General features: G+C 42.0%; 1 protein-coding gene across 1 annotated transcript; it reads left to right on the forward strand.

Moving 5' to 3' along the window:
- The first annotated feature begins 22,144 nt into the window (after positions 1-22,144).
- ST8SIA3 (ST8 alpha-N-acetyl-neuraminide alpha-2,8-sialyltransferase 3) lies at positions 22,145-39,012 on the forward strand. Its single transcript, XM_010961320.3, has 4 exons — positions 22,145-22,680; positions 24,053-24,172; positions 26,597-27,154; positions 29,671-39,012. Exons 1-4 carry the CDS (start codon positions 22,502-22,504, stop codon positions 29,951-29,953), a joined length of 1,140 nt encoding a protein of 379 aa, XP_010959622.1. The 5' UTR covers positions 22,145-22,501; the 3' UTR covers positions 29,954-39,012.
- Positions 39,013-72,089: the final 33,077 nt, after the last annotated feature.

Consider the following 72,089-nt stretch of genomic DNA (forward strand, 5'->3'; position numbering starts at 1 on the left):
AGTTGTGGAGCCGAGCCTTCCCCCTCACTTTGCTACACTGAGAGTTTTGCCATTGCACCATATGCTGCAGGGACCAGGTATAGATTTTTGTGACAAAATTAGCATGGCTATCAAAGACTATAAAGGAAATAATTTAAAAAGCCAAAGTTAGAGGCAGGGGATCGAAACTGTCCTCCTCTGCTCTGCAGCACATCCAGACCACCCATCCAGGCTGGGAGGGGGCTGAGGCAACATTTTCCCATGCCATGCATCTGGGTGAATGTGACCTGGGACAGAGAGAGAGGGAGACATCGTACAGATAGAAGAATGTGACGGAGGAGGCAGGGGGTGGGGGGAGGGAGTGAGGAAAGCAAACCCACATTCACACCATGCTTGCTCGGTGCCAGGCACGCTGTCCTCTCTACAGCCGTCCGAAGCAGCTATTATTATTATCCCCATTTTGCAGATATGAAAACTGAGGCACAGAGAAGTAACAAGATTGAAAGTAAATCAGATCCCGGCCTGGGAAGAACATGGAAGCTTTGTCCATCATTTTCACCATTCCCCCTTCCCGCTGGTGCTGACTTCAGCATACAAACATGCTCAGGTTCCCCATTTCAATAAAAAGATTTCCTCCACCTTGTCCACAACATGCTACTGCTTCAAGAATTCCTTCCTTTCACCACCAACTTCCTTGAAAGAGAAACATATACTCGCCATTCCTGCTTTCTCAACTCCTGATCCCTCGTCTCTTCAGGCAGGCTTCCATCCCCCCATCACACCCTGAAAATGACTCCAGTTGAACTTCTAAGGGTTGGACCCAGCATTCCTTCCTCCCCAGTCTCTCCTGCGCTCTCCTGAGACATCACCGACCCCCCCCACCTTGGCATGCCCCCCTCCATCATCCGTCATGCCCAAGTCTCCTACCTCTCTGAAACTCTGCCTCAGCGACCGTCACTAGCTCCTCTTTCTAAATTAGCCCTTCCAAAAATCTCAAGAAGGATTTTGGGCACAAACATTTGGGCAGTGGCTCTCAGCCCTGGTGAGACTTTAGACTCACTCGCCCACACTGCCAAAGGCTGGGGTGCTGCCCAGTATCTGTATATATATATATTAAAGTCCCCCACGCAATTCTAACGTGTGGCTGGGGTGACAATTCACTGACGTAAGGCACTGACCACATCTTGGAGGGGAGGGGTTGGGGGACACACTCAGGTAAGAGGAAAGGTCCCAAAGGGAGCTAGAAGAGGCTAGGGAAACGTCCCCCCACCCAAAGGGGGTGCCTGATACCCATCCTGCTTCGGGTTCTTTAAATCTTTCCACTTATAAATCTTCCCTAGTAAATCCTGTCCCCCCCCCCCCCCCGCAGCCCCCACAAGCTAAGAGCAGGATGCTAGCAAGGGAAGGGAGTAGAATAGACCAGTTTCTCCTTGGTAAGACAGCTCCATGAGAACTGTTTTATTGCTTGATTTGGAGCTCAGGGTTTTTTTTTGTAAGATCAGGCAAAAATGGGCATTAGTATTCCACACAACCACAGAGGTGACCCTTGGTATTCAAGGAAAAATAATATAAAGCAACAGACCGTTCACCTTAGAATCATGTTTGGTGCTATTTTTTTCCCTAACAGTCTTTTCGTGATTCAAATCATTAAATGAGAGCATTAGAGGGTCCCTTCAAGGCCATCTGGTTTGGACCCTCATCCCATCAGGAATCAGTGAGGCTTCATTCAGGGAGCATGAACTTGCCATCAGGCCGACCTGAGTTTTAGTCCGAGCTTATCTTAAGTGTGACTTATATCAAGGTCCCTCAGTTTACTTGTCCATAAAATGGGGATCTGACACTCACCCCAACCCCCACTACAGAGCTGTTGGCTGTGAAGAAGAAATGAGTCGGCAGTAAACATTAGTCCTCTTAGCTGCATTCTGCATCCTGAACGTGATATTTAACCTCAAAGCACAACCACACACATAACACTCTACCATAGCAGTTTGACACTCTACCATAGCAGTTTGACACTCTCAGTTTCTGTCACTAGCACTTAGGATGTTCTGTGGCATCAGCCTCATTCGTAGGCAGACTACAGGGCCACCGAGGCAGGAGCCCCAATTTTCCAAAATATCTTCTCCCAGCAGTTTGCCACAGTGCCAGGCAGCCCGCCATGACTCCTGTGGCATAACTAGAAAGCAGTGTGGTAAAATGGCAGTGGGCTCTCACTGAAGTCAAAAGAATTACACTGACCACAGTTCTACGGATTTCTAGCTGTGTGACCTCGGGCAAACAGCTTAACCTTTCTGAGCCTCAGTTTTCTCATCTAAAGGTGAGGATGATAATACTTGCTCTGCTCACCTACACGTTACGGGGGCTCAGATGAAACTGTGTACGGCAGTGGCTCTCAGTCAGCGGCAGGAAGAACCACGAAGAACATGGAGACCTTAACCTGACATCTCCATTTAGATTTTTCAAAGGCATCTCAAACCCAGAGTGATTAATGCCAAATTCACGCCCGTCCCAAATCCGCTCCTTTATGGTTCTCCACATCATCAAACCGCTCCACCATCCGTCCACATGGTTGCTCAGGCCAGAAACCCAGGAGTCATAAACTCTTTCTACTTGCTCACCTTCCTTATCCAACTCATCACCAAATACAGCCAATTTTACCTGAAAAATCTCTATGGAATCCATGCACTTCTCTCCAACTCTACCTCAGTCTCTGCCGATACCATTGACTTCTCCTGATACCCCCCCTCTCTCTCTGTCTCTGTCTCTCTCTGTCTCTCTCTCTCACACACACACACATGCACACACACACATACATTAAAGCTGCTAACAAGCCCTCCAAATGCTTTTGAGATAAAGATGAAAATCCTCACCCCAGCCTGGCCCCTGGCCAGAATCTCCAACCCCATTGCTTACCATTCTCCCACCCTAAGTGCTGCCCAGTCAGTTGGGGGTTCTTTTCGCTCCTTGAAACCACCATGGCACAGGGCATTTGCACATGCTTTCTGATTGTCCTTCGGACACTCCCACTCCTTTCCCCTGATTAACTCCTGCTCTTCCTGCAGATTTTAGCTTCCAGCACCGAATCACCACTTCCTCAGGGAACTGTTTCCTGACCTGTCTGACCAAGTCGGTTGCTGCTATTACCCATCCTGTGACCCCACCTCGCTCCTCCATAGCTCCTAGCACACTGGGAGTTTTCTATTTTCTTGTGAAACAGGACATTCCCTCTGACTTGTTGCTGACTCGCAGCATAAAGCACAGCGCCTGGCACACAGCAGGAACTTTATAAATATTTGTTGCATGTGTGAATATGGTTCACAAAGGCAAATTTGAAGACAGCTTTTAAAAACAATAACAACAAGCCTTCAGGTGCATTTTACTTTTTGTTAAATAACTCTTGAACCTCTTCTGTGCCAAGAACGGCTTTCGGCCTGATGGAGTATCTTTGTGCTAGAGAGTCTGAAATGCTCTCCCATTCCTCTGAGCACACTTAGGCAAGCCTGTCTGGCACAAAGAGCAATTACTGGGTGAGTTGCCTTCCCCAGCACCAAATCCTGTTTCCCAGGCACTTCCCAGCGGCTGCTGATAAACCTGCTGACAGCTCTGCCCTCTGGCTTCGGAGCCAGACTTGCCCTACAGAGACACTCATTTCAGGAAGCTCTCCTGAAAATTATCTGGCTGACTTCTGCTTTTCCCATCTGTAAAATCCATGACCAGCAGCAAAGCCGGGAACTGGCTCTCCCCGCTGAGGCCCGGGATGTCGGGTGGGGGTTGCCTTGTCTGTGAGAAGGTGATCCTTCCATCTCCTGTGAGGTGGCCCCTGGCACCCCCTGCAGGGAGCCCAGGTCTTCTCCCTGCATCCCACCCCCCACCCAGGGCAGTGCTCAGCTGTGGCACGTGTGAGAGAGAGAGATTTTTCCACAAAAAATATTGAGCTTCTGACCCAATGAGATTTAAGCAAACAAAAGATGGAATGAGCTATTTTTCTCTCCCAAGGTCCTCGAAGTCACATCCAGCAAAAATAGGCTACCTGTACTGTGGCATCTTTTGTCAAAACTCTTATTTGTACAACAGGAAATGAGAGAGAGAGAGAAAGAGAGAGAGAGAGGCTGGCTGGTAAGGAGGGGGTGGGAAGGGAGAAAGAAATGAAGGAGGAAAGCAGAAGGAAGGAAATAGCAGAGAGAAGACACAAAGAGAAAGAGAAACGATGGAGGGAAGGAAGCTCATTCAGGGGAATTTTTTTTATTAAATTCCAGCCCAGGGAAGCTGTGTACGCAGGCTCCCCGTTTCCTCCTTCTGCAGCCCGAAGGCAAACCAAGATGCTGTGTCAATTACAGAAAAAATCAATGAAGATACTGTTCAGGAGTCCTTTTCACCATTCAGTGAGGATGGTATCCTTCACTTTCTAGCACTGATTCATTTACTTTCAGCCTCTCTGGGGGCTGCTGACATATTGCTATCTCTGAAGAATCGGAAGCAAAATCACCTTTGTTTCTTACTGCAACTTGTTCCTCTGTACGGTTTGTTAGAGGAGTTACGTGACCTCACTGGGTCTGTAGCACTGAAGGGCGAGACCTCGCTGGGCCAAGCTGTGGACTCAGGTGCCTACTTCCACCAACCCAGCATCTCCTCCCAGGTGTCCAGGGCCCCACGAAACCTCCAGCCTCCAGGCTGAGAACCTCTCATATTTTCACAGCCCATTCCTTTCACTGTATCTGTCTTGATGCTAATAAATTAAAACCTGCCCCAGTGCTAAGACCCTCCCAGCTCAATAACCTTATGGAAGGAGGCTTCCTAGGGAGATAAAGCCATATTCCAGAGCAATGGCGCTGATGAAGGAAGTGCGGGCATCACAACACATGGAGAACATCCCAGAAGCAGGCCTTGCAGGGGCGGTATGCAGCCATCTGCATGGCTGAAACCCACCATTAAAGTCATTCGTTTGAGTTAAGTAGTGACCTATTTCAGATATGAAGCATTTCTAGGGAGGTCAAACTTTCAGTTCCTGTTCTATTTCCCTATTACTGCTGTAACAAAGTACCAAAAATGTATGGCTTAAAACAAACTTACTCTCACAGTTCTAGGGGTCAGAAGTCCAAAATGGGTTAGCAGGCTGCCTTCTTTCTGGAGGCTCTAGGAAAGGACTCGATCCTTATGTTTTCCAGCTCCTAGAGGCCACCTGCGTTCCCTGACTCTTCCTCCATTTTGAAAGTTGCAGCATCACATCTTCCAATCTGTCTCTGTCTCTGCCTTTTTCTGTCTCTGCTTCTCTGTGTCCACCATTGCATCACTTTTTCTGACTCTGCTTCCTTTGTCACAGCTCCTTCCTTTGACCATCCAGCCACCCTCTTATGAGGACCATTGTGATTCTCCATTGGGCCCATCACAATAATCCAGGATAATCTTCGCATTTCAAAATCCTTAAGTTAATCATATCTGCCAAGTTATTTCTGCCATGTAAAGTAACAGACCCACAGGTTCTGGGGATTAGGACGTGAGCATTTCAGGGGAAGCATTACTCTATCGCCATATTCCCTAACATTTAGTTTGAGTGAAAGATGCAGTCATATTTCTTCCCTGCTAGGTGACTGGGGAGATAAGTGGAGACACTCAGGAGCTGGGTAAGAGAAGAACACTGGGTACTAAGAGAGGGCAAAGAGTGAGGAAATGAGAGGCAGGAATTCTATAGCATTGATTTCAATGACTTTCCCCCTGATTTTATATGACTAATATTCAAAGGCAAAAAGTAGTCAGTAGAATGGACCTCATTCCCCCCAGATGATGCAGGAAAATAGGTTAAACAAATTCTGGTATTTTTCTACAATGAAATATTACTCTGCCAAAAAAAGGAATGAGCTACATACAACATGATTGACTTTTAAAAATATTTTGAGCAAAAGAGACCACATGCAAAAACTGTATTCTGCACAATTCCATTTATAAGAAGTTCAAGAACAGGAAAACTAATACATGGTGGGGGAAAAAATCAGAACAATTATCTATGAGAGGTGGGAATTTCTTGGTGGAGGCATAAGGGAATGTTCTTGGTGATGGAAATGTTCTAAATCTTGATTGGGGTTGTGGTTATACAGGTGCATACATTTATCAAATTGTACACTTAACATCTGTGCATTTCTCTGTATATCATTTCTACCTCAGTTAACAAATAAAAAATAGCTAAGAAGATTGAGAACAGATTGAAAGACTCAAGCATACATGTGATCCAACTTCTAGAAGAAGAGAACTGAGGAACTGATGGCAAGGCAATATTCAAAGAGGAAATGGCTGGGAATTGATGAGAGAGGATGAATCCTCGGATTGAAAGTGTACACCAAGTGCCAAGCAGAATAAACAACAAGAAATCTCCACTTAGACACAGCATAGTGAAACTGCAGGATATTAAAGATAAAATCATAAAAGCTATCAGAGACGGAGATAGAGAGAGAGATTACCTACAAAAATGTGCTTACTAAACTGACCTCAGTCTTTTCAGCAGCAAGAACAGATGCCACAAGACAACAGCCAACATCTTCAAAGTGCTCAAGGAAAATGTAATAAAAACTATATACTCTGCTAAAAGATCATTAATGAAGGCAAAATAAACACATCTTAATTTTACAAAAACAAATACATTTTTTTTACCACCAACACTCCCTTTCTGCATAAAACACTAAAGAGTGGTTCTTCAGAAAAAAGAAAAATCAAGCTATAGTCAAGATGTGGGATACCCAATGGACCTAGAAATTATAAGACACATTGGCAACTTGTGCTCACTTGTGACTGTAGTCAGCCAAAGAACATTTCACTTTTATTTTAAAAGGTAAAATACTATGAAAGTAATATTATGAATGTTCATTGCAGAAAACTTGAAAAATACAGAAAATGATAAAGAAAATAGAAGCCACGGTCCAGCATCCAGAGGATCACTACCATTTCCTCTGACCTGGATCCATCACTGAGGCCCTAAGTCAGGGTATGTTCTTCCCAAGAAGATTTTTAATGATAGACATTATTACGTTGGATGGTTGTTCCATAATGGATACAATCAATCTTTTTATTTGTCTCTGATTTTACTATTTTCCATAATGTTGCTCTAAAAATCCTTGTGCATATATTTTTCTATGAGTCACTATTCTGTTAGGATAAATCTCTCTCAAAGACGATTCTGGGAAATTCTGACCATTGTGTCCTGGCCGTGTTCGAGCAGATGGACTTTTCAGTCCCCGTCACATGAAAGGCATTGGAGGAGTGCAAACAGCCCTGATCAAGAGGCCAAGATGTTACTTCAATGATGGTGCCAAGAACACACGATAGGAAAGGATATCTTTTACATACAAGGAAATCTGGATATCCACACATAAAAGAATGAAATTGGATCCTCATCTTATGCCACACACAAAATTAACTCAAAATGGATTAAAGACTTAAAAGTAAGACCTGGAACTATAAAACCCCTAGAACAAAACAGGGGAAAAACTTTCATGACATTAATCTTAACAATAAGTTCATGGATATGACACCAAGAGCACAGGCAACCAAAGCCAAAATAGACACGTGGGACTACATCTAACTGAAAAGCTTCTGCACAGCAATGTAAACAATCCACAGAGTGAAAAGGCAACCTGCAGAATGGGAGAAAATATTTGCAAACCATATACCTGGTAATTTCCATAATATACAAAGAATTCCTACAACTCATCAACAAAAAAAAAAACTAATAACTTAATTTAAAAACAGGATAAGGACCTTTATAGATATTTCTCCAAAGAAGACATAAGAATGGCCAACAGGTATATGAAAAGATGTCCAGTGTCACTAATCATCAGGGGAATGCAAATCAAAACCACAATAAGATATCACTCACATCTACTAGGATGGCCATTATTAAAAAAACCAAAGACAACAAATGTCGCTTAGGATACAGAGGAATTAGAACCCTTGTACAATGTGTGCAGGAATGCAAAATTGTACAGCCACTATGGAAAACAGCACGGAGGTTCCCCCATAATTAAAAATAGAGCTGCCATAGGACCCAGCAATCCCACTTCTGGGTATACATCTAAAAGGATTGAAATCAGGATCTCTAAGAGATGTTAGCGCTCCGATGTCCACTGCAGCAGTATTCACAACAGCCAAGATGTGGAAATAACCTAAATGTTCACCAACGAATGAATAAAGAAAATGTGGTATATGCATACAATGGAATATTACTCAGCCTTTAAAAAGAAGGAATCCTGCAATATGTGACAACATAGATGAACCCTGAGGACATTATACTAAGTGAATTAAGCCAGTTACAGAAGGACAAATACTGTTATAATTTCCCTTATATGAGGTATCTAAAATGGTCAAACTCATAGAAACACAGAATGGAATGCTGGTTGCCAGAGGCTGGAGGGAGAGAGAAACAGGGAGCTGCTAATCCATGAGTCTAACATTTCCATTATGCAAGATGAGTAAGTTCTAGAGATCTCCTGGACAAGATTGTGCCTGTAGAGAGTAATACTGTATTTGCACACTTCAACATTTATTAAGAGGATGGATCTCATATTGTGTTCTTAGCACAATTTAACTTTTTTTAACTAAGAAAAAAAAGGTGTTATTGTGACTCTGCCTCTGCCACTCACCAGCCAGTCGCCTCCCTGAGCTTCAGGATGCTCCCACGTGACAATGGTGTCAGGTGGGGGATTTATCAGGCCCTCGTGGCTCTAACTTTCAGTGATTCTACAGCCCCATGAGCAGCCCTGACCCCATCCAAAAAGAACCCCCCACCACCACCAGAATAGGCCCTGGCTCTGACACAGTGGAAACTTCTCCCTGGTTCCAGCTCCCCAGGCAAGTGGCACCGAGAAGCAAGAGCTGCTTTCAGAGAGAGGTGAGGCTGACACCGCACCCCTGGGTGGCATCGGATTTCCCCGTGAAGACTGACGGTGCCACCCAGGCTCTGCTCCTGGCCCAGGCTGCTGTGTGGGAGGCCAGGCCAGCTCTTCTCAAGCTCACTTCCTGGGGTGGAAGGCGGCCCGTCTCTGCCTCCAGCCCTTCACACTGAACAGACCCACAGGCAGACGTTCCGGGGCAGCCCTTCCCACAAGCAGATGACAGGGCAGGCAAGCCCCCTGGGGTCTGGGAAGAGGCATAAAAAGATCTACAGCAAAAATCTGTTTTTCCCTTTAAGATACATGTGCTTTTTGTATCTTATTCCATACTCTTTCCATATTTATTTTAGTGTAAAACTCCTTCCCCGATTCTTCAGGTAAAATTGGTACCCCGGGAAGATGCATTCATTCATCTTGTGCTTTACATATCCCCAGCACATATGAGACTCCCCATGGAGTGGGTTCTGCAGAAGGTCATAACAAAAGCTTGATTAGAGTAGGTTCCGGGGAGAGCCGGAGACACTGAGAATAGATACTTCTTTCAAGTGTACAACACCGCATTGTTAACTGTCAGCTACCGTATACCTGAAAGTTGCTGAGAGTAAGTCTGAAGCATCCTCACCACAAAAAAGGGGGGAGGGAGTTAACCATGTGAAGTGATGGGTGTATTAATTATCTTGATCTTGGTAATCATTCTTAATGTATATGTATGTCAAATCACCACGTTGTACACTTTAAATATATACAGTCATATTTGTCAATTACCCCTCAATAAAGTTTTTTTTTTTTAGAAAAAAGAATAGACAACTCTTTTTAAAGAGTTTGGCTATAAAAGAGGACAGAAAATTGGGGTAGCAGCTGGAGAAGTAAATGGAGTCAAGAGAAGAAATTTTTTAAGATAGGAGAAACTGAAGTATGTTGGCAGGCCGTTGGGAGTGAACCAGCAGAGACCAACATTTCGATAACGCGGGAGAGGAGCACTGGGAACCCACGCCCTTGAGAAGGCGAGGGCAGGTGGGGTCCAGTGCACAAGTGCACGGGCTGCAGCGCATCCAGTCACGGGAGGGAGGGTGGGTTGGTACTGTGTGGACGCAGATGCCAGGAAGTAGAAGATGAGCAGCGTGGAAGTTCTGTTCTGGTTGCTTCTAGTTTCTCAGTGAAGTCATCAGGTGAGAATGAGAATGAGGAAGGAGGTGTGGAGGCTTAAGGAGAGAGGAGAGGGTGTGACAGGTGTCCACACGAGTGGAGCAGAACAAAAGGACCCGGGAAACATAGGACGGTCAGAATAACACCTGCACCTCTGGTTGTTACAAGAATCACTTCTATAACACATACAAAGTGCTTAGAACACTGCCTGACATACTAGAATAAATATTAGTTTGTCATTTTTTATTACCAGGCCTCTCTTCCTAAATTCTCTTAATCTTCAAGAAAAGCCACTATTTCTAACAAACAGGGTTGAGCGAAGCCCCAGGTTGTCTCTGTTTTACAGTTCTAAGGATGAAACCCTAGAGAAAAGCTCCTTCATCTCAAAACCAATGGAGCCATCACCTGCCAAGGACGTCTCCCCGCACACGCCTGGAGAGGAGTCATTCCTGGAAGGCAGCCTGCGCTGGCAGCAGGCACGGCGACTGAACACTGTGTCCTGCTTTCTGACAGGAGAGACCATTCAGATCAGGTAGCTCCTTGGTAATTACAACCCTTGCCTTGGAATTTCATCAGGACCTGGTGTGGCTCCTGGGCTCCCAGTTCCCAGGGGCTTTAGAGTGATGTTGCACGTGGTGCAAATACAAAATCGCAAATAGCCACATGGTGTGTGGACTCTGTGCGGGCATCCTCTGCGGTGAACTGCCAGGCGTGACAGTGGGTTAACGTATGAAGATGAGGATGAGTCATCCATGTGGGGACAAGAGCAGGGTGGATGGGGAGATGCTGGGTGTGATGGTGGGAAGTTCTGAACCAGGAGCCCAAACTCTTGGGATATTACCCTGGCTCTACCACAACGAACCACATTACCTTGAACTACTGAACTGTTCAGACTCTTGTTGTGTAAACAGGAACAATAATGATGATGGGTAGGAGGAGGAGGACAGAATGTTACTCTCATTCTAACAAAACACAATCCCTGCAATCCTAAAGTCAATGCGACAAAGGAGGGGAGATGGGAAGGGGCCAGATTCCTGTGTCAGCTGTCTTCTGTTGGCACCTCCACAGCCACTCTCCACTCCGATCCACTCTGCCTCGTGCCCTGGGATGTGGGCCTAGACCTGGACTTGCATCAGTGAGTTTCCTGCCTTCTGCAAGCATTAGGTTCAGCTAATGCAAGACTCCAGCTGGAGATCTGTGTCGTTCACCGCTAGATCCCCAGAGCACGGAACACTGCTTGGGCACACAGTGTGTTCTCATTAAATAGTTAGTGGATGAAGGCCTAGTACTCAGATAAGCTCAAAGATGCTCTGGAGGAATGTATTGGGAGCAGAGAGAAGTTCTTTAAGCAAAAGTAAGGGAGAAATTAACTTGACGCTTTGTGTTGTTTTGGCAGGTTACTGACAAGAGCTGGCCAGAAAGGAAGAGTTGAGGCCACATGTAGAGGACATGTTGGACTATGCCCCTAGGGGCCCTTATCAAAAACCATGAGGAACTTCCGTACTTCATATAGATTAAGTGGGGGCAGGGGGCTGAGCAGAGCCCTCCCTCCCCTTTATCTGCCTTTCTCTTCTTCAGTGTTTCCTTCACCTCCTCCCCTAGGTAATGAAATACTGGCCTCATCTAGTGCTACTGCCTCTCTTCAAGGCTTTAAGTGTGACTTTAGGAAGCCCCAGGGACATCAGACCAGGGACCAGATTTTAAAAAATAAATAAATAAACATCAGAGTTTAAACAGTGTGGCACAGGCACTATGTCAGGTAAGATACATTTGGTCAAATTAAACCCAGACGCAAAATTGGTTTAAACAAAAAGGAAGATGTGTTTTGTCACAAAGCCAGAGGTCCTGGTAAAAGGAAGCTGCAAGATCAGTCAGGTCAATTCCTTGCAATATCCTCAAGGACCCAGTTCCTTCTGTCTGGCTATCTTATCATCCCCAGTGTTAGATTTGTCCTCAGCAATCGCCCATCATAATCACAAGGTGGCTGCCACCATTCCAAACCTCACAACAAATATGACAATATCCAGGGGAAAAAGAATGACTGCTCTTCCCTCAGGCCTATTTTAAAACAGAGGTATCTTCTTCAGAACTCCTCCCAGACACTTCGTTTCATTTCTTGTTGGCCAGAGCATAGCCGAATGTGCCAAGAAAATGGAATTACCATAGTGAGATTAGACTCAGCAAGAATTGTTCTTGAGCAGGGGATGGGTGTTGGGGAGTTTGCCAGCAGTGCCTGTTACAGGCACCAGCCAGGACTCTCACTCTGTTCTGAGTTATTAGGTAGAAGATGCAACGTTAGCCAAATTCCAGTATAAAGACCATTGTGAAATTCAGTATGCAAAGGGTTGGTTAGCTATAAAATTATGGTTAAATACATCTCTGATGAGAGCAGAGAAGAGCAGTGCCTAATTCCAACTCTTGGGAAGAGAGTGGGGAAGGAGCAGGAAACTGGGGATGCTTTCTCAGAGGAGAGGCCAATAGCAAAGCCAAGACATCTTGACATTTACAACATGCCCAGCACAGAGCTGTGTTACATAAGTAACTCATTTAATCCCTTCAAGAGCCCTCTACATACGTACTACTCTTTCCCACCTGAAGGTGAGGAAACTAAGGCATGGAGAAGTTAAATAGATTTTCCCAGGTCACTAATTTAATTAACTGGCCCCTGGATTCAAGCCTGGGCAGGCTGATTCCAGATCCATTCTTTTACTTAATTCCTGAACTATTTGTCCTTCTTAATCTTAAAAGAGCTTCTGAAAGGGACAAACATGAGTTTCCCACGTTTAAACTAGAAGTAAGAATTCTAGGCAGAAGGAACAGCAAAAAAGATGAGTTGAAAGAGATAAGAAGGTTCAAGTACACCTGCTAGAAAGTTATTACCTGGTTCAGGTAGGAGATGGTGAGGACCTTGGTTAGGTGGTACGAAAAGAAAGGAATTCAAAAAATATATACTATTTTCAAAGGAAGAAATACTAGTACTAACATTGATACAATTGATTATGCATGGGTGTTGCCAGAACGGAATCGCCAGCAAATCTTAAGAAAATTGAATGTCTAAAGGGATTCACAGGCCATGGGACTGAACCTAGAAAGCCATTCGGTGTCCAAGCAAGTTGGCTCCCAAAGTGACTTTGGTGATTCTTCAGTCTCTTCCAACATTTTCCATGCTCTCCCTCCATGATCCATGAAAACTGAGAGCCTTTCTCCCTGGTCACCACATAGGCAACTGGCCAGTGGATGGATGGACCCACTTCTGGTCCAGTCAGTGCCCAGAGCACAGCTTAGCACTGCTTCCCTACCAGATTCTGGGCAGGGCAGTGTCAGCCAAATGGGGAGATCATGATGTAAGCCTGGGTAAAGGAGAAAGAAGATGCAAAGCTGATTTACAGGATGGAAAGAACGAGGCTATTGGAAGCAGTGAAATGGTTGGGAAACATTTAAAAGAACTGTCTTGTATGAGGAAAGAAGGTGTGGTAAGTTTTTAACAAGTTAGTTTTAAGAAGATGGTAGCACATCTAAGACTGGACAAGACTGGAATACAGGGCAGGACTCTGTACACAGATATGAGATGCAGTCAAGTACCTGTGATCATTCATCCATTTACTGAGCATGTGTCTGTCCTAGGTTCTAGAACTTTCTAGAGCTGCAGAAGTGATCAGAATGAAGCCTCTGCTTCTGCATGGCTTGTTTTCTAATGTCTAAGCCCTCAAAAATAAATGACCTTTTGTACAAACCTCCGCACTCTCCCCTGTATCCTGTGTGACCATGCAGAGAAAAGAGAGGGCTGAAGCCATGTAAGTTGGGAAGAAGTAAGACTGGCAGGCCGCCATCAGAGAAGAACTGGGAACAGAGGGAGTATCATTAATGGAAGCCAAAAGAGGAGTGAGTTTAAAGAAGAAATTAATATCCAGTGGCTCCAGACTAGTAGTGAAGGAAAAGCCATTGAGTTTGTCATGAAGGTTGACACTGGTCAGCTTCTAGCAATGGTTTTTGAGCCTCACTGTTGATCAGAATCACCCAAGGAGCTTTAAAACATAAAAGTGCCTGGGGAGTTACTTCCAAGATCTTAATGCGACTGATTTGGGATGGGGCCTGGGCATCGGTATTATTTTTAAGTTGCTCAGGTGACTTAAATGTGCGGGTAGAGTTGAGAACCACTGCTTTAAATAAAACGATGTCAACAGTAGAGGCTAGACTGCAGAGAATAAAGAAGGAAAGTGTATTTTTCTGGTTTTTTTTTTTTTTGTAGAGAGACTAAGAGTCTTAACATCAGACATGGATGTTTAGCCCCAGTCTCCTTCTGCCTTGCTGTGATTTAACCTTCTGTTTCTTATCTATGAAATCAGGATAGAGATACTTGCTGTACCCAACTCACAGTTTCCTTGGGAGGTCAAGATGGGATAATAGATGTAAGAGTACTTTGAAAAAAGATTCAAGTGCTATAAAAATGTAAGATTTATACGGTTGTCAGTTTTTTTCCCCCCAAAGATGGCCCTAAAGATAGTGATTATCAACTGTAAAGACCTACGTGGAACCAGCATCCCTTTCCACACTGAGCTCACAAAGAGAGCATCCTTTGATAAGCGCCCACAGCCACTATCTAAAGGTCTAGTGCTGTTTGCAACCAGCACTTTTTCACAGCTAGCCTCGCACAGGGTCTACAATAGATGCGATTCCCATAGTCTTGCCCATCCTACCAAAAATTGCTAAACACACAGCCATCCAACATAAACTAAAGGGCTGAAGGATGCTTCTGTAAAAATTAAAAAGCAAGTTTAATGCTACAAGGTCCCGTTTAGTTGTCAGTCCTCATTGTCATAGAGAATGGGGAAGGCAGAGGACAGATTGGGAGATATCAGAAGTGCAGACAATGCTGCAGGGTCAGAAAAGCCTAATTCTCCCAGCAGATGGGGAAAACCTGTCCAAGATCCAAGCCAAAACCAGCAGCAGAATTCAGTAAGCACCTTGGGGTCTACTTTAGGTACCTGGATATGCCCACGTGTATCATATATGTCATGCCAGGTCTCCACAAAATGAAGCAATATTCTCAGTCTTCCACACTCTGATTGCCCGTGAGGTAGCACCTGCCCCAAGGTGGGCAGTGGTACATGTTTATGATGACTAAGGTCCAGTAGGGAGGCTTTCTGGAATCACGGATGATCACAGATGTGAACAACAGTATTACCACATGCTCTCTACTACTCACTTTTGTTTGGTATTTTCCTTCAGGAAAAAATACAAGAAATACAATTCTGTGTCAAAGACATATAGTTGAGTTTCTTTTTTCTAATAAGTGGCTTGAACTCAGAGCAAGAATTAAACTCCAACATGGGAATCGAGCCAGGTGTCAGATAACTGGTGTAAACATCAGACTATCATGGGGAAGCTCAGTTACCTTCCCCTGCCCCTGAGCTTCCCCCAGCTCCTTCTACTCGGGTTGCTGTTAGGGAGAAGGCACTAATTACACTCCTGATCTGCCTGCAATTCCTCTGATATTCTCCACCCGACCTCTTCTACCTGCAAAAAAAGCTTATTTCAAAACTACCCTCCTCAAAACACAAGTACAGACACCCAAAGCCAGGCACTCCCTCATCTCACACCACCTCCAGCAGGACTTAGAGCCTTCTGCGTGTAAAACTGCAAAACTACAGAGCAAAACAGGATTTTGAAACAAAGATATAAAGGATTCTGCCCAAGTTTACACTGATCATCTCATCCACTGAGAAGCCACTTTCCTCATAGTCAAACATCCTGGTAAAAAGGTGACCATGAGGAGAAAGGCATACAGAAGTCAAGGTGGCTACTACACCCTTGCCTCCTTTCTTCATGAGAAACACTCACCTTTTGAGGAAGCATCATTGATGCCCCAAGGTCCAGACCCTAAGCGTCTGGCATGGAAAGCAACAAGGTTTGTTGAAAAGAGGAGTAACTATGCAAGCATTTAGTCCTCTAGTAAAATCCCGTTTTTTAATAAGCTGCTGTTTAACTTGGCCAAGTTATTTAACCCCTCTTAGTCTCTTTTCCCCATATGTATGGAAAGGAATAAAATACTATCAGATAGCATTTCTGTGAACATTAACTTGATACAGAACGTGGAGGTCTACAGTATATAACACGGTGTAGCTCAATCTCCCCACGGTCCTACTGAGACTGAGTTTTCAATAATGGGAAGTCCAATGACCTCTTATTCCTTGAATTCCCTGTGAACACAATATGAAAAGTCTCAGCTAGAGGCATGTGCCTATAATTGGGAGAGGGGGGTCTAGGGACCAGGGAAGAGAATACTTAACAGTCCATCCTTCAACAAGTCCTACCATTTCCTCTATGGAAGCCATACCCATCAATAATCAGCAAGGCATAGTGCATTTTTAAAAATTACATGGAAATTTTACCTTTTTTTTTGTCATAATAATATACAAACAAAAGTGTTTTTCCCCTGCTCTCAAAGATATGTTATTGACAATTACAGAAGCACAAGGGACAAAAACTGCCCAAAAACTCAAGATGAAGGCTAAAATTAGAGTTCTTTTTAAAACACCTCCCCTGACAGCACCCAGGTAATGTTATAGTGGCAGCTCTAACTGTGGGTGATTTCTTATACCTACAGTCAGTGCGATAAAGAGACACAATAGATGTAAGAACTTAACTGTAAGATTATTTTTCGAGTAGCTTCTCCAAGTATAATACCTTAGCTTCTAGAAAATGTAATCACTGCAAACATTTGAAAAGTTGAAATTCTATGCAAGGACCCAGGAGGTTAACACAATTGAACATAATAGCTCCTTCCAAACCATTTCCTAGGGACTGGACTGCAAAAAGCCTTAAGACAGCTTTCCAAATATATTTTATTTATTCGTGGACAGAAAGGCTATTTGAAGTTCTTGCATTCCTTTCACAGGGAGATGCTTCACAGAGCTTTAAGAGAAGTCTGTAGGCACAAAATGAGTAATTCCTCAGCTTCTAGAAAATATAATCATTGCAAACATCTGAAATGTTAAAATTTTATGCAAAATGTCTTTTGTAAAGATACAGATAAAAACTTTCAAATAAATATTTCAAACTGGTCTCAGCACTGATGTTTAAAAAATTAATACATACTCAACTGCCTGTGAATGCACAGAATGTCTCTGAATGGCAACAGCGGCTGTCTCTAGGGAGATGACAGTAGGGAGGAGCTTTGCTGTTCACAGTGCATCTCTCCTATGCTTTACATTTTGTATTTAATTAAACGTGGGCTCGTCAATAAGCAAGCCAACTCCCCACCCCAGTCGGGGTGAATGATCTTTCTCTCTATCATCAGTACCAGAGACCAGCCTTCTCCCTAACCTGGACCTCAGCTATGCTGTACAGCAGAGGAGCTCCTTGTCTTCTTTCCACGCTGAGCATCAGCTGTGTGGGGTGCTGTGCTGGTACTAAAGAAGACAATGAAAATAAAATGCTGTCTCCTGACTGTCCCCACAGGATGGCTGGGCACCTCTGCCTCCTGTGCCCAGGCTCCAGCCCTACCCCGCCTTCTCCCAGCCCCAGAGCAGGCCACTGCTTTTCAGATGTATCACTCTGGTCTCTTCCTTGTTGCCACACACCACCCCTAACCCTTGTGATTAAATAGCTTTTTAAAAGAGGCTAGTAGGCACTCCCTTCCTCAGTAACCCTAAGACACAATGACCAAGGGAGAAGGTTTAAACCTCTCTTCCTCTTGGCCCTGAAATACCAGTGAAACACATTAAAGCCACGAGCTGTGTGACCTTGGCAAGTTACTTAACCTCTCTGAGTCTCAGTTTCTCATTCTTGCAATGGTGGCAGTCATTATCACCAGAGGGATGGAATGGAGATTGAATGAGATTAGTTACATAAAATGCCTAGTATGATACCCAATACACAGTAGGTGTGCAATCAGCGTGAGATGAAATTATCACCATCATCATCAATGGTAATCTTGTTAGCTGGTTCTCACTGTCAAAGATGATGCACACATTTCCAGCTCTCTGTCTCTGGACTGCTTACAAGCAGTATGCAGTAGTGGAAAGGGTGGACTTTAAAGCCAAAGAAGCTTCACCTTGAGAAAATCCTTAACATCAGTTTCTTCAACCATAAAGTGAGGAGAATTATACCTTCTTATCAGATCAGGGCAAAGGTTTCAGATAATGTATAAAAAGCACCTGGCACATAATAAGTGCTCTACACATCCTGGCTATTTTCACTTTACTCCAAGGGGGCTCACCTATTTGCTGGCCCCAGCATGCCTTTCCCTCTTCTCCTCTCCATCTTTGTTCAGCCTCGTTGCCCCTGACTGTGCTGCCCCTCTTACCATCTCCATCTCTGGAAACATCCATGCATCTTTCTAGTCTCGGTTCCATCCAAGAGCTTTTGGGAAGATTTCTTTGACCACAATGGCTTCTCCCACCTCTGAACTCATAAAGTATTTATCCTCTGTGGGGAAACAGGAGACAGAAATCCACAGGATCCCAAGATCTTTTCTCTGTGGCCACAGTTAGACCTACTAGAAGTGAAGAGGTCAGGCTGTAGTGTACAGAAAGGACTCCAGGCACATGTGGCTCAGGGACAGTGTTCTAAGACACTGCTCTTTGGAGGTTTCCCAATGGACTGCCACCTGGAGAGGTGCCTTGCCCTTCCAAAAGTCCACTCCATGATGCCTTATTCAGGAGTGTGTCATCACAGAAAACAGACAGTTTTTTCATTGATAAATTAGGGCAGACTGGGGCTTATAGCATGTGAACAGCCTGGTGGGCCACTGGACTCATCAGCTGACATCCACACAAGTGGCGGTGGTTCCCATCTCTCCATGGGCCTGACCCCAGCTGCTCCTACATCCATTCAGTTCAAATCAGATTGAGCCATTCCTCTCTACAAACTGTGGAGGGTTCTGAGCAGTGCTGCTGGAAGATAACGCACGTCATCCAGGACCCTTCAAAGGGTCTTCTTTGTGGTAGTCAGTGCACATTCTTGCTATTCCCCAAGCCCACTATAATCTTCCCTGCCTCCTTGTCTTCCCTCCACTTGGAATGTCCTTCTTAAAGTTCTTTACCTAATGAATCCCACTCATGCTTTAAAACCCAGCTCAGATACTGCCCTCTATGAAGAATTCCACCAACCTCTCCAGACAGAGTTTACAGCCCAGTTCCCTCATCAATCCTTTATGGTTGAGCTCTTCACATAGTATTGCCAGTATGCTTACTCCGCTCCCCCCCACAAGACCACAAGCATTATCAGGTCAAGAACTATTTTATAACCCCTGTGTCTGCCCGTAACCAACACATTTTATTTAATGAATAGATGAAAGAAAACAGAAATAAATGAATGAATGAATGCTGCCATTTCTAACAAAAGGCCGCCATCTTTCCCAGCCAACGTCAATCAAAGTGGTGCCTATAAGTTACTCTACCTAGGTATGGGTTGGGGAGGAAATACATAGGGCAACAGAGCACAAAAGTGGGAGAGGGAAGTACTTGTGTCCAAATTAACAATTCCCCTAGAAAGCATGTCAAAGCAGTCTTTCATTTCTATATTCCTTGTTTTCACCCTCCTATACTCCTGTAGAGGTCTGACTTACAATAAAATCTGAAAAGTGATATTTTATTAAAAATACCCTATTTTTTTAAATTTACTTAAGTACCTATAATTCCAGGCCTGAAAAATACCATATCCAGTAGCTGCAGTGGCTCTTAGAAGCAGCATCCCCAAGATGTTTCCCCTCTGGTAATTACTGAGCTATCCGTCGTCACCTTTGGGCCTGGCACAGGATTTCTGCGTGCCTGTTTATTTTCTGGCTAATTTGGTTCCTTTACATCATATGACCTTCAGTGACCCATATGCAGTGTGGGAATCAGCCTAGTAGGACTTTCTTTAGAAGGCTCGCAGAGGTGGGCTAGGCATCAGTAATATATCAGTTTTTAAATCTAGGCAGAATGAGTCCATATCATATGTCCCAGGAAAGCCTGTAATGCTGTTTTCTAAAGGGAACCAAAGAGCTCCTCGACCTTTGCCATTTTCTGTAGGAAAATGCCTCACCACGTACATTCTTTTCTATGCATTCTGTAGCACATATTTGTGGGGTCAGAGAAAGACACTAAAAACTTGCCCAAGCTGTTTAGCTCATATTTATTAACTGCTTAATACAAGCCAGGGGCTGTGCCAAGGCCTTTACATGCCTTGTTTAATCTTCCCCCAAATCCTGGGAGGTTTTTATTCTAGTTCTGTAGATAAGGAGCCTGAAGCACAGAGATACTGACAAAATTGTGACCCAAGGTCACAGAGTCAGCATTTGAAGTCCAGTCTGCTGGCTCCAGAGCCTGGCGGTGTAACCAGTACCCTGGGCTTCATGTCATGTTCTCTTATTTCTTATTCAAGAAGAGTTTTTCCAACGTGTATAATTCCTAGACAGTGCTTACTCCTTTTGGCAATTTACACTCTATTCATATGATCTTTTTTTAAAAAATAGTATTTATTCAATAAATATGGTTCAAATATTCACCATGTGCAGACACGCAGGCCTTCTCTAAAATTCTGACAAAGTAAAAATCCCATTGGGAAAAAATTATTTGTGTCCTCTTGACCCACATTTTTAGATTTGGGTGTAAAATGTCTTCCATATGTGCAAAATGACTAACCCCCTTTTCCACTGGAAAAAGACAGTTGCATTCTGTGCACTGCTGTCCACAACTGGGCATGTGTTTCACAGGGAGCTCATTAGGTCCTCAAACATTTATTAAGCATGCCTCTCCACAGACAGCATACAAGTAGTATGCAGAAACAGGGCAGAAGACACGGCCCTGGTTCTGTAGGAGCTCACAGCCTCGAAGCTCACTGCTTTGAAGAATTCATGGCCCACAGACAGACATCAGGTCTACCAAAGCCCATAAAACCAAACTTCAGGAAAGAAAGAAATCATAGTCACCTTGGAACACATCAACTTGCTTTCTTGGAAAAGGCTCTCGAAGGCCAATTTCTAACCTCCAGCTTCTTTCCTTAGTACTTATTGACCAGTATTGGGAACACCAGGCCCAGGGTAAAGCTAGGGTGAAGAAGCCACAAGCTACCCGCAAAGGACAGATCTAAAGAAACATGTGGGTTGCCTTCTGAGCATCCAACAGCATGACAGAAAATGAATTAACTTCTATTTCCAAAAGATATTAAAACAGGTAACATGTGACTATGCTAAAACAAATTGAAAGTCAAGCAACACAAAGTGTTAGGTGGTGAGACTTCCTTCCACCCTCAGAGGCAGCCTCTCTAACCTGGTTCTTGGGCTGGTTCTTGGGCTCCTTCAAAAGAGAGTTCTGGGCATTTATAATGGACAGAGGTTTATAACGCCCCAGCTCCTGGGCTAAGCTAAGCCAAACTTCAGGGCTAAGCTGAGTGGCCTATCCTGAAGGCCTGGCCACAGGGATAAATCAGAAAAGTGGGCAATGGAAAGTTAAATCAGGGCAAACTACTCCAGGCCTGGTCACCTCTGGGGCATGCCCACTGTCCACCTGCAGCGTGCTGGGAGTCAGATGCTGGGAGGAAGACAAGGGAGGGGGAGCCGGGCCCTCCACACTCACAGCTCACCACACAACTCTGCTAAGCTCTACCTGTTTTTTAGAGAGAAGTAAATTATGCGGTGAGCATAGGATGGGAACAGGGGAGAGATCCTGGGAAATTCCAAGGAGGTTTTAATTGCTCACAAGTCCCAGCGGCTATTTAGGGCTTCCTTGTTGGGGTGCTAGGGCGGATGCTGTTCCATGGAGCCCAGGGCTGTACTCAGTGGTGAGGAGAGAGGCTTTTAAACATCTACTCTCCCTGCATCTCAGAAGCATCCAGCTGGTGTGCAACCGCCAGGAAAGCAAATCCAGTTATTTATCTCTGTATTCCCCGATACATTTATAAAGTAATGAATTGTCCATTAAACTAAGTTTGGGCGTCTGTCTCGCCACAGCCACCTCCTCACCGACACCCTCAGCTGGGAAGGCCGTGGACGTGGGCTGCAGCCTTCCAGCCTCAATTCCCCTCCCTCTGCCACCTCCCCTTCATCCCTCCCTCTTCCGCCCCTCCCCTGGTTATTTGGGAGATTAAGAGTTCATTAATTAAATCCTGTGCTTAGATCGAACTGTAACATTATTCCAATCACATTTATCTTGCAGGCAGCAGAGGAGATGGCAGCCTCGCTGGAAACGCGTGGGGGAGCCTGAGCCTGCGGCCCGAGACGCACGGCGCGCCGCTCCATCGCCACGCCGCCGCGCAGACCCTCCATCTTCCTGCTCAGCCTCACGGCCCTGCTCGCCCCTGCCTAGGGGGCCCGGCTTCTCTCTAGGGTTCCTGCCCGCCCCTACCCCCGGCCCTCCGCGGCTCCCCTGCCCGGTCCCCCTCCCCCGGCACACACGCTGACACGCGCGCGCGCGAGAACACACACACACACACTCACACACACTGACACGCCAGCGAGCTGCTGGCCGCTCAATGGACCGATTTCCCCGCTTTTCCTGATCCCAACCCAGCCCGGGATGAGAAACTGCAAAATGGCCCGGGTCGCCAGTGTGCTGGGGCTGGTCATGCTCAGCGTCGCCCTGCTGATTTTATCGCTCATCAGCTACGTGTCCCTGAAAAAGGAGAACATTTTCACCACTCCCAAGTACGCCAACCCCGGGGCGCCCCGAATGTACATGTTCCACGCGGGATTCCGGTGAGTGCGGGCCTCTGAGCGCCCTCAGGTATCTGGTTTATGGGGGAGGGAGGTCAGGCGGAAGTGTTTTGGCTTCTCCGAGACACTTTGGGCAAGATAACTGCGTGATCCTTCCATTCTTCTCTCTGATTCTACCCCTACCCCGCTTTTTTTTTTTTCCAAAAACCCAAAGCCCCTAATCGATGTGATTGCATTCTCGTATTCTTCTTCGGCATCCTTTCCCCCATTTCAAAAATGGGGGGAGGGAGGGTTTAAAGAGAATGATGGTAGAGGGAAAGGCCCTGTGTCTACTGGGGAGGGGGCATGGAGAGACGGACATGCGTGAGTTGAGTGCCTACCCCGCGCCCTGTCCGCAGACTCTGCTGCCGGGTTCCGGGCGGTCCCGGGCGATTTAATGGCGCAGGCGCCGGACTCCTTTCGCGCTCTCCTCCTTTCCTCTCCCCCACCCCCTACATCAAATGTTGCGCGGGTCTATTCTCCTGAAGCCCCTGGGGTATTCTACTTCGATCCTTTTGCCCCCGCTGCCATCGCCCCCCGCCTCTTTCCGGGATTTCTGCAATTCCCCCACCCGCTGCGGAAAGCGAGCCTCCTAAGGGCCGCCTACCCTCGCCCCAGGTCCAAGTCACTGTCGGGTACGAGGTTGCACTGAGAAGGTTCCAGGCAAAGCCTAGCGCAGCTTATCGAGAGCCTCTGCCCCAACTGTGACCCCTAGAGCTCTCCCAGCAGAGCCTCTGAGGGGCAGGTGGCAAATACAAACTGCATCCTGTGGTCCAAGCCCCGCCAGAGGTGCGGAACCTAGAGAAGCCCCACCCGCGCAGAGGAGTGGGATTGGCCAGCGACCTCCGGGGGTCCCCAGTCAGGGGACAGGGAGTGAAATCAGACATAGGCTCGGGAAGGAAGAGGTTAAGGAAGGAGCCACCCCAGCCTTCCCTTGGGTCATAGGTTTCCTCGGCCCTTTCTCCAAAAATCAATTCTCCGGGACCGCGGGGGCGGCACAGGTTGCGCAAGCGGCGGTGCGGCCGCTGTCCGCGGTGCTGACTCCCTGGTCCTCCCGGCGCATCAGTTTCTAGCAGAGCGTCCGGCTCCCGCCCCTGCTCTCCGTGAGACGGCCATTTTATGGTCTCTCCCGCACCCGGAGGGATGGACAATGGAAACGGATTTCCCTAGTTTTCTTTCTTCCTCCAAGATGTGTGTGGGGAGCAGAAGGTGGACCAGGCGAGAAGGGGCTCTGGGGCGGAATGTAGCCAGTGCGTGTGCCGACTGCTCCCCACCCCCGCCCCTCTCCTAACCCCCTGGACTTTAATGGCTACCTTGGCTTCCTTCCCCTGGCTGAGGCCAGCACGTTTGTCTGTGTACTCATGCTCCTCTCTAGGTCACAATTTGCGCTGAAGCTTCTAGATCCGTCATTTGTGCCCTTTCCGCATTCTCTGACTCACGAACTCCAAGCCAGACCTAAGTGGACATTTAATCGGACAGCGTTTTTACATCAAAGGTAGGATAGAGGGGAAAGATCCAAAAGGTGTTTTGAATTAGGGAGCTCAAAAACCAAAACGAAATAATACAAAACAACAAAAATCTACCTGCCCCCAACCCGAGGTGTATTGCATTATCTTCTTGGCCTGAATGCGCAAAGGCTAATTAGTAACCCTTTTAAATTTATGTAGCGCCCTCCCATAAAAAGAAAACATCAAAAAGACCCATTTGGAAGAAAAAAGGTATTTCCAGAATCCTCCCTAACTTGGGCTTAACTGAGCACCATGATTTATATTTAACACCTATGGCTAATACTGCCAAAGCCATTTATTAAAAAAAAAAAAAGTTAATTACAAAAAGATCACCCAATGCATTTGCATTCCCCCACTGGAAATTTTTGAAAAAATAAAGTAAAACAAATTATTTGAAAAAAGTATCGTCTCATTGAAACACAGGAAACACTACACTTTATCCCTAACAGATTACTAGTGAAAAATCTCAGCCCAAATATATGCAGGTATTTAATTACAGTTTTGGTTTTTTGGTTTGTTCTCATTAAACTTTTATAGCTTTTAACATATTGTAAAAGCTACCAAACATTATTCTTAGTTGTCTTGTAGCTGCCTCAATTATACATGAAGTAGTCTGTGTGTATGTGTATGGTTTTTTTCTCATCTTTCTTTTCTTTCTTTTTTTTTTTTTTTTTTTTTTTTTTTTTTTGAGGTAGGAGAAGAAGGATGAGATTTATTTATTTATTTTCTGGTATTTATGTATTTATTTTCTGGTCTACTCTTAGCCATCCCAGATAAGTCATTACTCTTTCTTTCTTAGTGGGATTATTATGCTGCTAAATGGAATGTGAGCCATCTAGTGTATTAGGGGTATGAATACTTATTTTACAAATACTTATTTCGCCACTCTATTTAGGGTGTTGTATTTTGGTCATAGAATTTCTAGTTATTGCACTTTTTAATTTTAATCTGATGATGGAATTAAAACAAATTCAGTAGATATCCATGGTGTCATGAGAATGTTTGCTTGAAAAGTTGACACAAAGTCATATGATTATGATTAAAAATTTTAAAACATTGTTTAATTAGAAATTAATCCATGACAACAATTGATTAATTCTAAAACCATGAAGTTTTTTTTTTTTTGAGACAACCCAGAAAACTTGCACAGGTTAAATATATTATACCCTCTCCCAAAACATATTTCTGACTCAATAAAAATATTCTTCCCACACTAGGCCATGTGACCCAAGTAACCGTTAGAACAATACTTTCCTCCCAAAACTTCCCTCCTTTCAATCCATGTTTTAGGTAATCTTTAATTAATTTTCCCAGTATTGTTCTAAACTTACTTTACCTTTGTAACAGTTTGTATAGAACAGTAACTTTGGAAGCTTTGGATTAAAGCTTTCAGTTTATATTGCTCTGTACTTTGAAAAATGAAGTAATTTTTAAAAAATAAAATTCCAGGTAAAGTGATGATATGCAAAGCATTTAGTTTCATTCTTGCTATTTTTCAGGCAAAAGACACAGGAGGTTCAATGTAATTTCTTAGAACTGGAGAACCTAGTAACAGAGTAACATGTGACCAATCTCTCTTAAATATTTCAAATAGCAGAGACTTTAAGAGGAGATGCTTAATTTCACTTAAAGCTCAACATGAAAGCAACCAGAAATTAGTCCTAAGTATCACCCTTGCCTTGTTTATCCTCTGAATTCTTAGAATATACACGTTTTCAGGACTTACAATAGCTTCTTTTTCTGAGGATTACATTTCTCCAACTTAATTGTGTTTCTTTACAATCAAGTAGAAAAAAACTCCCATTTCACTATTCAAAGTACATTAATGAGATTATCATTCTCATTTCTATTAAATATTCAACTACACCCATTGCTATTACCATTTTCATATTTTAGTAATAGATAGTACTATATTGACTCATATCTATTTGGCTCTTACTTGGACACCAGTGACATTTGATCTTCCTTGGACACTGTAGTCCAATAGCAAACATGTAGTCCCTAATTACAAACTCTAAGTCACCAACGTTTGTGCATTAATGTGAGCTCTTTGGGGCCTGTGTAAATTGTCTCCCTGTATTTTCTGATGCAGTCTGGCCTAGGCCTCCCCCCCTGATCAAAAACACTTTTCAGGTAGAGCAGAAAACCAAAGAACTGGCAGCTAAAACCGTAAGTTACAACATTTACAAGCTTCAGAGGATTATACCCGGAATTTGACTGAGAGATTAGCACATGTCTGTAAATTCTAAGGCAGTCATCCCTTCAAAGACCGCAATTGTTATGAATGTATAGTCTTTCTTGGATTCAATGTGCCTACGGTTCTTGTCTGAATAAAACGGCAGCATAAGACATAAGATGGAAAATCAATTCTTTTGAATGGGATACATTTAATGAATTTCTTTTTATTTTAGGCAAGAAATTCTTCAGCATGTCGATGTAATAAAAAATTTTTCTTTGACCAAGAATAGTGTTCGGATTGGACAACTGATGCACTATGATTATTCCAGCCATAAGTATGTTTTCTCCATTAGCAATAACTTCCGATCACTGCTTCCAGATGTGTCACCCATTGTGAATAAGCATTATAATATTTGTGCTGTGGTTGGAAATAGTGGGATCCTGACAGGGAGCCGGTGTGGACAAGAAATAGATAAGTCAGATTTTGTTTTCCGTTGCAATTTTGCCCCTACGGAGGCTTTCCAAAGAGATGTTGGAAGGAAAACCAACCTTACCACCTTCAACCCCAGCATCCTGGAAAAATATTACAACAATCTTTTGACCATTCAGGACCGTAACAACTTTTTTCTCAGTTTAAAAAAGCTCGATGGGGCCATTCTTTGGATCCCTGCGTTTTTCTTCCACACTTCAGCAACTGTTACCAGGACATTAGTTGACTTTTTTGTTGAACACAGAGGTCAGTTAAAGGTCCAATTGGCCTGGCCTGGAAATATAATGCAACATGTCAACAGGTGTGTATATTTTATTGCCTTTAACTCATATCCTACCAGATGGCAAATCAATATTGTAATCTCTTGGGGGTGGGAGCTATCTGATTAGTTAGTTGTTGTGGTTAGCTTCGTACTTTAAAACAAGCTCTTAAGTTTTGTAATGAATGAATGAATCATTCTAAGTAAGAAGTTCAGTCTCCTGCCCCAGCTGGTAGCCAAAGTCAAATGGAGGGACTGGTTTTTCTTAGCCTCCTGCCTCTCTATCTCCAGTCCCCTTCCTTGGTGGTAAGCCTAACAAGCAGTGATGGAAATCACCACAAATCAATAATTTTCTTCTAATGGATAGCTACATCCCAATAATGCCAATGACTAAAGTAGACAAATCAAGTGGTTTTTTTTAAAAAGATGCAATTGACTTTAAATGTTCCTTTTTATTTCATATTTGGGTGTTTTTTAGATGTCCAAGATTAGAAAACCACTTAGATAAATCAAAATTGTGTAATCTGCTTTTATAATTTGGGACTTGAGTACCAAAACATATGAAAAGTACTTTATCAGCTCATTGTTAAGCCTTGTAATTTGAAAGCCAGATTAACCAGAAATACAATGTTTTCATCTAGTCTGATAGGTCTTAACTCTGGCTATACCTTCGAATCACTTGGAGAGATTTTTAAAATATTCTTGCCTGGGTTCTACTTCAAGAGACTCTAATGTAATTTGTCTGGTTGGGGAAGAAAGAGGCTCAGACACTTGGTATGTCTTAATAACTCCCCAGATGATTCTAATAAGTAGTCAGAATTGGGAGCCAATAATGCAGGGCATTTTATAAAGCAAGATTAATTACAAATTTTTTTCTTTAAATAATTTGAGGAAATGTCCTCAACTCTTAATTTCCCATATGCAAGTAGCCCCAGTGTCCTAACATACTGTCCAGATATTACTGCAAGTTAGAGTGCATTCTAGGAGGTCTAGTAAACAGAGATTCTGAATCTTTTTATCCCATAGTAGATTATTCACATCCTGTAGTCCTCTAAAGTCTTTCAAATCTAAGATTTGTTTAGTTGACCAATTATAGAAGGAGGAATCATCACATAATCAACTGGTATGTATCTGACAGGTAGGGTGATGTCATCATTTATAGTCCAAACTGAAACTTTTTCTTCGAGAAAAAGAGCACTAGTAAGAATTACAACAAAGATAACAGACCAAAACAGACTGTCCCAGTTTCCCGGAATGTATGGTTACCTTTTTAAGAGGTAAGGTAGCCCAATTAAGTTTATAGACGAGTCAACTAAAGTGCAAAGAATGAGTTATTTACCCAACATCACTGCCCAAAATGGGCAGAATCATAAGTAGAAGCCAGGCCTCCTGCCAACCTGCCCTGTGGTCTTTTGACCTCATCATTTTGCACCCCTCTTGCTCTCTGTTAGTTGAGCTGTACCAACAGGATTGTCAGAAGTCATTCTAACGCCTTAAGATAAGAATATTAAATCCAAGACTGATCTTTAAAACTTCAGCTGGAAGGGAAAATGTTCATTTGAAGCCTTCCGGTAGTGAAGAAGGAACTACATGTGCTTGGAAACTTCAGGAAGTGGCCTTTGCGGCCCACTTGCCCCCAGCCTTTCAGTAGACCCATGGAGTTAGCCATAACAGCCCACTCAGGCTTGAACCAAACACATTGGTTCAATGAAAACCCAAAGTACAGTCCACAGAAGCCTGATTCATGAACAGTTTGATTATGCCTGGACAGCCAGTCACAAGCATGCACACACACACTCCACAGCAGTCTCAAATATTTGGCAGTGTAGGTAGGAAGGCTTCAAATTACTATGTAAACATGGAAGGAGAAACAACCATAATTTAGCTTTTTTTTTTTAATTCAGAAAGTGTGTAAATACTTTTCTTAGGTCCTGGCACGCCAAAGCAGGGCTTGGGAGCCCCTGGTCAGAAGACAAAGGAACAGGGAATGTGATTTTTTTTACAAGAAGGTAGAAAAAAAAATAAAGCAAGCCCCACAATCTTTCCAAACCCAAGAAGATTTAATCTCTATGCTCGGGTAAGGAAGTAACAGAAGAGGTCCTCTTAGATTAAGTAACCCCCTCCCCACTCCAAGGGCCCCTTCTGTGCGAGAAGCATAGTCATTCTCACTGGTGGGCTCCTGTGGCATCAGCACTGAGTCAGACACCACTCTGTAGGACAGCCCAGAGGCAGGGACAGCTTCAAGCCTGTGTGACCTTTGTAGTAACACAGGAGCCCGTGCTCAGAAGGGCCAACACTTGGTTTAATACTCTGCTATTGCCCTCTTGAAATTCTCAAAATTTTTTGAAATAAGGCCCACATTTCCATTTTGCACTGAGTGTCACAAATTACGTAGCTGGTCCTGCCCCCAAGGTGTTCTGTGGTCTAAAGGATAGATTCAAAGCAAGTACTGTTTAAGTTATTTGGCGAAGTTCACTTCCCAAACCAGTCATAGTGACCTATCTGACTGAAACCTTCAACACTGGCCTCTGAATCCGCCTGTACTTATTGTTCCACAGGTACTGGAAAAACAAACATTTGTCACCCAAACGGCTGAGCACAGGTATTCTTATGTACACCCTTGCATCAGCAATATGTGAAGAGATCCACTTGTATGGATTTTGGCCTTTTGGATTTGACCCCAACACAAGGGAAGACCTTCCGTACCATTACTATGACAAAAAAGGAACCAAATTTACCACCAAGTGGCAGGAGTCCCACCAGCTGCCTGCTGAGTTTCAGCTGCTGTACCGAATGCACGGGGAAGGGCTCACCAAGCTCACTCTGTCGCGCTGTGCCTAAGAACTCAGGACAGAAAGTGCCAAACGGCTGATTTAAAAGTGCCCCAAGTCACGCTGAATAGTCATCAGAATAGAACCCTAGAGAATTTCTTATAAGGACTGTCTGCCATTTAAGAGGAAAGATGTCTGCTCCCCCCCTTTTGCACTGCTCTCTTAAGGGTCTTAGCAGGACAGATGCTTTGAAACCACCTAATTTAAAACTCGATTGATAAAGGGAATGTTGCATTTGGAAGTATGCTGCTCAAGAAATGGTCTAAAGTATTTTCATGTTTGTATTTTAATAATAAACTGCCTCCCATTTTTTTATGAGGATCAGAGCTGTAGTTTCTGCAGCTTTGCTCAGATAGTCCTCGTAATCAGAGGCTGCTGGCCAACTGGGGCAGGATTTCAGTTCTGCCTGGGTGGGATCAGACTGTTCAAAACGAAAACAAAAAACTGGTTTGCATATATCATATTTCTCTCTCTCTCTCTCTGTACCCACCCCCCCCACCTCCTTCCCTCCCTTTTCCTCTCTCTTTCTCTCTCTCTCTCTCTTTTTCTCCAACAACTCCCCTGGCGCCACCACTGTGGAGTTTACTATTCTGCTAGGAATCATATTGAAATCACTTTGCTTGTGTATGTCTTGCATCTGTACTTAGTACGTTCAAGGCTCTGGGTAACATTGAGGTTTCATGACAAACTGAGCAAATCATGTTGGATCTTTGATTACTTTTATAAGAAATGCCTCTTAGGAAGTTCTCACTATTCCATGCAGTCATTCTACAGCAGAGTGGTCCTTCTGTGTTGAGAGGCATAGCAGTGCATCTTTCCCTGGTACTAAGAAAGCCTATGTCATGGGTGGCATCACATCTCTTGACATGAGTGCCAATATGGCAAGTCATTCTGTTGCCACATCTACAGGGGCATTCCAACCTGGGTTTAGTGCCTCCCACAATCCCAACCCAAGCCCTGGGCTGGGAATTCTCTCAGAATATAGAGGCAAAGAATCTACTTAAGAGCCTGGAACATATAGAGGAAAAGGAGGAAGAATACTTAGAAGATGTTATAATCTCATATCCCTTAAAGCATTGTAACTATGATCAGGCCTCTGAGAACTAGCAGGGGTCAAGCAGAGCAAAAGCTCTGAGGTTGGCCAGGCCAGGCCCCTGTGTGACCAGTGCTGAGGTGAGGTCATCTCAAGTATCACTGTGTCCATCAGCACTGCTCCAGAACTTCAAGACAATTGTAGACACCAGATATTCCCTCTTTCCACTGAAATCAGGTCTACAAATTAATACATCTACAAATTAAGCATTTAAAAGGAAAAGCCACTGTGTAGTGGCAAGACTGGTACTAAATAAACCCTTAGAATTTGAGAGGTATTCTTATAGCTGCACAGGGACCCACTGCAGAGGGAGTCACAGGCTGTTCTCTTTTCCGTTATTTCAGCCTTAGGAGTAGAAATCACATCACTCCTGTCCCCCATTGTTCACTGCGTAGCACTGTGTTCTTCCAGTTCAGCCCGAAGTCTGGCCAAGTTGATGTTAAATTTTAATAAGAGTTTCTTTCTCCTTTCCAAATGCCAGTCAAGCATATTTATAATACATTTGGGTGTGGTAGCTTGTTGTTTTTTTTTTTTTTCCAGAAATCTCATCTAGATTGCTTGTAAAGTTACAAATAGTGTTCAAAACAATTGCTGTAATTCAGTAATCGGCTCACTGCCCCTCCTTGGGAAGGTACCATCATGCCTAAAATCAAACCAAATACAGTTAAGGAAAGACACAGTCCCTATTCTCATGTTCTGCCTGGTCCTAAAGGCTGTTTTATTGTAGTTTTTTCCAGAAAGCTAATCAGAGCAGCTTATATAGACCCAGATACCAACCAGTGAAAGAAAAATCATACAGGTTCAAACGTGTTACCAATTGTGACTGACGCATCTCACAATGTTGTGTGAATGGTAATCCTTCAAATCAACAGGGAGAATCAGAAATAGATGTTTTGAGATGGGAAACACTAAGATACACTGATAGTTGAAATAATGAGAAGGGGAGATATTAAAAACATTTTAAAATGCAATGGTATGATTTGATGGGCACCAAAACCACACCATGCTTACTCCCTGTCCCTTTAAAGAGGAAAGGACCGCAGTTCTCATGCTGTTCTCTGTTAGGGCCACTGCGAGATTGATAAGTGCAGGAAGACTTCAGTCGGCTCTTCCTAAGCACTCAGTTCATTTGGTTACAGTTAAGTGATATTAATGCCAATGTTATACAGGCCAGATTCTGAGTCTGGAGTTCTAATCCCAATGTGCCCATTAGATTTCACTAAATATAAATATATATATTATAGACACTTTGAACCAGGTAGGTTAAAAGGGCAAAAGGCCAGAATCTCTAAAACCAGTTAATTGTTCTATTAGTGGACCATTTAAATTAGACCTCATCAGAATGCCAAGTTTTTAAATCTCACTTCACTCTTAGCCCATCTTAACCTAGAGTGAGAGGACTTTTCCGTCTCCCAGCATCATTTCATCTACCACTTTCACAAAAAATCTCAAAACGTTGAGGAAACACTCGTCTCCCAGACCTAGAAGGGTTTAGAGATGGGGCTCATCCCGTTTCCATGTAGGACCTCCTGGAGTGGTTCCAAAGAGATCACCCTTTTCTTTCCTTTAAAAAAATCTCTGAAAAAAATCCCAAATCCTCCCCGAGCCATTAACCACAGTTCTCATAACTTATCAATTCTTTATATATACAGCCTATATTCTCCTATTGCAAAAATTAGATCCAATATGTGGGTAAAGCATTTACCCCGGTTTTCGATGTATAGTCAGCACTCAGTATATGGCAGCTTTTACTGTGATTTTTATTGTTAGTTATGCCCTTGACCTACAGTTCCAGCACAGAGAAAAACAGCCTCTAGCTGATCATACAAAAAGGCTTTTTGTTTTTAAACACTGTTTCACAGATTAAACCTACATAGCTACTGTCACAGCCAAGAGCTGGTGGGTCCCGTGAGTCCAGATGAGAAAGGCAGCGGTGCACACAGCCAGAACTTCCGGGCCTGTGGGGTCGAGAGCAGTGACCTGGGCAGGCAGGACTGTCTGGTCCTTCCTCCTTATTCAGCCACAGATACAAACCCCTGGCTTTTGCACTGCCCTTGTTTTATTGGTTCTAAGTTAAGTATGTCCTTTTGTCAGAACCTTTCCTCTTTTCAGATACTCACAGCAGGCTCTACCCTCAGCTACTGGAATAAATATCACCATAAAGCCCCCAATCTGTCTACATGTGACACAAATACAAATGACTGATTCAGCTGCAGAGAAAAATAAACACAAACATTTAGCAACCTGCTCGATGTTAGTCCCTCAGTTTTCATCAGTTGTTCTGAGTGTCATGTGCAGACATGCAGATCCTGGGGAGACAGAGTTAAAGTGTGGTGTTAAGAATCCCCCCGAAACCCAGAAAATCTTCCCCGTATGTGATGATTAAACGTTTATGCTTTCTCTGCCTCTGCTTCTGTGTCTGAAGTGTCCTTGACCGTTGTAAAAGTGCTGTGCGCTTAGTGGTGTGTGTGCCTCGCAGTGCTGGCTGTGACCGCTGTGCCGTCAGTCTGTGTGTAACTCTGATGTCAGGCACCTGACCACAAGGCCATCAGCCAGGACGTGCAAAGGGAGGGGCTCCTTCGGCCTCCTTGCGCTCAGCCTCCAGTGATCCGTGAATGTGAGTGCTGGGAGCAACCTAATTTGGTGGGGAAGCTGAGGAATGGAAGAGCATTTCTTCTGACTTGGGACAAAGTACTAATTATTAGGCACTCTCAGATAGCAAAGAGGTGCTGACTTGAGGCCAAAGGTAGCAGGGACAGAATTCTAGAACCCTAGGACACTGGAAATTGAAGAGCCTTTGAGCATCTGTAGTCCTAATTCTTGACTTTCCAAATGAGAAATGGAGAAACAGAGAGGCTAAGTGATTTTCCCCAGATTGCACAGGTAATCAGTGAGAAATTCTGACTCCTCATCTAGTACTTCCTAGCCTTATCAGCCTCAGATAAAGCTGGGTTCAAAAGGAAAGTAATTTTGATCTGCGGTCCATAAGGCCATAAAGGACGAAAAAAAATTCTCCTCCCACCAAAAAAAAAAAAAAAAAAAGATTTCTCAATGCAAAACAGAAAAGGAAATGCTTGCCTGGGTATACAACAGTCCACCAGCAATAACCTACATTCTCCCCTAAAATAAGAGAAAACCCACTTGATAAATCATGATTCTGGTAAATCACAACTCAGTTACTGACAGCTCCCAGTTGACAGCTGGAATCTTATCTATTCATCTTGGTAAAACCTTGTTTTAGTAATACGTATGCATAATTTAAAAATTTAATACTGAGAATGGTTATGTGCTTCTCCATATGTATAATTTTCCGTTGAGGCCTTTTGAGGTAAGAATACTTTTTGTCAATGCCTTCTATATTGTAAGGAATTTCAACAGCAAACTTTACATTATTGCATTTAGCTCAGTATGCTAAGAAGATGTGCAAATAATGAATACTTTGGGCTGGGTCTTCATGTGCAGAATGACAGACTTAGCAATTTTCTGTATAATTCTGGATCCTTACATCGTTTTTCTCCTGAATGTCTGAATGTGCCAGGCAGAAGTTTCTCATGAACCTCTGCTTATCCCTTAACGTGTGGAACTATGCTTCTGCTTACAGAGAGACGGGGCTGTGTGTGTGGCTGGGAAAGCCCAGAGGGAGGATCATAGGTGCTGGGGACTTAGAGCTCCTGGGCCAGCTGACTATCTGGGCTCTGTGGCCCAATTAGGCAAGGCCACAGATGAGCTGATACGAAGGCCAAAATGATGGAATTTGCCGCTCTCATAGATTGATCGATGTAACATTTGAGATGGGAAACGTTCTAGAATGTCATTATTGTATTATGCAGTCAGTATTTCTTAAAATTTCTTTTTATTGTGCTGACTTATTATTGAAGATATATGTGTATGAATAGATGTTTTATCCTCCATGAAGCTCATTCTCTTGTTGTTGTGACAATGGAATCACAGTGGAGAGCCCGTCACAGAATAACTGACTCGGATTTAAGATCACAGTGGGGTTACGGGGTGAGGAGCTGGATTATGCTGCCGAGCCGCCAGCAAACAGCTGTATGACACAAGGAGCTCTTTAAAATACAAGTCGTGCTCTCTGCCCCAGACTTTTGGCTTAGAATGTCCTGGAATAAGCCCAGCTTACAAAGATTCCCAGGGGATTCTGATGTGGCCACAATTTGGGAACCAACAATATACAGCAAAGTCATATATGCCACGTTGACCAAAGGAGCTGAGTGCTTATTACTCCTTACGCAGTTAATATCAGATCTGTTTCCTAAAGCTATCATGATATATGGCGATATAGACACCATCCTACTGACTCAACCATTCAACTATTTTGGCTAAACTGACCAGTCACTAATTTGTAAGTGAATAGTAACTGGTCAGTTTAGTCAGAGTGGATGCAAGCCTGAAGACAGAGTGGGGAACATAGATTTCACATACTTTACCCCAAGGCCAGCTCTTTATATGTCACTCTTTATATTTTAAAACAAGAGACATTGACACAACATTGTAAAATTATTATAACTCAATAAAAAATGTTAAAAAAAAAATAACAAGAGACAGATCTCAGGTCACTCATCTTCATAAACAGATGAAGAAACAGGGAAGGTAAATGACTCATTCAGATTCTACTTAGATAATCATTCCCAGAGCCTAAAATATTCCTAAAGGGCTCTGATTTCACAACCTCCAGATAATGCCCAAAATGCAAAGGTCTTTGGGTTAAAACAAAACCAATCAAAAAAGAAAAATCACGGAGCTAAAATTCTAAAGCCAACTGACTATGAGAAAGGCGGTCAGCTGGCACTGGCTGCCTTTTGCCAGCCTCTGTTGAGTAAGGTGCCGCCCTCCTAGTGAAGTTTTAGCCAGGCTCCTTTCTGCAGCCGTGCACAGGCAGAGCCATCAATCCTCAGGGACAATGCAGGTCTCTGCTGATTTCCCTTTTGTGGGATTAAGAGACAGCTTTGGCTCTTTGGTGTGCTGTTAAATGTTTAATAACTGGCTCTGAAGAATGGTGGAGCCCTGACTTGTAGGACTCGCCAATTTCCACGGTGTAAATACTCTCATCATATCCAATTCCAAACTACTAACTTGATGTCAACCAGCTGAAAATGTCACAGTATGTTTTCAAGAGTCACTATGAGCTGGTTCCAGCACAGCACCCCCTGAACAGTTTCTGAGTGAGCACCAAATAAGGGGCTAGCAGTGACTTTGGAGGGACTCCCAAAAGCCCGCCTCCCCACAAAGAGGCATTTCCACTTGGAGCAGTTCTTCTGATTTTTATTGTATTATTGGGTCCTTGAAGCTAAGAACCCTAAGGTGTTCAAAATACTTCCTAGCCATGTGACTCTTAGGAACCTCTCAACAAACTCCTTAATACCTTAGGACATTCTAGCCATGGCCTGTCTAATTTCTAAAAGTGACTTTCTGGTTAAACATTCTTTAATTCAACTGCCAGCTGAAACCATGTTTGGCTGACCTTTTCTCATGTCCTACAGTCCATTGCCTGTTTCCACAAATCTCTAATTTTCTCTGTCCACTTATTCCTCAGCCTTCTGACACAGCACAAAATGGACAGGCATCCAGAAATCAGTGCCTGCAAAGGAGCAGGGGAAAGAACAAGACATCCAATAAGCGTACGTGGCCCCATCACACTTGGAGAGGCTCTATGGTTCAATGTCTCTCCCTCAACAGGGGTACACTCAGCTAAGCGTCATGCCCAGGGCTTTATCTGCACTCAGAAAATTCCTCACGGCTAAAAACACCACTAAATAAGAACCCTACTGGGAAGATCATTAAGGAAGGCATCATGTGATGTCCTGCCCTGCGCTAACCTAGGGTAAGGCTGGACCCTGAAAAAAACCCACCAGCAAACATTTGGCCACTGCAGTCCCTGGGCACTGAGCACAGCTCTCCTTCTTCCTCACCACCAGTTCTAAGCAAAAGCCTGAGTGCTGAGAAATCAGAAACCCTAGTAAGTCACAGAACAAGCTTTGTTTGCAAATGGAAGGTTTTCTGATGGATATCATTTTCAGGTGGGTTTAATTAAATCCTGTGGAAGACAGTGCTGGAAAAAATGTACTTAGTTCCTCACATACAGTAAGTGACCAAAGGTTTTTATTCTGCGTGGAGTAAAGCAAAATTAGATCATAAAGTACCAAATTTTTCTTCCCTTGCTCTAGTAAAATATCCTGCAGGTTCTACAAAACATTTCTAGACTGTAAATGTTTGAAACTCAACTCGGACATTTTCCTTATTGTGTTCAAAAGGCCACGGTATACCTCTGTTTTCTGTTCTTCTCACAGAGGAGCTTGTTTCTCTATACTTAATAAGCTGCATTTGATTTTAAAGAGTCAGGTACATGTTAAAAATGTCTTTTCTGTATTTAGAACAAACTGCATGTAGCCTGGGCACATAGTAGGCCTTCAACCTCTGGTTCTTTTCTGGACACCAAAGAAGAAAGTCCACAGCTATAACCAGAGGGGACTTGCCAGTAGGCCCCATTTTATTATGAACAAATTAACAGCAAAATCAGCATTGAAGAACCAGCCATTCCCACAACATTTTTTGCTCACAAGGTAGGAAAGAAACATCGGTAAGATAATGGGAGAGAGGTTTGGTCAATGCGTGCAGGTGAAATAAAGTCATTTAAGTATTTGCAAAAAGGAAGGGAAGGTTTCCCTCTGAAACCTAGAATCTAGACCATTTTGCAAGACAGAATAATTGGTCTCCGTGACAGAAATGCTCTTTAACTACATTTCAAGATCCGGATCTAAGCCCTTACTAGGCAGAAAAGCAGCCTTATAGCCAAGAGCCCCAGGAGGGGGTTATTGATGGATTGAGATCAAAAACAGCAAACATCAGCAATTAGCACAGAAATTCTCCCAGGACCCAGAACAAAAATACTGAAGCATCACAATGCAGCACCATTTGCTCACATAGGACAGTAACCTAAGTCCACAGCAGAACTTCACAGATCTAGACATCTCAGGTCCAGATTCTAGGTGAACATCCTCAACAGAGATGAGACACCTGAGGTTCAGAAAGCAGGAAGTGACTGACCTGCCCAGCTAGTTAATGGAATTAGAGTCTGGGTGTCCCAACCGCTGATTCTACCACATCCACCTTGCTGCCTCTGTTCTCTAGATGGGAAGCTGACCATCCATTGTGAGAGCATATATCAGAAATCAAGACAAAAGAATGTTTGTGGTATCTTCTCTCACTTAAGCTACTTGGTTTCACCATTTCATTTTAGCATCATTTTAAGGAATGTTGTATCAATGTAGATTGAGGAACAAAGCTCTTTATAGAGTAACGATGGAACCAAAAGGCCAAAAGGTAGGAGAACAGTGAATGTAAGTTATTAAAGAAATGAGCAAGAAGCATGTGTCAGGGAAAATAAATGCCACTTATGATGTTATAACCATGGAGCCCTCCCCCACGCACTTGATGCATTTGTTTTGGAAAATGCCATTTTATGCTGAGAGACTGGCACTGAAGACTTCGCTCCTTCCCAGCTAAGTCAAAAGACCTCTTGCTCTTTGGAAGAAGCTTCAGCCCTTAGGACTCAGACTCACATCTCTTGTGAGAGGCAGCCTCAGCTGCTTTGGAAACAAGCTGCCAGACTGTTGGGGCCGTGGAGACCTGAAGGAAGCCAGCACACTGGACTGAGGAACGTGTAAATAATCTTCTGCCTTCTTGGTGAACAAGGACCATCATCTTTTTCTTCTGTAGAGGTAATCGCGTGTATATTGTGATTGTAGTTCGCGAAGAAAATGCAATGATTTGCTTCAACAGCTCCCCAAATGTACCTGTTAAGTGTGACTGTGCCTGCCTCATTGCCTCGTGTGCCAAACACAGTACTGAATGCGTTGTTTTTAAATAAACTGTTTTATTGTGCATTGGAAAACATCGCTGGTTGTCTCTGTCACACACACACATACACACACACGCAAACACACAAACACTGCATCCAATGAAGAGATTAAATGCATCCTTCTTTTTTTTTTTCATTCCCTGTGTTTTGAGTAATTCTCCTTGGAGATTTTTGTACTTCATAAATGTCGAGTTTGGCTGTCCACAGCCATGAACTAGCAGCAAATGCTAATAGCTCCCTGGTGCACAGTTTTTCCCTAGGTCCTTTAAATGCAAATCATGCAGCAAGCCTTAACATTATTAATAATAATACATTACTCCTCAATGTTACAGTCTCAGGCATCATTTTATTTCGTCAGTAATCAGTTGAGAGGGATGCTGAATGACTGGCTTCACAATGCACGGTGAGTGGCAGAGTTAAAGAGAACCCAACTTGCAGTCCAGTGCTCCTTCCCGTGCATCTTCACGCCATCCCAGTCACTCCTGAGACCACTGCCTCATTAGCACCTGCCCTGAATTCCCTCATCAGCCCCCAACCCCCACCCTCCACCCTGTGTTATTTTTTTCGTAGTATTTTCTTCCCTCACTCAAAATGATAGTATTTATTTATTTACTCATTGTTTTTGTCTCCTACTATTTTATAAACTCTACCTTCTACAAAGCAGGTAATTTTGCCTATTTTAATCACACTATGCCCCTAATGCCTATAACTGTGCTAGGAACTTAGCAGGCTATTGATTGATATTTGTTGGATGGAAGGCTAGATGGATGGATGGATGGATGCGTGGAAGGACAGATGGATGGAAGGACACACCATAGAGTCTGTGTATCATTTCTACTCTTTATCTCCTTTCCCATCTTTGTGCCTACATCACAGACACCAAAAGCCCTTACTTTGCTCCAACTGTGCTGCCTCAGATAGCACCATGAATAAGTATTTGTTGAGCCAATGAATGAACAGTCCTAGAATTGTTCTTCTCAATATCCACGCTCCAACCTTAAGGAAGTCCCAGCACATTAGTGCACGAAAGCGATGAAAAAACGGACTCAGGAGTGAAGGTGACTTATCTAAATGTATTCTCCTAGTGAGCCACAATGTAAGTACTTCATCAATTTTTCTGGGAAGCAAATGACAAAGTTATTTTTATATCAACTAACAGTTCTCAGTTCTAAATGAAAGTATTTGAAGGGACAATCTGCTTGTGTTAAAGTTAATTCTTTTTTCTGATTATTATTAAAATAGTCTGTGAAAAATATTAGAAAATAGAGATAAGCAAAAGAATATAAAAAACCACCTAAAACTTTCACCTGTTTTTCTGAGTGTATGTTCGCTCTAAACCACACATAGTGTTATGTTTTTTGCTTTTTCCCCACTTAAAATATATCAAGAACAGCTTTCCATATCATTAAACATTCTTTGATAAGCTCACAGAATGGAAGCACTATAACTTATTTAACCAACTGTCAATTGTTGTTTCAAATTTAACTTTGGGTTCTTTGCCACTTTTCACTGCTATGAACAGTGCTTTGATTAACATCTTTGCAATTGAATGTTTGAAAATCCATGATTGCTTCCCTGTATAAATCCCTTGAAGTAGATTTTCAAGAGGTATGAAAAATGTTTGTAAGAGAAGTCTTTTTCAAAGCCAGTCAGAACTGTTCAAGTGGAAGTTCAATGACCAAATTTCTAAACCTTTATTTCCCTCAGAAAAGTTTAAAAGGCTTACAAAAGGCAAAAGGGTTAGGAGAAATGCAAGCATAATCAATGACTCCTCAACAGAGAAATAATTCCTATTTAAATACTATGCTAAGGTAAAGAAATAAACTATTGTTGTGTGCTACTTACTTAATTCAGCTATTGTATCTCTTGTTTAGGAGCTGGGAGAACTTCACACATCAAGAGAGAAAGCTCATCCAATCACATCCTCATTGCTGATCAAACAAGAAGCACCCAGAACTATCTGGGAGAGATGGCCCCTCAATACAATGATAGATAGCTCTCTTCCTTATTCTGAGAGTATGTTTATTGCTTACTTAATCCTACCAGCCCAATACTGCTTCCAATTCGCATTAAGTCCAAGAAGTCAAAATAAGAGGTTGAAGTAAACAATCTACCTTGAGGCTACACACAAATCCTACAGACCAGTTGTTCTGTTGAACTTTTTAAAATCAATATCTTCACTTCTACAGGAGAGAAGTGACTTTAAGCAAATTCAAAATTTGGACATACCGATTTTCAAACCAGAAGTATTAAGGGTAGCCAAGGAAACAACTACAGAGTTCCCTATTCCTTATCGATATCCCCCTTTAGTAAATCTGTATTTGCACCCCCAAAAAATTAGTAAATATATTCATCACTGTGGGTCTTACAGCCTCTGTCACAACTACTAACTCTGCCATTGTAGCACAAAAGCAGCTGGAGATGACACAGAAATGAATGAGTACACCTGTGTTCCAATAAAGCTTTATTTACAAAACAGGCAACAGCCAGATTTGACCTGCGGGGCTATGGTTTGTCAAATCTTGCCTTAAGTAACATCCTCCTTTCTGTATGTAAACTAGTTCATCTGACGGTCTCTACTGTATTAGTTTCCTGAGGTTGTCGTAATCCAGTACCACAAACTTGGTGGCTTAAAGCAACAGAAATTCATCCCATCATAGTTCTGGAGGCTAGAAGTCTGAATTCAAGGTATCAGCAAGGTTAATTCCTTCTGGAAGTTCTGATGGAGAATCGTTTGATGTCTCTCTCCTTGTGTCTGGGGCTGCCAGCAACCCTTGGCACTCCTTGGCTTTTGGCTACATAACTCTAATCTGCCACCTTGTTCACATGGCCTTCTCTGTGTGTCTGATGTCCCCCATCTCTTTTCTTATAAGGACTTGCCTTACAAGAAATTTGGAGCCCACCCTAATACAGGATGATCTCATCTCAAGATCCTTACCTTACTCTATCTGCAAAGACCCTTACTACAAATAAGGTCACATTACAGGTGGACATACTTTTGGGGGCCACAATTCAACCCACTACATCCATTTACAGTATTACTCCCTCCACCAAGTACTTTAAGGACCCATACAGAAGAGTCCATGGAACACAATGCAGTGATGCACAGACTCAGATGTGCTCCAGGTGCCATTATTCCCCTTCAGAGTTAACCAATCTATACTGCAAAAGCTCAACAGCATTATTGGGTGGTGGAAGTTATGCCCTCAAGTTATAATTTATAAAGCTCTCCGATATCTACAGATAATAAATGGATATGCTTCCAACAGTGGATCCAGACATAAATCTAACATCACCACCAAAATCATCTAAAAACACTGCTAGTACACAAGAACTCATTTCCCACACCAGGGAGATGCTCAGTGCCAGAGGTACTGGTCTTGGATAAGTGAGTTTTCTGACTGGGGTACATACAGCACATTGAAAGAAAAAAACGAGTATGGAGAAAATATGAAAGTTGACCAAACTATGACACAAAGTGATAAGTTCAGAAGAAATGTCTAAGATGTTTTTTCAACACTTAAAGATCAATTTAAAACTCATTCTCATCTTGCAGCAGATTTCACAGACATACAGATATAGATCCGAAAAACTTTACTCACAAACGCTAATACTTCTGATTTAGTTTCCAGAAACCTTTGTGATCTAATCTGCAAACAAAGCCTGTAGGGAACTAAGGTGGAAATTTAGTTGGAGATATTTTTCTCAGAAATGCAACACACTGAAATTATCTTTAATGAAGTGCAGAAGACAGTAAAGGACGGTCACTGAGTGACTTAAAGGAGAAAAAAGTCAGAGTTAAATAGAAAATCAGAAACTGAAATGGTCACAGAGATTTGTTTTGTCCAGTTTGGAAGCATTACACTCTTGAAAATGGAACGTATACAAGAAAGTTTTCTGCATTAACGTATGTCAAGACCAGAATGACTACTTGGAGCCTTCTTCCTTAGGAGATAAAATTGCATGGAATGCGGAGGCTTAAATGGCCTAAATGGTTTTACCATTGGTAGCTAAGGGTTCCCAGATGGGAGACATCCCCCACCCCCAAGATGTCCGAGACCAGGAAATGATCCACTGGTGCCAGGGAACACAACATGATCTGTCCATTCTCACTCTTTGGATCCAGCCTTAACTAAGAGAGGGGATTTCCCATGTGATGAATCCAGCCAACACTAGAGCAGAGAGAACAGATGGTGGAAGAGGTAAGCTCAAGGAGTCTCTGATATAAAAGGAGGAGGGTTGGGTTGATCCGGATACTAGCTAAAGAAGGGAATAATGAACTACCAACCAGGGACAAGGGACCAAAGAACTGTCATTCTCTTTAACCTTTGTAATCCCGTAAGTTTCTTTTGCTGAATATCTTGACTGCTTCCCTGTTGTGGGTAGAGTTAACTGTCTGACAGCCCCTTTAATGGTCCCAACATTCTGCTTCAGGGAAGCTCCTCATTTCCTTTCTTTCTAACTGCACTGATGTCGTCACATATTAACTGCCCAGAGTCCCCCTCCCACTCAGCTCCCAGCTTCACATCCTCATCTGCCCCTGGCTGGGTGCACTAATGCCAACTCCAGATTTCACTTTGTTTTGTAACCAGGGACTGTCCCTGAGATGCACAAACGATAATAATCACAGGCTGTGATGGTGCCCCCCAAGCCAGGACCTTGGGACATGATTCGGCAAGCCCCCAGCACCCCAAGACCCAGCCCATGTAAGTACAGAATTATTAGAATAACCCCGCAAGCTAGAACTAGGAGTCTGGCCTCCTCTGCTGCCAGTTTGGGGACTCACAGAAGAAGCTGAAGGGATAAAATAGGTGGCAGCATTGCAATGAAAAAAGAAAAGTAGACTTAGTCCCTGTGGGGAGGGAGAAAGTGGCCATGGGAAGAGAGGCAGGAAGCTGGGGTGGGCAGAGTCCCAGCAGCCTCATAGGAAAACGGCATCTTCAGAAACCTCTCCATGACTTTCGCATCCCCAGGGGTGTCTGAGACAGTCAAGCCATGCTGTTAAACCACTGAGATTTGGGGATTAACGTATTACCAAAATATAACCTAGATTAATATAATACCTTAGACTTTAAACTTTCAAACACAGGTTTCACCAAAAGACGGTGTGCATATAGAAATTAGTCCAGTTTAATCTCTTGGTGTCCAGCTATAGATCCTCCTCCCCACAGACAGGCTTGCATCCCCCACTCCCATGTCCTTGTCTGACATGAGATTGCTCTCCCTCCTCCTCTGCCCTCAAGTCCCCACCACTGATGGCATTCCTTGTATTTGCTACTTCTTTGACCTTTAGCTCATCCTGCTTTGTGTTTTATGCTTTGCATCTTGTAACCCAGCTAATGTAAGCTCCTTGAGGACAAGAACCATGTCCCATACCTCTTCACGTCCTTTACTCTGACCCCTTCACAAGTGGTCCTGGGTGAGTGTTTCTTAATTGCACAGTTGCTCAGACTTAACCTGTGGCTCTTCTTACAGTTGCATCTGTAAAGTTCTTGCAGCAGCTAGTTCCACTGCCTTGGCAGTGTCATCTCTATCAACAGAAATGCTTCATTCGGTTTCAGAGATAGGAAGACAGAGTGGCTCAGTGTGTGTGGTCTTGGAACTGAACAGCCCCAAGTAGGAGAGTTTACCCCTCTGTGGTCCCACCCAGTCTGAACGTTCTGTCATGGTTAATGTTCTTCTTCTAAAGTAAACAGCCCTGAGGAGTCAGCTTGTACTACTTAATTTCAACGCGAAGCTCTCCGGAGAGTAGAGATAGTTTTCACGAGTCGATGTATTCAGGAATCCCTTCGGATATCTGATGGCAGCATTTCCCTCATACCCCTACCTGGAAGGAAAGACACCAGCATATGAACTCACAATGGCTGTCCCTGCGTGGTGAAATTTTGGTGTCTTTCTGTAATTTTCCAAATTTTCTCCAATGAACATTTATTTTTGTTATCAGGAAAAAAAAATGTCTACTTTGTTTCTTTCCCCTCCCACCCAGAAAACGCAATGATTCCATCCTGAACACAATTTAAAATTCTAAAATTTCCTCAGGGGATACTGAGGCCTTGCCTGGGGCGCAGCCCTCCCCGGAAGTGACCACCCTGGCCAGATGAAGCACCAGGACCCCAGAGGGAGGTGTCTTTACCCAGCAGCTGAAATGTTCAACCAAACAGCAGATGCTAAACAGGAAAAATCAACGGGCCCAAGACTTTCACAGCCACACACAGGAATATCAGTCTCCACAGAGAGTCGTCCCAAATAGCTCACTTCGACTGGATGCCAGTGGTGCCCCGACAATACTCCACAGTGCTCCTTGTGGGGAGCCTGCGCAGCAGGAGCCCACAGCCCCATGAACCAGGACTAATGGCACTTTAAGACCTGGATCAAAGTGGGGAGCTGGGAGGAAACTGTCTCGGTCAAAGCAACCCCAGCATACGTCCTTCCCTCCATCTAGAAACAGGATGCCAAGGGACGCTACTTTCTAGGTGGATGGCTTCTTAGATTGACGACAAGAGGACATTAACATGGGAAGGAATTTCAGAGGCTCAGAGGAGGGAAATGACTTCTTCTAAGTCACACAGTTTATAAATAACAGGTACAAGACTGGAATCTAAGTCCTCTGACGCTTACTCTCTGCCCTTCTACGTGACGGTGCTGAAAAAAGCACACTGGCATCAGAAACGAAGTGCATCTCCACCTTCCTCTCCCCTGTGGGCATCCACCTCCCTCCACCCTGTGCTGCAGTGGCCTACATGGCTTCTCTATGCCCACCCTTGTGCTGTACGTGGCTTTCAGACTCCTCCAACCAAAAGGCAACTGCTTAGAGTTGAAGCAACCATCGTTACAAAGTAATTAGTAATTAATGTGTCAGCATTCCAACAGCAACCGTGAAAATACAATGGGGTCTGCTGAAAATTAAAACCAAAAAAGGCTTTCTAAAAAATTTAAGCAAAGTAGATTTAAAGGAAATATATCACTTGGTAAGTTTGGTCACTGAAGCTAATTCTAATTCCTCCTGATAGATGGAAAGGTAACAGTGGGGTAATATCTTGCCTTTAAGAAAGAAATTTGCATCTTACTGTGGAGCTCCCAGAGCCTAACCGGGGGTCCACCAAGTGACCAACTGTCCCAGTTTGCATGGGACTGTCCTCGATTTTAGCACTGAGAAGTCCTGAGTTCTGGGAAACAATTGTTCTCCCTAAAAGGAATTCAAGAGGTCCATGAATCTGGATGCAAAACAAATTACACCTTTATTTTGACTAACCTCTGATTGAAATTAATAAATTGCTTTCAATTATGAAAACAGGCAACAAATCGCAGTGATATTAGCAATATCTGTGACTGTTACCAATAGGAATCCCAGGTATTTTCCTATATTAAATTGCAGCAGATATCTTAAAATAGCATATATTCATCACTACTTCAAAATAAATAGCTATTAAAGCCACCGCTAGATCTCATTTAATGCATTTGTTTAAGAAAAACATATTATTTTATCAAAAATATTTTTACTATTTTGATAGTTATATGCAACATAACTACTGCATTTCTTAAATTATGAGACATGCATGGTCTATAGATTTCACTAGACTTACAAAGAGATTCAATAGCACAAAAAAAGGTTAAGAACTGAAGCAGCGCCATCAGAAACTAAGAATCTAACTGTCTAGTACTAGGATTTACAGAACAATGTACCAGGGAGTACGCTGAAGGCTTTTAAAACAGCATCTCATTTTATCCCCTCTACCATCCTCTCAAGTGGTTACCATCCTCCAGAGGTCCTGCTGATGAAGTCCATCCACTTAACCCCTAGAAAATCCGAACCTCCCAGGGCAGACCCGGAACTAGATCTCCACTCCTGATTCTTAACAAAGGATGCACCCATTGGACATGTTTGGGAACAAAGAGGTCCTATTTAGCAGCATACACTTGAGAAGGCTGCCTCCTGCTCTGACTATCTAAGAGGCTAGATTTATCTATAAATACATTCATTTATTTATTTAAATCCCACTCCCTTCCCAGGACCCTAGGGAGGCTCATTAACTTTGGGAGCATTTTTTCAGTCACCTTCAAGATATTTCCTAGTTTCTATCACCTTTAAACACAAATGTATGGTACTCCTTGTATTCTTTCCAGGAATGGATTCTAATGAGATGTCTCTTTTAATAAATTGAATTCCATCAACATGACATTATGATTTTTCAGATTGGCCAGAACCCTAATCACTTAGAACCTTCTTCTCAGTCCCTTCAAAGCTTTGGCAGCACAGAGGAGACCCTAATAGCTTATCATCTCTATGAGTTTTATAAACACAGGTTGATCTGCAGCCTCCAAAGAATGAAAAAAAAAGGTGACTGTTGTAAAGGAGACTCATTATTTTCATATTATCAGAGCAAGGGAAAGCAGGATCCATTTTTCATCCTATTGAGAATTAGCTTCATTTCAACAATAGTTTTTAACCTAGAAATGTCAATGGCGCACTACTAGAAAGTCTTCATTTTCCCACAGGCGGGGAAGGCAACCGCCCATTGACTGGGAGGACTGGAGGCCTTTCTAAATAGACACCCCTCCCACTGACCTGCATGCGGTGGTGCTGACAGATTCGGACACATTATCAGACCAAACGGAAGCCAGGAGATCACATGTAAGATGCAGCTCCCAGGTCCAGACTGCTGCTACACCAAGACTGTCACCTCACAAGGTCTTTGACATTTTAGAGGCTGTTACTGATAGGACAATTATTCATCCCTGTGTGCCCAGGACAGGAGCAGTTTAACACTATTCTCCCAGATCATCAGTAAGAGAGCTTCACTCCCTCAGGAATGCCATGATGGGGACGATGTATAAGATCATGCTACTTCCTGATCACCTATTCTAGCCACTTCTTTTCATAGAGGAATAAACAAAAACCCAGGTAGGTGAGGTGACTGAGGCAAGCTCAGTTGCTGGCACCAACTTCCCTCTCCCGAGCTATCCTTCCAGGCCTGTGTTCCATTCATCATCATATCTCCATTCATCAGGATGGTCATGATTACAGACACTTCACTAATACTACTGGGTTTTTCCATATCTACAGGCTGGGATTTTTCTTTTTTCCTATTGAAGTATAATTTACATGTAATAAAGTACACAAATATTAAGTGTCCAGTTCCATGACTTTTGACACCCAAAACAACATATAAAATATTCCAATCAATCCTGAAATTTCCACTTATCACCTTTCAGTGAATTATCCCACCCCAGAGGTGAACACAATCTGATTTCTATCCCCATAGATTATTTTCCCTTTTCTTAAACTCCTATAAAAGGACTTATACAGCTTATAGCTCAAGAATGGGGAGAGGAAGAGTGATCATCTTAAATATACCCAGCCAGAGCCTTACCCATAACAGCGGTCCACTCTCTGGGAGAAAGATTTTGCCAGAGCCTTACACCGGCTGAAAGAGGGGAGTCCTCCCGCTCAGTCCCCTTGCAGCCTTTCTGCCTCGCCTAAGAGGGAAAATGAAATCAACGGGGATCAAAGCTTCAAGAAAATGCTGAGCCCGGGGAAGGGAGCCAGGGGCTAGAGGGAAAAAGGAAGACCACTGAAGAAACACTTGTGGAGGTCACAGCCCTGGGACACGGGCCACTAAAAGACTGAGATTTAGATTAAAGACTGTTCCACCTCCTTCTATGTTACCACCACACCAAGGGAATAGTACCAGTGGCTTATAGCTGAAGGACTGCAAGATGCAGACTCTCGCTGGAGGAGTATTTAGGGAAGACCAAAGTCAAGAGGACACAAAAACAAGGGAACTAGAAGAAGCTGAATCCTCTGGCAGCCAGCACTGTGGCAAATACTAAACATAGCCCAAGTCTTAGACAGTTAACATAAATCCTTACATAAAAGACTACTTACCTCAGGTCCTAGTACCTAAAACAATATGCCTGGCTTTCAAGAATAAACTACGTGGAAACCAAAGTGAAAAAAGAAACAAAACCTGAATAAACAATCATCAGAACCAGCCTCAGACGTGACACAGATGTTGAAGTGTCAGACAGGAAGTTTTCAGTAACTATGATGATTCTGTTAAGGACTCACTCTTCTTAAGGAAAAGAAGACAACATGCAAGAACAAATGGGTAACAGGTAGAGATGGAAACTCTAAGAAGGAATCAAAAGGAAATGCTAGAAATCAAAACACTGTTATGGAAATGAAGAATGCTTTGATGAGTTCATCAATAGACAGGTCATGGCCAAGGAAACAATCAGTGAGCTTGAAGATAGGTCAATACAAAGACAAAAAATATGAAAAAAGAGTAACATAACATCCAAGAACTGTGGGACAACATCAAAAGGTGCAACATATGCATAATTAGAACCAGAAGAAGAAAGAGAAAATGGGAGAAGAAATACTTGAAATAATAAGGTCTAAGAATTTTCCAAAATTAACAACACCAAAGCATAAATCCAGGAAGCTCAGAGTCACTGATTTTTTTAATCTATTTTTTCTGTCAATTGCCGAGAGGGCATAAAATTACCAACTATAATGGTAGTTTTAGTTTTGTCTATTTCTCCCTTTAGAAAGATCAATTTTGTGTCATAATGTTGAAGTTCTCTTATTAGGTATGTGCACATTGAGGAATATTAAGTCTTCTTGATGAATTGCCCCCTTCATTGTTATAATACGTCCTTCTTTATCTCTGGAAAGACTCGCCTTGAAGTCACTTTTTCCAACATTATGCTACGCTGACTTTCCTATGCTTAGAATGTGGATGATGTATGTTTTTCCATCCTTCTACTTTTGATCTCTTTGTGTCTTTATATTTAAAATGTGTTTCATGTAAATAGCACAGAGGCTCTGTGTGTGTGTGTGTGTGTGTGTGTGTGTGTGTGTGTGTGTGTTTTATCCAGTCTGATAACCACCACCTTTTATGTGGGGTATTCAGATAATTTACATTTCATGTAGTCATATATGCCTTCATTTAATACCTTCATCTTGGTATTTGTTCTCTCTTTGTCTCTTCTGTTCTTTGTTTCTGTTCCTCCTATCCAGACTTCCAGTTAATCACGTGTATTTAGTAATTCATTTTATATCCCCTACTGTCTTTTTAGAGGTACTCCTTAGTACTATAGTTTTAGTTGTTGCCCTAGAAATTGTAATATATGTCTATAACTTATCAAGGTCTAATTTCAAAGAATATTAATATAGCTTCAATAACATTGTAAGAAACTTAAACCAGTGTGATGCAATTTTTCTTTCTTAACCTTTGTGCGCTTGTTCCCATGTATTTTACTTTGACATGTTGTAATCACCCCAGAATGCCCTGTTATTGTTATTATTCTTGCCTTAAACAGTCCATATTCTTTTAAAGAAATGTAAATACACACACAAATGCATATAGTTGTGTCTACCTAGTTAATTACTTTTAAAAGGTATTTTATATTTATCCAGAAAATTACCGTTTCTGGTGATCTTCAATCTTCTTGAAGATCCAGGAGTCCGCTTGGTGTCACTTCCCTTTAGCCTGAAGAACTTCCTTTAGCGTTTCTTGTAGTGTAGATCTACTAAAGATTAACTCTCTCAGCTCTGGTCTGTCTGAAAATGTCTATTTTACCTTAATTTTTGGAGAATATTGTCACTAGATAAAGGATTCTGGTTGTACACTTTGGGTTTTACCTTTCAGCTCTGAAAAGCTACTTTATCATTGCATTCTATAACCCACTGTTTCTGACAAGCAGTCTCTTTTTCTGTTGTTTTCACCTGTGTATAATATATTGATTTCTCTGACTGCTTTTAAGAGTATTTACTTTTGTTTTCCAGCAGCTTAACTAACATATGCCTAGGGGTGATTTTCTTTGAAGTTTTTGGTGATTCTTGGATCTGTGGGTTTGTGTCTTTTATCAATTTCGGAAAATTCTTGGCCATTATTTCTTCACATATTACATCTGTCCCATTCTCTCTGTCCTCTCCTTCTGTTATTAATTACACAGGTAACAGAGCAATTTTTTGACAGGATCTATGATCTTTTCTATTTTCTATTCTGTTGTTTAAGCCACTCAGTGGTACTTTGCTATGGCACCCCTAGGAAACTAATATAGTGTACTAACCCCATGAACTCAGTGAAGCCCATTATAGAGCACCTACATGTGGACATACACCTGATCTGTGGCAGGGGCTCCTCAAGATACCAATTGGTCATACCAACCCACACGTGGCCACCAGAAGTTCACTGAAGGCAAAAGATCTGAACAGACACCTCACCAGAGAAGACATACAGATGGCAGCCAAGCACATGAAAGGATGCTCAACATCACCAATTATCATTGAGAGAAATCATCATCATCATTTAGAGAAGTGCAAATTTAAACACAATAAAATGCCACTACATCCTCATTTATTAAATGGCTAAAATTAAAATGACTGACTCTACCAAGTGCTGATGGAGACATAGAAAAACTGGTACTCAGAGACAGTGCTAGTGGGAATGCAAAATGGCACAGCTACCTTGGGAAATGGTTTGGCAGTTTCTTTAAAAAGTTAAAACATGTCTGTTCTGTGATTCAGCCATTCTGAAAGAAAGCATATGACCATACAAAAACTTGTGTAAAAATACTCACAGCAGCTCAATTTGTAGCAGCCAAATACTAGAAATAACCAAAATGTCCACTAGCAGATGAATGTATAAAAAACTTCTATAGCCATATAATGTAATACTACCCCACAATAAAGAGGAATGAACTACTGACACACTCAACAACATAGGTAAACGTCAAAAAAATATAATTAAACTAAAAGAGTTCATACTGCTTATTTCCATTCACATAAAATTCTTGAAAATACAAACTAATCTCATATGGACAAAAAGAAGATCACTGGTTGCCTGGGGATGGACGCGGCTGGGAGTGGGGAGAGAGAAGGAAGGATTACAAAGGAGACATGAAGAAACTTCTGGAAGTAGTGTGCTCATTATTTTGATTCTGGTGATAGTTTCCTGGGTATATAATAGGGTCAAAACATATCAAATTTTATGCTTTAAATTTTGAAATGTGTTTATTTAGGTCAATAAAACACTTAATTTTTAAAAATTATCTAAAGCTAAGCTGTCTTCTTATACCTGCCTCTAGCTCCCTCCCACTGCCATGTTCTTCCCTCCTAGAAATAGATCATTACTTCTGAATTGTATTTCCTTTAAGTTTCTTCCTGTCCCCAGCTCTCCAAGGTTTTTTTAAGTGTGATAAAACACACATAACATAAAATTAACCATTTTATTCATTTGTAAGTATACATTTTGGTGGCGTTAACTATATTCACATTGGTTGTGCAACTATCACCACCATCCATCTCCAGAACGTTTTCATCTTCCCAAAATGAAACTCTGTATCCATTAAGCAACAAGTTCCCCTTTTCCTTCCCCCTCAGCCCCTGACAGCCACCATTCTACTTTCTGAATATGAATTTGACTCCTCTATATAATTCATGCAAGCAGAATCCCTCATATGTGTCCTTTTGTGACTAGCTTGTTTCACTAGCATGTCCTCAAGGTTCATCCACATTGCAGCATGTATCAGAATTCCCTTCCTTTTTAAGGCTGAATAATATTTCATTGTATGTGAATACCACAATTTGTTAATCTATTCATCAGTCCACGGACACTTGGGTTGCTATTGTGTCTGATGAATTCGTTTTTTCTATTGATGTATAATTGATTTACAATATTATATTAGTTTCAAGCAAACAACATAGTAATTCAATACTGTATAGATTATATTCCATTTAAAATTATTACAAAATATTGGGTATATTCCTGTGCTATACAATATATCTTTGTAACTTATTTATTCATACATAGTAATTTGTACCTCTTGTTCTTTCCCTGCTATAGTCTACATTGTTGCCTCCATAGTGGAGATTTACAAAATTGAGACACATAACATCATAAGTTAGTCCATTTTCTCACAATCTAGTAAATAATTTTAACTTAGTTCCATTAAAAGTTCCAACCAGAATTTGGGAATAGAAGGCAGAGAACCAGCAAAAAACCACTTAACTTCACAAAATGACTATTCACTTCAGCCTAAAAAACAAATAGTTATGCAAAAACAAAAACAAAAAAATTATTAAAAAAACAATTAGTAATGAATGATAGCTCTGGCAGATATTAAAACGTATAGAAAGCTGCCATAATTAAAAGTGTATTACTAGTGAGTGAGTAGAAAAGTCAATATATTCTGTTCTAGAATGAAATTCTGAGAGCAGATCCAAGAACTCAGTATGTAATTATAATAACATTTTAAACCAGTGATTAAATAAATGGTATTGGAAAAACAAAGCCCCGGCACCTGGGAAGGAACAGTTAAGAAAGTCAAAGTCACAGTCATTCAGGTTCCCAGATACGAAGATGTACGGCAGTAGCTGTTTTTAACAAAATCTTTTGTGTTCTCCTCCCATATATTTATATTTATCTTTTGTTTCATTTACCAGGTCATTTGAATGTTTGATTTAACCAATCACCTTGGTTAAACAGTCACTTACCCAAAGCAAGCAACATTTTCTACCGGCAAATTTTTAAGAATTGGGATTTCTTTCTTATTACTGCAGTGGAAAAGCCTGAGGACTAGTCTTCAGATAGTTCCAAGGTTAGACTGTTATTTACAAGTGTTCGGTGAACAGGAATTAAGTCCCTTCCATGGGCCAAGCTTTGTGCTCAGTGCTGCGGACACAGCAGTGAGTAAAGCTTAGCTCTATCTTCAAAATGCTGTTCAAGTCTCAGTAAGCCAACAGACTGTCTGCAACACACGTCATCTCTTTGCTTATTGTATGGTTATGATTGGGCATAGATATAGGAGTATACTGTGTAAAAATAAGAAATATCAGGTAAAAGCATGAAACACCAGAAAAATCATCCAATATAGCTTTTGCTTATTAGAGCTCCGCAGAGAGATTAAGCAGGATCGTCAGATTTGATGTCCATGTCTGAGGATGCTCTGAGGATGCTCACTCCAGAAGATTTGCTGAACAAGATGGATCCTTCAGGTCCTCCCCGTCACACCACAAAGCAGGCACAGCTGGATGCTTTATCGTGGCTCTACCCTCTCCCCGAACAAATCTGACAAGCTGATCGCGTTAGGCCGTGACATACAAAATATGGCATAATTGTAGACTGTAATCACCATGATGATGGCTGACTTGATAAGGGAGGTCAAATCCCATTTTTATATCCTGAATTTCTAAAATATTGTTTCGTCAAAAAAATCAATTTCTCATTTTTCTGGCTTTAACTTGAAAAGGGTATAATTGATCAAGCCTAAATCCCTTACATCACCCAGGACTGTATGGAAGGCTCATACCCAACAAGCCACTTGAGTTAGGGCCAGGCAAACAGCAGTTGTCCTCAGCGTCTAACACCCATGGGCCTGAACCGCTTCAAAGCAAGAACACGTTTTACATCCTTTGGTTAAGACTGTGGGGAAAACACAGGCTCATGGAATATAGATGCTCAGCTGGCTCATTTGGGTTTTGTGGTCCAATTTGTGGATGAGATATTTATAAAATCCGGTGATTACAATGCCATCTCATTAACATTCGTTAAGTGAAAACCACAAAGTGCAGGATGGGAACGCCAGTCTGAGGGGAGAGGGAGGAAGAAGATGAATAGGGAGACGGGGTTTTCCTATGTCAGCACAGGCAAAAAGGAAGGCCCAGAGGGAGCAGACCCCTCCCCATTTCCTCTAAGTTAGACTTCTCCTGACTTAAGGAGAGAGAAGAGAGGGAAAGGGGTAGCTTTTCCATTCGTCCAGTGTGTTCGATCCCTAAGCAAACCAAATCCAAGACAAGCCCAGTTTGCTTTCCCTACGAATTCAAATTCTCAATTCCTTGTAGGATTTAGCCAAGGAGACACCTCTTCCAGGATTGTCTGCCTAGACCACGTTTACTCCATGAGATGTTTGCCTGCTCAGTGAGGCTGAACTCTGTTTTCAGCATCAAGTTGCTGTTGCTGCCTTGTGACCAGTTTCTGCAGCTGCCCCTGTTGCAGGGGTGCAGAGTGGCTTCAAGGACCCTAGTGATCATACCCAGTACTCTCAATTTATAAAACTTGAGGCTCAGGAAAGTAACATGTGTCTCCAAAGATACTCTGAACATGAATCAGGATTCTCTGCACAGGGACTTACTTCCCTGTTAATTTGCTGGAAGGTCTAAATAGACAAATGCTAACTATCCAGTTGAGCCAGTATCTTTTCCTCTTTTTGGAGCACTATGATGGCCACTGTCCAGAAACTCTCTACAGAGAAATGAGAAATACACAAATAAGGTGAGCAGACACCTGTCTTGTGCTAGCTGGGGCCTGACCTGACTATTTGGTACAAAGTAAGAAGGAAGAGGGTTCACACGAGCTGGATGCACCCCAGAAGGCTGAAAGGAGGCCTTAGTAAGAAGTATTTAGGTGAGCGGAAGAGGCAGGATGGCAAACCAAAAGGGGGCGTCCTGGGAAAGAGGAGGAGGGAGGAGGAGGAGAGTCCGAGCCAACCAAGGAGCAGGCGAGGAGGGCGGACGTCACGCTGACCAATCTGCACGTGGGACTTTGCGTGCCAGACAGAATCTGGGGAAAGAGGCGATTCGAGGAATGTAAATATGTCACCTGGATCACCCCTTTAAATAGTCTTGCCCATCATTCTCACCCCCTCTGCACAAGCCTCTGGGCCTCCTTGTAATTTCTCAGGGAATTTAGGGTGACAGTCCAAGCTGGCTCAGAGATCCTGAACGCTCTCAGTACCTGCCCCCCGCCCCAGCCTGCAGGGACTCTGACATCTGAGCCACCTCCAGTTCATCCTGATCCTGTCTCCCCTCCCCGTTGACCTTCCCTTCACAACATGTACTGCACTGGGTACTCTACTCATACCAGCCTACTTAATTCTTAGAATGAGGATTCTTAGAAACACTAAATGACATAATATTTTATGATATCTGACACATAACAAACACTCCATGTATGACTAGTATCAAATGAAAAGAAGCTTGCAAAACTACCTGGAAACTATAACATGGTACCAAAACACCAGCAATTATGATTACAACACAGTACATTTAATATGTAATATTTTACATTTTGCAGAGGCTTGGCCTTGCCTCCTTAACAAGAACAGAGTCCCTCTCTTCCACTTCATTTAACTTCAAAGCAACTAGTGCAGTGTTCGCCACTTGGTAGATGCTTAAAATCTCTTCCCTGACTTTCAAGACAGGAATCAGTAATGCCAGTCCTTGGCACCCTATGAATGTTGGCAAGTATAAATGCTTCTATAATACCCTGTCAAAGAGAGATTTCCCATCAGACTACAAAAGGAGAGAGGCAACTACATTTCCCCAAACCACATGAAAAAGTCACCCAAAGATTTCAAATATATTTCTATTTGTCTGAATGTATTCCAATCAAGTTGTTTCTAGTCATCTGCTATTTCAGGGTACCAGTGTGTGTGTGCACCCCTTCCCCTTTATGTTTTATTAAATGAGGAATCAAGGATTATATCTATCCTGTGCTCAAAATTTTTAATGGAACCAAAATCCTCTGAGGATTATCTTAAATCCAGGTAATATTCTTAAGTGGGACCTGAATGTAGCCAAATAGCTGCAAGGTTAGAAACCCATCTATCTGTCTCCTTAAAGTGATTCCATGAATTTGGGTCCCTGGGTCACTGAACCACTTCAGTGTTGGCATATATATTATAAGGAAACACATAGGTCAAAATTCAAAAAACACTCAAACAAATGCCAGATCAGGATGATCAATCCAACTCCATCAATCCAATCCATTTCATTTAATCTCATCTTTAAACAGCCCTAAACTCGGTATTCCCTTCCTGTAAGTAGGGCTAACTTTTGTCCTTACCCCTCATCTCCTTCTCTTTAACTGTGTTAGTACCCCAGTCTATGAATCAGCTTTCTTTCCGAGAGTTATCTCAAACTTACTTCCGTCTTATGCCTTCCTAACACACACTAATTTCTAGAACCCATCCCCCTTTGTGAAACGTGGAATTTCCCTCCACCCCACCTCCATGTAAATGACCACTCCAGAGGCCAGGCGGGGAACTTTGTTCAGCACTGGCTCCTCTCCGCAGGACTAAGCCCGAGGCAGAAGCAGCCACTGGCGGTCGGTCGTGGAAACAACTACAATAGCTCTGTAAGAATGACCACCTAACACTCTGAGTTGCACTTGGTGTTTGAAAGTCAGGTCTCTATTTTACAGAGGAAATAAACTGCAAAATTTTAACGATCATTCCCATTATAAAATGTTTCTTCACATTAATGACCTACATTGATATCACCCTGAAAGACTCGTAAAATTCACTCATACTTGACTAAGTCGGGACACTGATTCCTATAAATCCCAGCAGCCGTATCTTAAGTCGGCTTTCGGACAGTACCTGAAAGCATCCCTGGGGGGTCCACTCCCACAGCTGCTCCGTGCTGGAACAGCACAAAGCATCACTGCTGGAGTCTCCATGGTGGATTTTAGGTGCCTTCTCAGCGTGGCACCTCTTTTTCCACAAGGTCTTCAGTGGCTGAACCTAGAGAAATGAGAAGAGATGGAAATTTCAGATGCCATGGCAAGCCAAGGAGAGAGTACCTGCTGAACACAAAGCTCAGAAACCATCAGTCCTTCAGATCATACCATGAGGTGATCACTTCTCTGTCAAGCATATTCTGCATTAATTGTAAAATGTTTAGATGTGGACTATTTCTAGTCCTGTCCCTAACCGATAAACTGTGTGCCTTTAGACAACTGACTTAGCTTCTCTGTATCCTTATATGCCTCATTTATAAAGCGGGATAATTATATCTTCCCTCCTAACGCAGAAAGCTAGGAAGCAGTACAAGCAGGAAACCCTCTTGTTTCCTAAATGGAGGCAGACACTTAACGATAAGGAGCTTAACGGTGTAAAGCTGGTAAAGGGGGCAGGGCTAGAACGTATAACTCTAGGCTCAAATCTCTGCCTAGTCTTCTGATTTACACTAACAAGATCTAAAATCCTACAAAATAAGTTGGGTATTATAATCCTACCTGGCAAAAAAGATACAAATGAGACATGAACAGGTCATGTGGTCCAATGGCAGAACCTTGGTTATCACCCAGGCAGGCTAAAGTCTAAGCCAGAGTCCTCCTACACCATCAAGCCAATGTGCTTTAACTTGACCTTTTCTCTGATTGAAAAAATAAATGTAAACTTCCCCCAAAATGGGTGTAGCAAATGTCCTGGAAGGCCAAATCTGAAACCTATTTCATTTGTTTCTTTTTGTATTATTTTAGTCACTCCCTTATTAGAGCTTAATTTCCTGTGATTTTTGTACTGTCTTAAGATGTATTTTTTCAAAAATTTTTAATTGAAGTATAGTCAACTTACAATGCTGTGTCAACTTCTGGTGTACAGCACAGTGACTCATCTATCTATCTATCTATCTATCTATCTATTCCTTTTCATATTCTCCTTCATTAGAGGCCACCATAAGGTACTGAATATAGTTCCCTGTGCTATACAGTAGGACCTTGTAGTCCATCTGTTCTATATAGAGACTGGATATTTGTTTTTTTAATTAAAGTATAGTTGATTTACAATATTATGTTTCAAGTGTACAATAGAGTGATTCAATATTTTTATAGATTATACTCCACTTAAAGTTATTATAAAATATTGGCTATATTTCCTGTGCTATACAACATATGTTTGTAACTTACTTATTTTATACATAGTAGTCTGTACCTCTTGATCCCCTAGACTTAATTTACCTCTCCCCCAGTCCTCTTCCCACTGGTAACCACTAGTTTGTTCTCTGTATCTGTGAATCTGTTTCTAGTTTGTTTTATTTTTTTAGATTCCACATGTAAGTGATAATGTACACTATTTGTCTTTCTCTGACTTATTAACTTATTATTTCTCTGACTTATTAACTAAGTATAATACCTTCCAGGTCCATCCAATTTGTTGCAAATGGCAAAATTTCATTCTTTTTCATGGCTGAGTAATATTTCATTGTATATTTATACCACTTCTTTATCCATTCCTATGTTGATGGACACTTAGGTTGCTTCCATATCTTGGTTATTGCAAATAATGCTGCTATGAACACTAGGTGCATGTATCTCTTTGAATTAGTGGGTTTTTTCCTTCTGATATATATACAGGAGTGGAACTGCTGGATCATATAGTAGTTCTGTTTTTAGTTTTTTGAGGAGCTTTCATACTATTTTCCATAATGGCTGCACCAGGTTACATTCCCACCAGCAGCGTACTAGGGTTATCTTTTAACTCCACATCCTCACCAACATTTGTTATTTGTTGACTTTTTGATGATAGCCATTGTGACAGGTGTAAGGTGATATCTCATTGTGCTTCTGATTTGCATTTCCCTCATGATTAACAATGCTGAGCATCTTTTCATGTGCCTGTTGGCCATCCATATGTCTTCTTTGGAAAAATGTCTGTTCAGGTTATCTGTCCATTTTTTTAATGGGATTGCTTGGGGGGGTTTTGATACTGAATGTATGAGCTGTTTATATAGTTTAGATATTAACTCTATTGGACAGATCACTTGCAAATATTTTCTCCCATTCAGTAGGTTGTCTTTTTGTTTTGTCAGTGGCTTCTTCGCTGTGAAAAAGCTTTTAATTTCAGTTAAGTACCATTTGTTCATTTTTGCTTTTGTTTCCTTCACCTGAAACAGATCCAAAAAAATATTGTTATGACTTATGTCAAAGAGTGTTATGCCTATGTTTTATTCTAGGAGTTTTATGATTTCTAGTCTTACATTTAGGTCTTTAATCCATTTTTAGTTTATTTTTGTATGTGGTGTGAGAAAATGTTCTAATTTCATTCTTTCACATGTAGCTGTCCAGTTTTCCCAGCACCACTTATTGAAGAGACTGTGTTTTCCCCATTGGATATTCTTGCTTTCATTGTCATAGATTAGTTGGCCATAAGGGCATAGGTTTATTTCTGGGCTTTCTATTTCTGTTCCATTAATCTATGTGTTTGTTTTTGTGCCCATACCATACTGGTTTGATGACTGTAGCTTTGTAGTATAGTCTGATGTCAGGTAGCATGATAACTCCAAGCTTTGTGGGGGTTTTTTTTTTTGGTTTTTTTTTTTCTCAAGACTACTTTGGCTATTCAAGGTCTTCTGTGGTTCCATATAAATTTTAGGATTATTTGTTCTAGTTCTGTGAAAAATGTCATGGATATTTTGATAGAGATTACATTAAATCTGTAGGTTGCTTTGAGTAGTATGGACATTTTAACAATATTAATTCTTCCAATCCATGGACACAGGATATATTTCCATTTTTTTATATTATCTTCAATTTCCTTCATCAATGTTTTATAGTTTTCAGCATACAGGTCTTTCACTTCCTTGGCTAAGTTTATTCTTAGGTATTTCATTCTTTTTGATACAATTTTAAACAGCATTGTTTTCCTGCTTTCTCTTTCTGGTAGTTCATTAATACTGTATAGAAAAGCAACAGAATCATGTCATCTGCAAATAGTGATGGTTTTACTTCTCTCCTCCTAATTTGGAAGCATTTTATTTCTTTTTCTTGTCTGGTTGCTGTGGCTAGGGCTTCCAATATTATGCTAAATAGAAGTGGCAGGAGTAAGCATCCTTGTCTTACTCCTGATTTTACAGGAAAAGCTTTCAGCTTTTCACCATCAAGTATGATATTAGCTGTGGGTTTGTCATAAATGGCCTTAATTAAGTTAAGATACAACCCCTCTGTACCAGCTTGGAAGGAAGGAAGGGCTAAAATAATAAATAGACAAATCCACAATTATATTTGAAGACCTCACTACCACTGCCATAATAATTCACAGAACTAGACAAAAAATCAGCAAAGACATATTACCCACCAACATGATCTAATCAGAATTTAACTGATAAGACACACCACCTAACAACAGCAGAATACACATTCTTTTGAAGCATCCATGGAACATATACCAACATAAACCATATTCTGAGCCATAAAGCAAACCTCAATCAATTTAAAATAACTGAAATTGTAGAGTGTGTTGTTTGTCCACAATGAAATCAAACTAGAAATCAATAACAGAGTGATAACAGAAAATCTCAGAAATCTTTTAAACTAAATAACACACTTAGAACTACTCCATCCAAAGTCTCAAAGGAAATTTTTAAATACATAGAACTGAATGAAAATGAAAACCCAGCATATCAAAACTTGTAGCATATCAAAACATCAAAACACCAGGTAAAGCAGTGCTGAAAGGAAAATTCATAGCATTAAATACTTACATTAAAAAACAGGAAAAGTTTCAAATAGTCTAAGGTCATACCTCAAGAATCTGAAAAAAGAGCAAAATAAACCCAGAGCAAGCAGAATGAAGGAAATAAAGAGCAGAAGTCAATGAAATTAAAACAGAAAAGCAACAAAGGAAATCACTGAAAAAAAGCTAGTTCTTTGAAAACAGACCAATAAAATTGGCAAGTATCTAACAGACTGAAAAAAAGAGAGAGAGAAGAAAATAGATCTGGGGTTAGGCAAAGCATTCTTAGCCCTGAAATCAAAAACATGATCCCCAAAAAGAAAACTTCATAATTGGACTTCATCAGAATTAATACTTGCTCCGTGAAAGATCCTATGAAAGAGAATGAAAAGGTAAGCACCAGACTGGGAGAATATTATTTGCAAGCCACCTATCTGACTAGTATCTAGAATATAAAAAGAAACTCTTAAAACTCAACAGTGAAAGACAAACAATATAATTAGAAAGTGGCAAAAGATATAAACAGACATTTCATTGAAGTGTATATACACAAGGCAAATAAGCACATGAAAAGATCTACATCATTAGCAACTAAGGAGATGCAAATTAAAACTATAATGACAATACTTAAGCTGGTGAAGATGTAAAGAAAGTCACTCACACACTGCTAGTGGGAAAGTAAAATGGTACAGTCACTCTGGGGAAAACTTTGCAGTTTCCTAGAAAAAATGAAACATGCAACTACCAATTCAACCCAGCAACTGCCCTACTAGACATTTATCCCAGAAAATTAAGCCCAAAATTAGCAGAAAGAAGAAAATAATACCTATTAGAGCATAAGGAAATAAAATGGAGAATAGAAAGACATTTTTTTCTGAAGTCCTTAAATTTGCTTTGTATTTTTGCCAATATCATTTCTTTTTTTTAAACATTTTTTTACTCAACTATGCAAAGTGATTTATTAAAATTTCTGATATTCCTCAAATCCTAATTCTTTATTTTTTTAACATTTTTTATTGAGTTATAGTCATTTTACAATGTTGTGTCAAATTCCAGTGTAGAGCACAATTTTTCAGTTATGCATGTACATACATATATTCATTGTCACTTTTTTTTCACTGTGAGCTACCATAAGGTCTTGTATATATTCCCCTGTGCTATACAGTATAATTTTGATTATAGAAAAAGTTTTTAAATTGATGAAACTAAGAGTTGGTTTTTGAAAAGTAAAACAAAATCAACAAACTCTTAGCTAGCCTAAGAAAAAAGAGAAGACTCAAATAACCAAGCAAAAAAAAAAAAAAAAAAAAAGAGGAGACTAAAATAAATAAAATCAGAAATGAAAGAGGAAACATTATAACTGATCCCACAGAAATAAAAAGGATCATAAGAGACTATTATTAACAACCATATGCCAACAAACTGGACGATCTAGAGGAAGTTTTATGACACATACAATCTACCAAGACCCAATCAAGAAGAAACAGAAAGTCTGAACATACCTATGACAAATAAAGAGACTCAAGGAATAATGTTTAAACTTTCAACATAGAAAAGCCTAGGACCAGATAACTTCATAGGTGAATTTTACCAAACACTTAAAGAGAATACCAAGCCTTCCTAATTCATTGAAAAATTAGAAGAAACACTTTCAAACTCATCATATAAGGCCAGTCTGAAACCAAAGCCAGACAAAGATACCACAAGAAAAGAAAACTACAGGTGAATATTCCTGATGAACATAGATGAAAAATCCTCAAAAAATACTAGTAAACTGAGTATAACAGCATATTTAAAAAATCATGCACTGTGGCTAAATAGAATTTAACCCTGGAATACAAGGATGGTTCAACGTATGCAAATCAATCATGATACACTCTATTAACAAGATGAAGCATGAAAATCACATGGTCGTCACAATGGATGCATAAAAAACATCTGACAATATTTAACATCTTTTCATGATTAAAAACTCTCAACAAATTAGGTACAGAAGGAACTTACCTCAATACAATAAAAGCCATTTATAAAAAGCCTACAGCAAACATCATGCTCAACAACGAAAAGCTGAACGCTTTCCTTCTAAGATCCAGAACAAGGCAAGGATGCCCACTCCTACCTCTCCTATTCAACATAATACTGGAAGTCCTAGCCAGAGAAATTAGTCAAAAAAAAAAAAAAAAGAAAGAAATAAAAGCCATCCAAATCAGAAAGAAGTAGAACTCTTTCTGTTTGCAGATGACATGATCAACAAATGTAGAAAACTCTACAGACTCTACAAAAACTGGTGGAACTGATAAGCAGATTCAGTAAAGTTACAAGATACAAAATCAACATACAAAAATCAATTGTGTTTCTATACACTAACAACAACGTATCTGAAAAGGAAATTAGGAAAACAATTCCATTTATAATAGCATCAAAAATAAGGAAAAAAATAGAAATAAACTTCACAAAAGAAAGTGAAAAAAGAATGAAATAATACCATTTGCAGCAACGTGGATGGACCTAGAGATTACCATATTAAATGAAGTAAGTCAGACAGAGAAAGACAAATATTGTATGGTATCACTTATATGTGGAATGTGAAAAAAAAAAAGATACAAGTCTTATTTACAAACCAGAAAAAAACCAAGGACATAGAAAACAAACTATGGTCACCAAAAGGGAAAAGCCAGAGGAGGGATAAATTAGGAGTTTGGAATTAACAGCTACACATTACTATATTTAAAATAGATAAACAACAAAGACTCACTGTATAGCACAGGGAACTATGTTCAATTTCTTGTAATAACATATAATAGAAAATAATCTGAAAAAATGTGTATATATATATGTGTGTATGTATATGTATAACTGATTTGCTTTGCTGTACACCTGAAACTAACATTGTAAATCAACTACACTTCAATTAAAAAATAAAATTAGAAAAATGAAAATAAAAAAAGAAGTTCTTACAAGCTTGAGTATTAATATTAATTTATATCTTAAAATCATTCATGATATATTTAAATAATTAATCCAGCAAATTCTGGAATTCAACTACAACGATCATCTATTTCAACCTGCAGCCCAATTCAACTGGTCCCTACTAATAGCATCCTAATCAGACAGTCACTCAGCTTTTGCAGAATATGCTATGGAAAAAGAATTCACTTTTCATGGGGCAACCTTCCTGTACTCTTGGGCATCCTTAATTATTAGGATCAAAGTCAGATCCTCTGTCACTTTTACCCTTTGGTCCTAACTGCCCTGGGGATCACGAAAAATTACTCCACCCCTCTGCCACATGACAGCTAGGCAAACATTTGAAGTGGCAGTCAGGTACACCATTTGCTTCTAAACATTTGCTCTAACTCTTCCACATAAAGTATGATTTTCTCTTCCCTGACATCCTGAGAGCTCATGCTAATCTCCAATTTATCAATATCTACATTAAAATGAGGTAGCTAGAGCCAGATAAACCTCCAATTCAGGATACAGGGCACTGTTACCTTCTTTGTAAGCTATATGCCATATTTCTATTAATGCAACCTAAAATTACATTAGCTCTTTTATTTAGCATAATACTTTTGTATCATTTTGTATGTATATTAAATTAACACCCCCATCTTTGCACATGCATTGTTATCGTAATCCAGGAGCCTCCTTTGACTTATATTTTCAGCCTCAGTAAAGGGCTCTTATATTGGTCTTTGGTCAATGCATTGTGTTGGTTTTCATTCTAACATTCATATTTCATTTTGAATCTTGTGTTTGACTTTCAGTATATTAGCTATGACTGCTGGCCCTGGGTCGCCTACAAATTTGATGAGCACGCCTTCTAAACTTCAGTGAAGATTTTAATAAAAAATATTGAACAAGATAGGATCAAAAGCCCTGTGGCAACCCACTAGAGGCTTCCCTCCAGGAAGGCATCCTCAAGTGCTCACTACCTCAAACAGCCAATGAACAAATAACAACACCAAGTTCTAGACAACATGTACTGAATGAGCAGCAAGAAAAACAAATGATACACAGAGAAGAAAATAACACAGCTCAGAACCATCAGACAAGGCTCTATACTTTAGTAATTAATCTCAAATTTAAGTTTGGTTACAAAAGGGCATTTTAAAAGATGCCTTCCTTCCTGAAATGTATACTAGGGCTGCAACATAAAATCCATTTCTTACAGTTGCTATCACCCAGAAAGTTTACAAACACGGTAGTAAAAGATGGTAGGGTTTGAATTATCATAGAGAAGGGGAGAGTAAACCAAGGAAATAAATCTTACCCTGTTATGGACCAACAAACCCCCACAGATGTAAATACTTCCACTGCCCATTTCACTCCACCCACCCCACCCCAACCACCCACTACTATAAGCAACCCCAACACAGAGAAATCAATATTTTAAGCTTATTTATTTACTTATTTAATGATTAATTGGTTTTCCAAGGGATTATTCACTTTTAAAACGGGTCCATACAGAGGGTTCATTTACAAGGCAAGTGACCCTGGTTTAAAACGTGTGCATTGATTGATACTCAGTTTTTTTAGAATACCAAGAATACAAAATATCCAGGGTTGCTGCTGTTTGCCTACATTGTGTAACAAACCTAATGTCAAACATGACCCTTGAAACTGTTCCCAAATCTCTCCAGTCAGGACACTTAGATGATATAGTAAATATTGCTATGGTTCCACTTTGAAAACACAGGGTTTAAACAAGGATTTAGCCCTGTCAAATAATTTTTTCACATGAAACTTAAAATTTCCTTCAGAAGAAGTCCTTCAGTCAAAACTGTGTAATAAATTCCAAAAAAATCACTTAACTCTAAAGTAATTCTGGTCTCACTAATCACTTTAAATCATGACAGTTTCTGTTCTTTCATTCTCTGTCTTCTGGTCCTTCTGCCTTTCTTGGTCTGTAAATTAGACACAGATAGGAACCAAGAAACCCAGAACTCACTCCCTGAATGACACCACTTGGAATTAGAACTAAAAGAAAATTCATTTTTTTTAAAAGAGAATCCTGAATGCTTTTGGAATATGAAGTTAATCATTATAAAGTTATCCCATGAGAAGTAGCTTTTTAAGAATGAAATAATGTCATTTGCAGTAACATGGACAGACCTAGAGTTGATCACATTAAGTGAAGCAAGTCAGAGAAAGACAAATATTATATGATATCACATATATGTGGAATCTAAAAACAAATAGTACAAATGAACGATTTACAAAACAGAAACAGACTCACAGACATAGAAAATAAATGTATGCTTACCACAGGGGCAGGGGGGACAGGGATAAATTTGGAGTATGCGATTAACAGATGCACACTATCATTCATAAAATAGATACACAAGGACTTACTGTATAGCACAAAGAACTGCATTCAATATCTTGTAATAAATTATAATGGAAAAGAATTGGAAAAAAAGAATACAGATATACATGTATAACTGAATCACTTCGCTGTACCCCTGAAATTAACACAATACTGTAAACCAACTATACTTCAATTTAAAAAAATTGCTTTTTAAGACTACAAGCCTCAAAAATACTTGGAACTTGACTTAGGGTATCTTTAAAAAAAAAAAGCCCTCAGGAAATTAACCCAGTCACTGCAATAAAAATTAATAGTAGTAATAAATTGGAAATCCTAATCCAATCCTTTATCCTAATATGTTGCAGTGAATAAATGTTATATAAAGTATTCAATTAAAAAAAAAAAAAAGACCCTACTGATAAAAGGGATCCATATCAAATTAGACTTGGAGTGTGGGAAAGACTTTGGAGAGCCTCTTTAGGAGGAGGGAGCTCCAAACACACAGAATAATAGGATTGGGACTGGAATGCAGGGCTCTACCTCCAGATCCAGAGCTTGTTTCCACCACACCCTTGACCCTAAGATTGAGGGTGGTGCACTAGCAAACACAGCACCTCCTTAATTGGTAATTTCTAACTTCTCCTGACCAACATCCAATCATACCCAAAAGAGAACAAGAGAAAAAAATAGAGGGAAACCTGAGCCCATTACTTTGAGATGGGAGCTGAATAACTTGTTTTTCCTCCTTTATACAAAAAATAAACAGTCATCATCATCACTCCACGAAGATATAAGTTTCATGAGAGCAGGAACCACATCTAACTTGTTCATTGTTCTATTCCCAGCACCTAAATGGTCACATATTTCTGGATGCTTTTTGTTTGCTTTCTGGGAAGTTTTTTCTTCGCTGCCCACTATTCAAATCTGCTTATTTTCAAGTGACTCCCTAAAGTGTTCAGTATAGGTAGAATGCAGTGCCCCCTCCTTTTCACCCTCTGGCAGCTGGGAGCCCGATATATGTGTTAGGAGAGGACACCCCGCAACTGGCTCTAGTAGAAGCAACATGAAAACATAGGGAGAAGCTTAGAAGTTGCTCTTGGCAGCAGGAACAGAGGCTGCCTGACCCGTCTCCTGAATGGCATGGCCCTGACTCTGCTACGTTCTGTCTTGGTTGCTGCTTGCTTTCCAAATTGCATCTCCTGCATTCCTGTTGCTCCTGTGAGCTACCTGGTTCATTCCAGGGAAGTTCTTTTCTACTTAAGTTAATTTAAAACAGCTTCTCTTGCTTGCAACCAAAACCATTATCTAACAGGCACATAGTAGGCATTCAATAAATATTTCTTAAATGAACAAATAAATTAATGAATCAATTGACCATCAGCCTAAGTTTCCATATGACACTTTATAGTTTCCAAGAACTCTTTCATATTCTGATCATTGTACCTGGTTGCTGCCCTATTCATGTCCCAAGAATTAAATTACAATATTTAACCACGGCAAGTTCTTTCTGATGCAAGAGTCAAGTAAAAAAAAAAAGGAATTTTTTAAAACCTAAACTAGGGTTAGTCATAATTTCCCCAAGTGTGTTATAATATCATGTGTTGTTAGTTACCACTACCAGTGGTATCATTTAAGCAACGAGTAATTTATTAAGTGAGAACTCTAAAAATGATTCTGAGTAAGAGCTGGGAAAACTAAAGTATGAAAATAAAAGGAATTTTTAAAAATTTCCCAGAATAACTCTGATATACAAATAGCTTCAAAAAGAACTATAAAAATGAAACTTCAGATATGAGCTGGCACTCACCAGGTGCACTGGGGGTTGACACACTTCATCACTGAGGGAATGGCATCTTCGAAGGCAAAAATTATGTCCTTTCACAACACAAAAATCTTTGCTTTAATCATATGAAACTAGGTAATCTTGGTTTGATATGAATCTTGATATGAATATGAATATGAATCTTGGTTGGTTAGTGAATCCTTAAACATGTTTCCACTCATCCCACCTCTACTTTACTGTAGGTAGACATGCACCGTAATTCATTCCCCTACCCCAAATCCTCTACTTAAAAAAAAAAATGGTGAGGAGACTAATACTAAAAACTGCCACCAGATCAAATATCATCGTTTTGTAGCAGATGTATATAGAATATTATTTAAAGGATTTTCAGAACCTTCACCGAGCCCTTAAATGGAAAATTTTAAGGACTTTCACATTGAAAATGACTGGCCATGTTTGAAACTTGGTGTTTCAAAACACGATGTTTCAAAATTGTCCTATGAAATTCCATAGCTTGTTACTGATTTGTGCTGATAAGGTAAAGTATTTGACAAAGCGCACTGCATTGGTTTATGTGAACACAATGCCCGCAAACCAGGTTTCTCTAGTCTGATAGTTGGAAAACCATTACAAAATCCATTAAACCATCTCAGTAAGCAAGAGACGAAAGGCCATTTTGTGTTCAGTGACCTATACTCAGCCCATGGATTATGAAGCAGGCAATGTAATGAGAGGTCCCTTTCTAACTCTATATTTGATCTCCAGGGAGCCAGTGCTCAACTCTTTCCGGGATAAAGTCTGAAGAACACATTCCTCCAACAAAGGAAGATAGAAATACTTAAGAGTAGTTTTAGAAAGAAAGAGGAAAATATTGGGAATGAGGAGCTTTATACCTTTAAGACTTTTGCTCTACATTGCTTACGTATTTCCTGTATAATTTGTGATGCCTATAAAATGTCGTATAAAATATAATTTCAAATCGTAATGGAGAGCCACATGGCTTTAAGACGGCCAAAGACGCGGGCATAAAATGTAAAATTCCCCAAAACACTACCGGGCTGCCAGTGCTTTTCTGATACCGATACCAAAAAAAGGAGGGGGGTGCTTCTCGTACGCTATCTGAATACATCAAATCCTTCTACATTTTTGTTTCAATTATAACCACCATGGCTTCTTTAGCATGTATTTTCCACTTCTTGGCTGACGACACCCAGACATTCCTCCTCAGGGCACGCATTTCTGACTCAGTTTGGGACAAAGGAGAGGAAACGGGCATCCACCGCCTGCCCTCAGGGTGCTCCTGCCCCAGGGCCGCCTGGACTTGTTGCTCTGGCGGCGGCGGGGCGGCGGCGGCGGGAACTCACCATTGTCCATCGAGTGTGGTTCGCCCTGCCCACGAGGACGGCGGCCTGTGCGAGCAGCCGGTGTCCGGGGGCCCGGCCGCCTGTCGCACGGCGGCGGGTCGGGGACCGCGCGGCCCTAGGAGCCCGGGACCGTCGCCAGGCGGGGCCTGGAGCCCGGCAGCGGCCGCACTCGGCCCCCTCGCCGCAGCGTGCGGGACCGGAAGCGCCCCTAGCCCGCCCTTCCGCCTCCAGGACGCGGGCGCCTGGCCCGGGAGCCGCGTGGGGCCTGGGTTTTCCCCGGGGGGGGGGGGGGGGGCCGCCAGCGCCAGGGGAGCATCTCTCCCCTGCCCTTTGTTTTCAGTTTTCAGTTCCCGTCAAGGAAACAAAGGGCAGGGGAGGGATGCTTCCCTGGCGCTGGCGGGGGCCCCCCGGGGAACCCCAGTTCCCCTTCTCCTCAAGAGGCTACGTCAGGCGCCACCCGCGCCCCGCCGGGCCTAGAGCGTGGAGGGGAGCTTGAATCTTGGTGGCCGGACCCGGCCGCGTGCTCCGCGGGGGGCCGGGGCCGGGCGAGGCCACCGGATCGAGGGTCACCCGAGGGCCGGAGCCGACTCCCCTCCCTTCCCCCGCGCCCCGCGGCCTCCCCACCCTCTGCTCATTCCGGGAATCAATAGTGTCCGCTGATTTTTCACAATTGCAGCTGTCTAATTCATCAGTGAATTAAATCAGAAGCAGCCAGGCCTGCCTGAGCAGGGCCGGGTTTGGCGTCCGAGACTAGGGGTCTCTTCTTCAGATCCTGTCAAATTGGGGGCCCAGTTGGGAGCTGGGAGAGAGGACAGGGGCCAGGCCTCGCCCTGTGTCTCGGCTGAGAGTGCGGCCCTTGTCGGGGCGGCCGAGGGAAGCAGGAGCTCCGCTGTGGGGAACAAGCAGGGTGTCAGCCTGGGGAGAACCGGGGATGAGGAGGGACGAGCAGGCTCCGCCGAGGCCCGGCTACCAGTTCCGCAATTTCCCTCCACGTTTCAGATCCCCCACCAGTCAGGGGCCTCGCATGGGGCTGCGGTTTCGGTTTCGCGCGGACTCCCTCCTCTCGCTGACTTTGCGAAGGGAGAAGAAATGCACCCTCGAGAAGCGATCTGCCTTTGAGGAAGATGGAGAGGAGCACAGAGAAGCGCCTAGAAACGGCATTGATTTAGACATCAATCCCGGCCGGCTCCCGCCGGCTCCCTCCGCCCCTGAGCCGTGGGACCGCGCGGCCCCGTCCTCGAGAAGCGGCTGGGCGCGGGCCCCGGGGCCGCCGGGCTCGGTGGGGCCGGGAGGGCTGGACCAGGGCAACTCGAGGGCGCGGCGGACCAGGGAAGCCGCTCGTGGCCACTGGTGGCCACTGGCGCCCGCGGCCTCGACGAAGGCCTCCGCGGCGCGCCGGCCGGTCGGCGCAAACACGGCTTCCTTGTGGCCAACAGGTCTCCCCGGAGTCAGGAGCGCCGCCGGCATCGCTCTCCAAACCCCGGCGGCGGGACGCCCTCGGAGCCTGGCTTTTTTAGAAGCAGCCAAACCACCTGTGCCCGGGCCAGGCGCGGCCCCGGGGCTGGGTCGCGTGGCCCGCGGGGACCGTCTTCCGCTCCTCGAACGAGCACGGCCCCCACACTTACCGAAAGGCCGCCCCTGAACCCTGCGGTCGGCCAGAGTTGGTTTTTCTTAACCCGTTTAGAAGAGAAACAGTTCGAAATTTCTCAAAAGTGGCATCGAAGCGATATTCCAAAGATGCTCCTAAAATAAACCGAGTGTGCTTTCTATTATATTTTTTTATCGTATTACCTTGAAAGATCAGCTCAGATTCACTTATTTATTTAATATATTTGGAAGCTGATACCGGAGGAATCTAAAAGAATAAATACATCATGTGGTTTTTTTTTTTAAAGAAGTGCTCTCATTCGCATATATATGTTAAACCCCTCGGTTAGTTTTCTTAGTTTTCCAACAGAAACATCTTTTGAAATCTAAAATAGTATTTCTCAAGTTTAAAACCTGGCCAACTTTTTTAATACTCTGTAAGTACATTTTTTTAATTCAACGGTAACTAGGCAATTGAAGTTATGCAGAAAGATTTTTAACTCTTGCTCCCATTTTCATAGAGAGGGAAAGTGCCAGGTATTTGCGTTAATGTCTAAACAATTTGGGGGGGAAATGGTTATATCCAGAGCAAATAAATGATCGTTTTAAGGTAATAAAAAGCAACGCCCGTGCTTAGTGTCTGAAAGCAACTTGAAAACAGCTCCACTTTCAGAGAGTTAAATTTGTCCTTTTTAAAATCAACTGCAACTTTTTGCCGTCCTTTTGAAAGGACAACAAAAAGATTTCACGCACAAGTTGACCTGAACAAAAGGACCTCACGCCAGTTTTTCTTTCGTGGGGTGACAACTGGAGGAGAGGAGAACTTTAAGTATACTTGAATTGTACTTTTGGAAACCCACTGTAAAAAGAAAATGAGACTGCAGATCCAC

The sequence above is a fragment of the Camelus bactrianus genome, chromosome 30, assembly GCF_048773025.1.
Source record: "Camelus bactrianus isolate YW-2024 breed Bactrian camel chromosome 30, ASM4877302v1, whole genome shotgun sequence".
Classification (NCBI taxonomy): Eukaryota; Metazoa; Chordata; class Mammalia; order Artiodactyla; family Camelidae; genus Camelus; species Camelus bactrianus.

Bases quoted from the DNA above. Each gene is read 5' to 3' on its own strand.
- ST8SIA3 (XM_010961320.3), top strand. From the start codon at position 22,502: ATGAGAAACTGCAAAATGGCCCGGGTCGCCAGTGTGCTGGGGCTGGTC. The intron at 22,681-24,052 runs GTGAGTGCGGGC...GCTCCTCTCTAG, and splicing joins ATGTTCCACGCGGGATTCCG to GTCACAATTTGCGCTGAAGC. The intron at 27,155-29,670 runs GTGTGTATATTT...ATTGTTCCACAG, and splicing joins ATAATGCAACATGTCAACAG to GTACTGGAAAAACAAACATT.